The 60,948-nt window shown below is 45.1% G+C and overlaps 1 protein-coding gene across 1 annotated transcript; it reads left to right on the top strand.

The window, feature by feature from the left end:
• The first annotated feature begins 20,467 nt into the window (after nt 1–20,467).
• On the top strand, nt 20,468–30,986 carry LOC146862132 (thioredoxin-like). The gene is made up of 5 exons (XM_085643223.1): nt 20,468–20,626; nt 23,180–23,284; nt 27,342–27,401; nt 28,344–28,409; nt 30,784–30,986. The coding sequence occupies exons 1-5, from the start codon at nt 20,603–20,605 to the stop codon at nt 30,844–30,846; spliced, it is 318 nt and encodes a 105-aa protein (XP_085499349.1). The 5' UTR covers nt 20,468–20,602; the 3' UTR covers nt 30,847–30,986.
• The last annotated feature ends 29,962 nt before the right edge of the window (nt 30,987–60,948 follow it).

Below are 60,948 nucleotides of genomic sequence, written 5' to 3'. Positions count from 1 at the left end.
ATTAGGAGCAGTCCTGCATGAACTGCCAGGACCACGGCAAACTGAAAAAAAGTAACCTCAGACCAGTTACGGCTTATTGCGTCTCAACAGTAGAGTGCAGTTTGAGTTCTATGCACAATGAGCAAGTACCCATGCAAGGGCATACTAGTTGCACTTAGGGCATTACTCTAAATAAGACTAAAAAGTGATAAAGGGAATGCTAGAATGAATCTCACCCACTGGTAATTACTCAGGTCCTCATTCCAGTCAATCTTTTTTTGCCCACCTTTCAACCTCAGACAGGGACCAGCCATATGCAAATCATCCTAGGACCTGCTCTAATAGAAACCTTCCAGCTTGACCTACCAGGCTGTGCCCAATCTGATCGAGAACACGAGCAACCACAGACCAGTTTCAGCTTATTTGGGTTCTCGTCATTAGGGCACAGCACAAGCCCTATGGCAATGGACAGGGTGGAATGCCACAGTGAGTAATTGCAGATGACTGACATTATTTCAAGCAGTCCATTCATCGCCCTGTTTGTTTTTTCAGTTGGCACCATAAGTGCAATAGGTATTCCACAGGTGGGTCTCTTGCCCTCTGTGTCACAGGACTCAAGCCACATAACACTGAGGAGCCCTAAGTTCCCTTTGGACAATGACCATGCCGGATTTGTATCTGTCTAGAGTGGCAGAGTGTGCAAACAAAACAAGGGACCTGAAGACATCTCTGATGAATGTTTGTACCTTTTTCGCCAACTCCAACTCCTGTGGCAAGGACTCTAGGGGTGAAACTAGATACAAATATATTGTTTCAACAACAGGTACAGTTACTGCAGCAGTCTGTTGTGCCCTCTTAAAATTATTAAGAAGGATATCAACATTTCTCCCAGTCTCTATGTGGAAAGATAATGTACATGCTCTAATTACATCTAGGCTAGATTATGTCAGTGTGCTATATCTGTAAGCGACAAATAAACTGATAAATAGGCTGCAAAGAGTGCAGAACGCTGCAGCTAGATCGGTTTAAACATCACCAAAAGACAGTCTGTGCGAAAAGTCCTGAAGCGCTTGCATTGGTTACCGGCCATGCAAAGAATACAATTTAAGGCTCTAATGATTACCCACAAAGCCTTATACAAAAATGTCCCATTGTATATTGATACGAGAATAAACAAATACATACTACTTAGAACACTTCGCTCAGCAAGTCAATATCTCCTGTGTGTACCCAGGATACACAAGGCGAGAGCAGATGGGACATCTTTTGCCTTTCAGGCTGATGCTCTTTGGAACACCCTACCCTAGCATCTGTGCGGCATAGCTACTGAATCTGTTTTCAAATCGAATTTAAAAACCTGTTGGCTTGGAGAATAGTAGGGGCATATTATCAAGGACGGCGTTAAAAATTATCGCCGGTTTAGCGATAGAAAACTGCCGCTACAGTGGCGATAATGGGCTTGATAATTTGCCCTGGAGAATTCCAATAGAAGCCCACGTTCTGATGTGAACATGGGCTTTTATTGGGAATTCTCCAGGGCATATTATCAAGCCCATTATCAACGTTTTAGCTGCAGTTTTCTGCCGCTAAACCGGCGATAATTTTACCGCCGTCCTTGATAATATGCTCCGTAGAGATTGTTTTCAAGCAGAGTGCACTTGTTATCGTCCTCAGCTTGTCTGCTTGCTTGTTAATCCACTACTATCCAGACTGATGCAAGACCTGGCAATAGGCCTTTAACCATATCTCAACCCACTAATTAATTAAGTATGGATACCTGAGTAAATTAGACAGCCCATTTATTGATCAAACCAAGCCGCTAATCAAGATGATTACCCACATTTCACACTGGTTCTAACTTACAACTAGTAACAGACTGGCTTACATTTGTTAATCCTTTTGAAGATTCACCTAAAGAGTATCTAAAGCAAAACCTTGGGTTTCACTTCAGATCTGATAAAACAATACCAGTTTCATGGGCCTCTCAGTCACTCTGGTAAATTTTGAACTCTGGCAAAATCACTCCTCCTATTGCAGATTGCAGATTAACAGAGTTAATGCCCTGCTTGTTAGTCTCTTTAAATATAATTCCCTTGCTTAAATGTATGTGCCCTTCTCAGCAGCAGCCCTTGTAGGTAAGAGCAGTAGGGCCAGGTGGGTGGTCAGGCATGACAATGAGAGAAAATTAATTATTTATTTAATTTTCCCTCCTGGTCGTCTGTCGAATCCCGCCCCAACCCAGCTCCACCGCCCTACCACTCTTACCTGCACGGGCCCCTGCCGGCCCTTCGTGTTTTAGACTATCTAGTCTCCAATTCCCTGTTCCAGGAAAACCAAACCAGATTACTCTTATTCCTATCAGGCTCCGCAAACTCCCTCTTGAATACATGCGACCTTGAACACCTTCAAAGGCCTTCACTTTCGCAGGCCCTGCTACCTCAATGAAAGTCTCTTCATTTTGGGTTGCTAATGCTGCATAAAAAAACATTATGACTAATACTGGACAGCACATTGACCCAAAAAAATTTCTAATTCGTTTTTTTCTATTAAGATGACATCAGAAGCTCTTCAAACTTTCTGGAAATTTATCAGAGGTTGCAGACAAACAAATGCTGAACAAACTAGCCTCTTTTTTTCTCAGACGGTTGAAAACATCTACGCCTCTTTCCACGCTGAGGCCATGCCTGAGTGCCTGGTCTAACACCTCTGAGGACAGCTCTAGGCTCCTGAAAATCAATGTCGTTGAACTGGCTGATATTGTGTTGCAAGTTCCTCTGAGAAATCTGCCTCTCCTTTAGATTCCGTATCTCCCTCTATGTTAAAACAAGGTTCTATAGTGGTCTCCCCTGTTCTGTGTAACCTCCTAAATCGTTCCCTAGCTTCTGGATGTGTTCCCCAGAGTAGGAAACATACAATGTTCCACTACTGAAACAATGCTGCTTGATCCCTCGAAAACAGAGATTTGACATCCACTTTCCCTCCTACCTTTTTCTCAAAGATCACTGAGAAACATGTGAACAAACAATTTTCTTGAATGCAAAGAATTGCTTCACAGGACTCAATCGGGCTTTCACAACTCCTACACACCAATCCGCCTTGCTGTTAGCTACTGACTCAGTGCGCCGGAACTTGGACTCAGGTGATTGAGGTTAGAGGACCTTCACCGCATTATGGGTGCTGAGCCACTAGGTCCCTTGCTGAATGCCACCTCGGGCTATGACCGGTTTTGTAACTGGATTACCAGGGCGCTGGACGTCCTGGTACCTATCATCTCCAGCAAGTCCAGTCCCCGGCAGGCCAGCCCCTGGTATGACAGCACGCTGCGTGCATTGAAGTCCTCTTGCAGACGGGCGGAAAGGGTGTGGCGTAAGTCGTACGCTGCCGATAAGAAATCCATCTACCTGGCCCTAGTAAAGCTTTACCATCGAGCTATATGCAGGGCCCGGGCGGCGTTTTACGCAGCCGAATTTAGAAACAGCCCTAATCCGACTAAAACCATCTTTAAAATCGTAAAAGATTTAATGGCAAAGAGAGTTCCTCCACAGTTGGACAGTTCCATCGCCCACTGTGAAGCCTTAGCCACCTTCTTTCTGGATAAAGTCAGGAAAATCTATCTGGCGTTTCCTAGCACACTGCCTCCTGTGATCCCTTGGAGCGGCTCTAGCAGCTGTCCAGCGCTGCACTCCTTTCCTACCATCTCTGAGGAGGAGTTCGCAATGTGGGCCCTGCGAGTCAAGTCTGGATCACCTGCAGACCCGGTAAGATCTGCGCTGTTCAGGGACGTTGCTTTTCAGGGACGCACAGCGGTGTGCTCCCTGATTAACCTTTCCCTAACCTCTGGCCTGGTCCCTGCCAAATGGAAGCAAGCGGTGGTTTCCCCGATCCTTAAAAAACCATCTCTGGATCCATCGAGACCTGAAAACTACCGCCCTATATCTTTGCTCCCTTGGCCGGCCAAGGTTATGGAGGCCCATGTAAATCGGGCCCTCACGGAGCATATGACCCTTGTGAATGTCCTGGATCCAACGCAGAATGGGTTTCGTGCTGGTCACAGCACTGAGACGGCCCTTCTGGCAATGGTTGAGCATTTGCGAGGTGTGCTCGATGCAGGTCAAACGGCAGCGCTTATTTTACTAGATCTGAGCGCTGCCTTTGACACTGTCTCCCATCGCATCTTGCTACGCCGCCTGCAGGACATTGGCATTTGTGGTTCAGCTCTGCAGTGGTGCCGCTCCTTCCTCAGCGATCGCTCCTTCTGCGTTGCCACCCCTCCTTTTCAGTCCAAGTACCATCCTTTGGACCTGGGGGTTCCGCAGGGCTCCTCGCTGAGTCCCACGCTTTTTAATCTGTACGTGCAGCCGCTGGCTGAGGTCGTCAGGCAATGGGGCCTTACCATGGTCTCCTATGCTGACGACACTCAGTTGGCGGTTACGATCAGCGGGGATGCCAAGCGGGATGCCCTCAGGTTCCGAAGTGGACTGAGAGAGGTGGCCAGCTGGATGAATAACAACTGTCTCCAACTGAACGCGTCAAAAACTGAGGTGATGATCATTGGAAGGGAAGCGGACCACTGGGGGGACGAATGGTGGCCTCCAGAGCTGGGATCAGCGCCGGTCCCTGTTCTGGAACTCAGGAATCTCGGAGTCTGGCTTGACCATACGCTTAGCTTTGTGACTCACACAAAGAGAGTGGCGGCCTGCTGTTTTGGAGTACTACGCGGGCTAAGACCCCTGCTGCGTTTCTTTGATGCCCCTACAAGACAGCTGGTCATTCAAGCAATGATCATCTCGCGGTTGGATTATGCCAGCTCTCTCCTATTAGGAGCAAACCAAGCCGAGATTCTTCGTTTACAACGAGTCCAGAATGCGGCGGCTAGGGCGGTGGTTGGTCTACCTCGATCCTGCCCTACTTCTAACACCCTGCGGTCCTTGCACTGGCTCCCGATATGCAAGCGTATCCAATTCAAGGCTCTCTGCCTGGTTTTTAAAATTTTGAGAGAGTTGGCACCCGGAATACTTAATTCATTGATCTCTCCTTACGTTCCCACTCATTCACTACGATCCCTTGGACAGTCCTTGGTGGTCGTCCCCCGTTTCAGACTTAGTCGGATGGGGGGTCGCTCCTTCCGTGTGAAAGCCGCAACCCTCTGGAACGCTCTCCCCTTGGAAATTCGTCTCTCGAACGACCTATTGTCTTTCCGCAGAGCTTTGAAAACCCTCTTGTTTTAATTATTTCCAGTTTTTATTGTCTGTTTCGTGTCACCGGATTTAGTGTTATGTGGTGTTTTCCTTTCCCTGCGCCAGGACGCTCCTTCGCTGGAGCAGCTGTGCGCATTAAAATGTAACTAACATAACATAACATAACATAACATTCTGTGGTGGTCATAATGCTGGATTTTAGTGCTGATTTTGATACAGTATTTCACAATCTCCACTTAAAAAGACTGTGGGAAAGCGACACTGGCGATAAGGCCTTTCTCTGGCTTGCCTCTTTCTTCCAAGGTTGCACCTTTCAGGTTTCTCAAAAAAAGTTTAATTATAGGGTGCTTCCATTGTGCCAAGAAGTGCCTCTGGGATCTTCCCTGCATCAAACTCTCTTTGATATCTAGTCCATCCCCTGGAAGATGTCCTCGAAAGCTTCGGCTTTACCATCTTTTCGTGGACGGATGATACTCAGCTAATCATCACTTGTTCTCAAAAAGGCAATAATACCACCTCTCTACTGTGCGTGTGCCTTTCGGAAGTACCCAGCTGGATGGATAATAACTGCTCAAAGTTAAATGGCGAGAAAACTGAATTACTGATCTCGGGCAATCGGCTGAATATTTGGTCTACTGCATGCTGGCCCAATACTCAAGGCCCATTACCTTGTCCTAAACCAAAAGTAAAATAATTTGGTATCTGGCTCGATCGTAAGCTGTCTTTCAACAACCAAGTCAACTCACTAGCCGGAAAATGTTTTGGGTTATTGAAAATCCTTAAGATGATCTTGGGTTTTCTGCCAGTGTTAGATCAGAAAACCATTGTTCAAGCTCCGATCACTTCCAGGTAGGACTATTGCAATGCTCTTTATCGCCGCCTCTCGAATGTATGACGTTACAATGCATACATTTACAATGCATTCCTTTACAACGCAGTTTTTACATTGCAACGTCCTTTACAATCATTTTTTGACATTGCATGCAATTACATCGCATTTTCAGAAACTACCTTTACAACGCATTCCATTACATCACATTATACCTTTACAACGCATACCATTACAATGCATACCATTAAATCGCATTTAAGGTAAGTGTTGGATAGTATAGGGGTAATAATTACTATTCTAACTCCAGTGAGTGCAACAGTAGGTTAAGTGTTGGATAGTGTAGGGGTAAAAAGTACTATTCTAACTCCATTGAATGCAACAGTAGGGTTAGTGTTGGATAGTGGAAGGGTACTATGCGTTGTAACGGTATGCATTGTAATAATTTGCGATGTAATGCCTGCGTTGTAGTGACATGTGTTGTAATGACATGCGTTGTAGTGATATGCGATGTAATGGCTGCATTGTAATGACATGCGATGTAAAGGATGCTGCGATGTAATGACTGCTATGTAAAGGTAGTACGATGTAATGCCTGCTTTCTAAAGGTTGTTTCCCTCGCCTCTCCCAGTAGACTTCAGCACATTCAAAACTCTGTGGACACGTCTGCTGTTAAAACTTCCTAAATGTGCTTCCATAGGAAAGGGCTTGAGCAAAATATATTGGCTCCCAGTCAGGCACAGAACTGCGATTAAAACTCTCTGCTTTTGTGATTTATAAGGCATTATCTAATGCTGTTCTGTGTTACCTTCAGTCTGTGGTCATACCTTATGCACCAGCCAGGAATTTAAGTTCATCTGGGGGCAAACTAGCTTATGTCCCTTAATTAAAAAAGTGAGAATCAGGGGCAGTTCTTTTAGCCACCTGGTGTCTAGGATCTGAAACTCTCTGCCTTAAACAATTCAACAGGCCCCAGCCGAGGCCTCCTTCAGGACGCTGCTTAAAACCTGGTCCTTCACTTCAGGTTTTCAATCAGAAATGTACTTTACTTGTACTATCCTCACAAGAGTGGAGTCTTAGTGCTGGGACACTTTGTTGAATTAGTCATGCGCTTTGCAAATTGCCTTATTTTTATTATTACTTGCCAAAGTCACAGATAGAGCCCTCTGCCAATGATCAATTTCCTAAGTCATATTGTTTTGTGGTATGGAGGCCTAGTTCCTCTTTTTTAAACATCTGTATAAAAAGTGCAGAACACACAATTACCATTATGGACCCCAATGCAAAACATAAGACACAAATCATGTGCTGTGACCAAGAAAGAGATTTACCTTTAAAAAGTTGACTTGAACCTAAATACTTTGTCAATATAGGATCCAATTAACTGGTTGGTGCTCGTCAGTTATGCCACTGTGACTTTTACTGAATGACTGTATATTAGTGTTCCAGCAAAGCTTTATCCAAGAAATGTAGTTGAAACTTGTCAGTCCTCTTGCCTCACAACAGATCTTTGGCTATTGAAGTCTCACCTCAGACTGTTTCTATTCCTTATATTGAAGTTAAATATTTTAATTGCAATGAAATAGCACATACTACCTCTGACAAGACAATGAAGCGCTATACTGTGAGTAACACCCTACCAGGGAATCTAAAGTTAGTGGTCAGCCCATTCGTTTTTGGGGTAAGATTTGCATGCTCGTTCCATGAATTCCCGCCAGTTTCTCTGTGGTACATTATTGACAGAGGTGTGATCATTAGAGGGACTATGTGAGAAGCAAGTGCTTGCTGGAATTGATAAGATAGTTATGTTTTCCAAAAGAGCTTAAGATGGACAGGCATGAGATTTAGACAAATGTATATACAAAAGAGGCAGGCAGGAGAAAGAAGGGAAATTGTGGTGCACTTTAAAAAAAAAAAAGGGTACGGAAGTAAGTAACAATAACAAAAGTTTGATAGAATGCAATTTTTTTTATGCAGGATTTTAAGGAATATAGCAGGTGAAGAATTGTTGCATGCAATTTGTGGATATAAACCTGTTGAAAATAAACACTTTTAAAGTCTGCTCATAAGAAATATGGCTTACACAAGAGGCAGTTAAAGGTTACATATATAACAGTGAAAAGGAAACCCAGTGCTTGTTGAGACCCCTTTGCTATCAAGCAGTGTGACAAATAGGCACATTCTGTTACCTGTAATTACAATAAGAACACCCCTGAGAGACTTGTTTATAAACCTACTACTATGTAACAACAATTGGTTCAATAGGGAAATAAGCATTTTCTTTGAAGTTGAAATATTTATATTCTGATTAACTATGAAATGGCAATAAATGGTGTGACACAAACAATATTACTAAAAGATTAAATAATAAATCAAAGCTGACACAAACGCTGTATTTTGCATGGTATATTAACATTCATATATCGTGGAGAAACACAAAAGTCATCTATATCAAAGACATAGGACTATCATGCAACACAAATAATAACATACATGAGTGCCATACAAATCCAATATACAAGACACTTGACATTAAACAGAGAACCCAAAGTAACTCAATTAGGCGTTCATTTACTACTCTTTAGAATGGGTGTCCATAATACCGTGGAATAAATGAGCTCAAGAGTTGAAAATATGGTATACTCAGGGCTCGAAAAATCATTTAATTTTTACTAGACTTGCAGGTCTAGTAACCTAAACAATTTCCTCGACCTAACTGAAATGCACTTGACCTCACTTTCTGGAAGCAGAGTAAATGTGAAAAGTTAACAAGATTTAAAGGCATTTTTATTGCTCATTCACTTTGTGAGCAATAAAGATGCATTTAAATCTTGCTATCTTGTCACATTTCCTCTGCTTTCAGAGACAGAGGTCAAAAGTCAGTCTGTCTTCTTACTTGCAAGAAAGGGCGAGTAGGACCTAAAAATAGCTCACACTAATTGAATCTAGCTTGCAAATGCGGGCGAGTAGAGTTTCGAGCCCCGATCCTATATTAGGTCAGTGGGATATCACCTGGTCAGGATAGTATCATCATCATGCTTGATGCTATGTCCAGAAAAACTCTTCTCATGTAGTAGTGGAATACAATGGATCAAGTGTATCCAGGAATAAAGCAGGTCCTCAATGGGGACCAGTGTCACTAGGATACATGATATTGGTATAAAGCACTCATATTAGGAGAACGTGAGGACAGAAGTGCACTGCAACACTCCTACCTTAGTCAAAGGAATTCATTCTCATCTCTATATTTGACATGATATTATATCTATACGAAAGGGCGCCACGCATGTTGGGCCCCACGTGGAGGTTTCACTTGGTAGCAGATACTTCTGAAATCCATCAAGGATTCACTGCAATAAAAAAATTAAATTGGGTTCAAAACTACTGAAGCGTACTCACCTGCAATGAAACGTAAAGGAAAGGATAGTGATCGCTTAGACTAACCCTCATCGGGCGGGTCACCTGATTAGTTTTACGAGAGGGAGTAAATCCGACCTCTACCGCGGAATGCGATGTCCAAACTGTAAAGGGGCAAGGCCGGTGTTTGAACAAATTAAGACAAGGTGGTTACTATGTAAGAGTGAACGCCAAAGGTGCAGCCTACGTATTCCCAGTCCAGATACAACTAAATCGAAACAGCAAGCCCAAAATGCACACAAAATGCACCTCCCCCAAGAATCCCCCACAGTAAGTCCAATATTGAAAGTGTTGTTATCATGAGGTGTGCAAATCCACTACTCCCGCTGTGCCAAGGAAGCAGTTCCAAAGACCAATGCTGAATCAATCACAAATGTGAAGTACACCAACAAATAAGATTTCCAAGATAATTTTGTCCATCCAATTGGTGTGAGTCCAAAATTCCTTTATTCTTCACATTGGTATTGTTAAACCAGCCAACGTGTTTCATCCAACTTCCGTAGACTTCATCAGGGTGTAGAATTTAGTCATATTCTTCACTGACTAATGCCATCGGTATTAGCACTGTATGGTTCCTGTAGGTTAGTGTTTTAGTTCTGTATACCCATTCCCTTATGAATCCAGGGTAGGTTCAGTGTCACTCCGCATCTGTGCTGCTGTTGCAGCTGACATGGTCGGCGTCTGACCGTGTAGGAATTCCCAGCCCACGTTCAAATGGACAGCCGGTGCAACGAACGTGATGCGAGGAAGCGCGTTAACCTGAAAATCCAGATATCGGTTGCCACGGAAAGTTGGCACTACATCGGACTAAGCATGAATGGTATTGATAGTCACGTAGTGTAATCTCATCAAAAGCGATTGCACCAAAAGCTGCTGCCACTGCTGATTAATCTAACTAGAGGGGGATCGCATAAGTCAAAGCGACTGCAACAAAGAATGTAAATTACATCTGTATTGCCATAATGCAATGGAAGTGACATGAGCATGAAAAATACCATTGAGCAACACAGACCCTCTGTCTTGGTGTGCATAGGATTAAAAGAAGATAGAGTCATCTAAGGAAATCATTAGATCCTATAAGTGGATATGCCTACATTCATTCTATCAATCAATGGTGACTCTGAAAATAAATATGTGTGTACAAAACATCCGATTTAAAGTAACTCGCAACAGAAGTCAAATTCCTATACATGTACAATGTATGATGTTTGTGGATGTCATAACATTCATTTTAGCGCATAGATGGCATTTCAGATACACTGTTTAACAACTACATAAAAACTGTCAGCACAATAGTTCATATCAGGAGATATTTATATGTCACGGTAATTCGGGTGTAATTTACATTATTTGTTGCAGTCGCTTTGACTCATGCGATTGCTCTCTACTTAGATTAATCAGCTGTGGCAGCCCCTTTCGCTGAGATCACTTTGGATGAGATTACACTACGCGACTAACATTCCATTCATGCTTAGTCGTATGCTGTGGCAAGTTTTCATGGCGACCGTTACCTGGTGTGTTAGGTTGACACACTTCCAGCTGTCCATTACAGCGTGGACTTGGATTACTTATGTTGTACCTGTGGCGTGCACGTTCACGTAGTGTCCACCTTATTTATTGTTCCGACACTGGCCTCGTTGCTTTACAGTTTGGACATAACACTCCGCGGTAGAGGTCGAAAAACTCCCTCTCGCAAAACTAATAAGGTGAGGCCACCAACGAGGGTTAGTCTAAGTGATCACTTTCCTTTCCTTTTCCGTACGTTTCACTGTAGATGAGTGTGCTCCAGTTGTTATTAACCCAATTCACTTTTTTATTGCAGAGAAACCTTGGTGGATTTCAGAGGTACACACTTCCTAGCGAAACCTCCACATGGGGCCCAACATGCGTGGCGCCCTTTAATTTGGATATAATATCAAATCAAATATCCTGATGAGAACGAGTTCCTTTGAATAAGTTAAGAGTGTTTCAGTGCACTTCTGTCCTCATGGTTTCTTAATTTGAGTGCTTTTCACAAATACCCAGTATCCTAGTGACACTGGTCCTCATTGAGGACCGGCTTTATTCCAGGATACTCTTGATCCATTGTATTCCACTACAACATGAGAAGAGTTTTTTCTGAACATAGCATCAAGCAAGATAATGTGACCAGGTACGATCCTACTGGCCTAATACAGGATACCCCTTTTCCAACTCTTGAGCTAATTTATTTTGCTCTATTACTGACACCCATTATCCTTCATCACACAAGCTGGTTTGATTTTCTCTATTCTTGATGAAGACCCACTGTGATGTTTTGCATGAACACACGTTGCTGTAAGGGTTGAAAGGTCGATGATATGAATAGGTGTTCATTACCAATGTCTCACATATCTACCGCCAAGAATCAATGATATATGTTTGAACATTCTAAAGAGATATAAACGGACGCCAATTGAGTTATTTTGTGTTCTCTGTTTAATGTCAAGTGTCTTGTACATTAGTTTATGTTTCATGTGATAAACACTTTGTATGGCACTCAATTATGTAATTTTTTATGGTGCATAACAGTCCTGTGTCTTTGATGTAGGACGTTTGTGTTTCTCTGCAATATATGAATGTTAATGTACCATGCAAAGTACAGAGTTTGTGTCAGTTGTGATTTATTAGTTCACCTTTTAGTAATATTATATGGGTCACACCATTTATTGCAATTTCCCAGTTAATGAGGCTATAAATATTTCAACTTGAAAGAAATTGCGTATTTCCCTACAGAACTACCCCATTAGAATCAATATATACCTACTACAGCAGAATATTTAATACTGTAAATAATTGTTACGGTTTATGCAAATCATATGCACAGAGGAGAGAGGATGTGGTCTTGCGGCTAGGCTGCCGACCTTAGAGCTGGGAAACCAAGGTTCGAGCTTCGGGGTCGACTCCACATCCTGTGATTCTGGGCAAATCAAAAACGTAATATGTCCTTGTATAACGTAAGTGGTGCTCATGTAAAGCGTTCCAATACCTTCAGGTCAAGTTCGTGCTATTTAAATCTGCAAAAAAAATACACAAACTATACATAGCATATAAAACATATGTTATATAAACACAGATCAACTTAAAAATATAATAAAGCAACAGATAAACACATTTTAACAATTATTAGTATAATCAGTATGGGCCCGATTCACAGAACTAACTTAAGACAAAATCCTAAACTTGCTACCATTTTGGTATTCACAGAAGGCACTTACTCATTTTGGTATTCACAGAAGGCACTTACTCATTTCGGTATTCACAGAAGTTAGGAGTCCTAACTTTAGGACTCCTAAATGCCTTCTGTGAATACCGAAAGTCTTAAAATTAGGATTTTTCTCAGTGTAGTAGTAGTATAGTTAGGACTCCTAACTTTAGGACTCCTAAATGCCTTCTGTGAATACCGAAAGTCTTAAAATTAGGATTTTTCTCAATTTAGTAGTCCTAAATCTAAACTTAGGACTACTAAATTGAGAAAAATCCTAATTTTAAGACTTTCGGTATTCACAGAAGGCATTTAGGAGTCCTAAAGTTAGGAGTCCTAACTATACTACTACTACACTGAGAAAAATCCTAATTTTAAGGCTTTCGGTATTCACAGAAGGAATTTAGGAGTCCTAAAGTTAGGAGTCCTAAACTTAGGACTACTAAATTGAGAAAAATCCTAATTTTAAGACTTTCGGTATTCACAGAAGGCATTTAGGAGTCCTAAAGTTAGGACTCCTAACTTCTGTGAATACCGAAATGAGTAAGTGCCTTCTGTGAATACCAAAATGAGTAAGTGCCTTCTGTGAATACCAAAATGGTAGTAAGTTTAGGATTTTGTCTTAAGTTAGTTCTGTGAATCGGGCCCTATATGTTTGTTACTCATTCAATAACTGGTTCAGACGGTATTCACCACTTCATCCACCTGAAGAGTACCCCCAGGGACCACACACCCTGTCCAGCAGAATGGATGTGCCTGAGGTCGCCTTCACCTTCCAGCATTCACCCTGCCTCGTTGTTGATGTGCCTTGCAAAAATAATTCTGAGTGACCTTCATTTTAGACACAACACTGAAGCCAGTGCAGAGCAGCATGAGGCCTCTCTCACTTCTGGGCCCCTGTGCCTCTGCTGTGGCTGCACCACAGATGCCCACGCCCCTGCCTCTGAGACCAGTAAACTTCAACCCAAATCTTCTGCGTTTCTGTGTAATTGATGTGACCGCAATTCAAAATGCCATAAAAAGTGGACATTTTGGAAAGGTGTAATTTCAAATCTTAAAACTTTCTGTGGTCTCTTTGTTGCCTGGTATTCACCTGGAAAGAAAGTGCATTAAGGGTCAGGAAGATGCCCAATAAAGGCAGGTATAATCATGGCCTTTCGTGCTATAGGAACGAGTCTAGCTTTGGAGTTTAAGACAGCCTTAAGAGGGAGGACTGAAGAATGAAATGGGATGAATGTAATCAAATCTTCTTAGATGTGATTCTTCCAATTAGCAATCTTTATTCTTAGACTCAACCATGCAGAAGAAATGTAAGCAAAGAATAACAACCATATTTTTTTTAGTCCCAGACGCTTAAGCCAAATAAATGGCTGATAACCATCCCCAACTGCTGAACAGCTACAGAACTTCCTCTTGTATCTGTAATTTAACTTTGTGTGCTCTTTTATTACTGAACAAGCATTTTAATTTGCCATAGTGATTTTCCTGAATCATCCACTGAGTATTTTTTCCTAGCTGTCGTAGCTCTTTGATCCACCTTTACAGGGCTGTAAGTGGGACGGGTCCCTCTTGGTCTCAGACCCAGTAGTATTTTTAAACCGGCATTAAAACGGGTCCCTGCCGGGCTCTACACATTCATGTCCTTAACTTTACAGAGAAAAACAAGATGATTTCTGAGGAATTCATGTAATAAATGTTCAGCTAACTCATGTCAGTGATTTACTTTGCGTTTATATTTCACAAGTTTTGCTGAACCTTTCACTCTACCAGAGTGTTAGCTATATGTTGTGTTTTCGTATTTTGTTTTCCATACAGCATATTACTCTTGTATAGTGCATGCTTTGAGCTCAGTCGCCTCTAGGTGTTTATAACTAACGTGAAAGAGAGCTCTCATTTTCAGGCAGAAGGCGGTGCGAGTTTCCCACAGTGTTTGAGAGTGGGTCAAAAAGGTGTTCAGAATACATAGTCATCCAATTCCTTGGCCTTTCTACAGAGCGCACACAGACAAACATTGACAAAGCCAATAGTCCTGGCAAGTTTTATGTGTATGTAAGTTGTTTTATATCTGGATGCAATACCAAAGCTCAGAGGCACCAAAATTATGGCCAGGTGTGCACTATGTGAATCACAGAAAATGTGCTGACATGTTTAAGCTATGACTATACCTACACAGGCCACGCCCGATTTAGAACCGCCCCACTTTTTTCATTTAACTTAAAGCTCTGCACCTATGTTTTAATGTGCAAGGGCAAATCAAAATAACCATTTCAATCAAAAAGAGACCCTTTTTACCGTTAATAATTTCTGAGCACCACCCTTAAACTGCTCAGATAAGAAACTGTTCTTTTCTGCTTGCAGCATGCAAGTAAAGTGAGTGAAGCCTAATAAAGGACAAGTATGTTTATGTGTACAATAAGAGAGCATTTTTCAGGCAGTCATTCGACGAGTGGAGTTCCTGACCTCTGCTGACCTAGATGAGAGCTGCTCACCATATCTAGTGATACTCGCGCTTTTGCGAGTGTCTCCGTAATGAAAGTGTATCCCTCATGAGATGGGTGCACTTTCATGACACTTGAATACTTAGGGCTCCCCAGGGTTTTTCAGGAAACTTGGCATTGACTTTTGCTTTCGGTGTTCAATCCCTGCATTTCCACAGTTTGCTTCCTCGGACACCATTAATAGTTGCCCCACTCTAAATAAGGCTGGGCATCCCTCACTGTGACAAGGCGATTGTTGGAAAAACGCCCTCTCTGAAGGGTCATTCCAAGCTTTTTTGCCTTCCTCCTCCTCATTTTCTGACCTTCTTGTTGATGGCTTTCGGACTCTGAGCACTTTATCACTGATAACCAGTACTAAAGTGTATGTGCTCTCTTTCTTAAACATGGTGGCATTGGTTTACATCTTTTTGGCATATTTGGTTTTCTAGTAAGTCCCTTGTAAAGTGGTATAACATATACTCAGGGCCTGTAAGTCAAATACTACTAGTGGGCCTGCTGCACTGATTGAGCCACACACATAAGTAGCCTTTCAACCCGTATCAGGCCTGTCATACCAGGGCCTATGTGTGCAGTTTACTGCCACTTTGACTTAGTATTTGAAACTACTTGCCAACCCTTACCCCCCTCCATTTTATTACATATACATCACCCCTAAGGTAGGCCCTAAGTGACCCTATGGTTAGGGTGCCATGTAAGTAAAAGGGCGGGAATATGTGTTCAATCTTTGCTTGTTCTGATAGTGACAAACCCTCAAATTTGCTTTTCACTACTGTGAAGCCTAAACCCTCTTATAGCCTAACACTGGGAATTCCTTATTACAATTTTAAACTGGAATTCCTGATCAGAGACGAGTAGCTTTTTCATGTTTCATAACTTTGGAATGGCAATGATAACTCCTCCTCATTTGAGGAAGTTGGATTTAACAGTGCTGTTTTAGAAATGGCACTTTTAGAAGATGGACATTTCTCTGCATCTACTGCTCTATATGCCTGACAGCCTGTCCCCAAAACATGTCTGGGGTGGGTGACAGCTACACGTTGTGCATTCCCTCTAAACAGCCACAACAGAGGAAGGATAACTGTGTCGGAGAACACATCTACACACATTTGAATTATGATGGCCTTGCCTGGGCGGGATGGAATGCATGCGCTAACAATTCACTTGAATAGGCAGTGTCCTGTCCCAACAAAAAGGACTGATAACCCCCCCCAAACACACACACACACAGATTGACTGACAAACAGGACTGGGTTGAAAGGGATACTTTTGCACTTCAAAGTGCTGCTCTGAAATCACCCCGATATCATAGCCACTTTATGGTATTTGTTGTGGGTCTCTGACCCCCTAAAATCAGATACCACTGGACTTGTAACTGACGCTCCTCCAGAAGAACTATTGTGCCGCTTAGAGGACTCAACTGGACTGCTGATCTGGAAGGCCTGCTTTTCTGTTTGTTGTCCTAATGCCTGCAGGTCTCTGACTCTGCTGAAGGACAGCTGGGCTATGCCTTCACTCTAAGTGATCTCCAAGGGCTTGTTGGCTTGCCTCCTGTTGCTTGAGACCCAGGTATATCAGACACTCTACCCCTACTCCTGTGCCTGGCTCACTGGAAGCGGCCCAGACACTTGCAACACGGATTCCAAGGCATCTCCTGTCTGCGTGTAGCAGAACCAGCGCATTTACAAGCTACAGAAGTACAAATTGACTCATCGCATCGGAACCAGCACTGTGCCTCCAGAGATCGAAGCATCGGACAGCGTATCACCAACACTGCAGCTTGGTGAGATTGACACATCCCGTCCACTGCGTGGCAGAATCTGACACATCGCTCAAAGCCTCTAGTCTCGGACACCTATCTTCGCAACTGATGCATCACCTTCACCCCGTGCAGAAGATTGATGCATCCTGCACTTGAGGTCTCGAAATTGACTCACCTCGCTGTTAGGTGGGTCCTATAGCCAGTCGGTGCTAAGTTTTCAGAAATCTGTTCCTCAGAGATCAGAACTCTGCAGAATCCAGTCAAAGCAATAAGGGTCCACCTACTGACATCCCCAACTCTGAATATAACCACAGAGTGTTATGGCGATCAGGCGAGGGAAGAATAGGAAGAGAACAGCGGGGAAAGGGAACCTGTAAAACAAAGGACAATCACCATGAATAAACAAACACAGGAATTCTACTCTCATATGGTTTCGCTAGTCACTCCAATGTACCTTAATCGTCTGACAGAAATCCTGTTTAATCGTCATGCACCTGGGAATCTCTCTCTCTCTTCATAAACAGATATCTACAAGGCATAATGAAACATATTAATTCACATCTAAAGGCAACATCTCACTAGATAAATTATGGCAGGCAGACCACATACATATCGGTTCCTATAGCCCATAGAATAATAAGACTACGTTCAATGAGAAAAAATAAAGGAACAAAAATGCTGGGAATTACACAGTGTCTTAATCCACAGAGCGGATAAAAGGTTTTCTGATATTCCTCAATAGTTATTTTCCCAAAGGGCCGAGAAAGAAATAATCCAAAGAAAATCTGTTGTCTTCTTTTGTTTCCGCCACATTAAAGAAGACCAGTCCAGTAATTGATATTCCCCAAAATAATACTGAGCATGATGTCCTGACTTGATGAGCCACAAAACCCAAATGAAGGAAAGGGGGAAAAAAACACACAAAAAGCACAATGATAGAAACGGTAATGCGTGGTTAGCAATCACCACTGCATTCTGCTCTTGAAAGGTTGTTTAACTCCGCGTCCGCAGAGTTATCGAATCCAAGATGCCCCAAAGAGATTAGACGTGACGGCTGGGACAAATCCTAGCCACCAAGCACCCAACGAAGATACTGTCCGGGAACAAGTAGAAATGAAAAGAATCGGGTTCCCAATTCTACTCACCCGGGACGTAGTTCGTTACCGGCTATGTCAATTGAACAATTCCAGGAAAACGGGCTTCCTTCTGCGCGGACAAAGAACAGAGCAGAGCGGCAACCGGCAGCTGCTATCCTCTCGCAGCCGCGAGAGAACACCAGACCCAAATATGAATTACGCACACCTACGTGCGTGCGACAGTCCCTATAAAAGGCCCCTCCTTTTCCTCTGGCCTTATGGGAGATGAAGTCCTATCTCCGCAATAAGGTAGGCGCTACCCGCCTGAGTTCCTGACAAAAGTAACATATTTGGCACTATTTGCTTCTAAGCCCTGTTCTGCATTTATTGTTTTAAAAATTGGTATCTCAACTTTTTGGTCTTGTTATGTTCAGAATCTAATATATTTTGAGAGAGAAAGGGAGATGGAGAAGGAGGGAGAGCGAGTTTACACAATGCCTCTTTAGATAAGCCTGACTGCTCTGTGCCGAGCTGCCAGAGGGAGAGCACAGGTTATGTTTAGTAAGTATCTACCTTATCATGACTAGAGTGTTGGTTCCTGCCTGGCCTGGGTGCATACCTCAGCCAACCAGGAATCACATTTCTAACAGTGATCCAGTCAAAGATGGACCACCATGTCAAGGGCTTCCAAGGGCCGAACTGGCTGAGGATCCGTTGCTGAAACTTAGGGTTTTCCAACTATAAATGTAGTGAAGGAGCCAAAAGTTTGGCAAGGTGGGTGTTCTGACAATTTATGGGTGAACTTTTGATGTGGCAAACTCAAAATTAATATGCACAGCTCTGTGCCGCTTTAAAAGGGAACTGGAAATTATAAATGCTAATTCTTACCAGTACCGTGTTTCTATTGTTGGAATTGAAATGTGTTATGGTCACATCACTCATGCTTTACGTTGTATTATGTTAGCATTTATGTAGCTATTTCTGAATCATCTTTATTGTCAATTCCTGAAAATAGTCTGTGAGTTGAGGTTGGCATCTATGCCGCTATTTTCTCTCATGCAGCCACGATTTTGCTCTATGATTGAAACTAAGCTTTTGTCTCATTTTGCTTGTCTCAGCAGAAAGCTGCCGGGATGCATTTGCATCTCCAAGGTTAGGCCTCACTGGAGTATGAGAAAGTCGCTTGTTAACGCATACTTATCCCTTGCTCCCACTATTCCAGCAGCAAGCACAGACTAAATGACCTTGCCAGAGAGATAGTGTGTGAGCGGTCTCAGACTCTTAGCTCATCTTTGTGTGCCCCTTTGTTCAAGCTGTCTCCCTGTGAAAAGTTACAGAGAGGGCGTGTCACTGCCCAGTTGTAGAAATGTATAACTGTTACCTTTATGCTGGGGAAAGTCAGTCCCCTCGGTAGCATCGAAGGAGGCTAGTCTGACTGGACTCCGCTGCAGCGCATTTTACAATCAAATAACTTGGTTTGTATTCTCTACTGCGTCACCGACTCTTCATTTCTTGGAGGCTAGAGGAGGTTGTGAGTGACCCGGGTAACCCTAGTCGGGTCACTTCCTTCACTACGAATAAAGTTGGTCATGAAATGTACAATCCGCACACAGTGCCTTTCGACAAAATATATTTGAAAGTAACATTCTTGAATGTAAGCCCCAAATCATAGCTTCTAATTAACAGAAGGAATTATACTACAAATGTACATGTCATTTTAGATGTCATTTTAACATATACTTACTGCATCATATTTTGATATGTTTATAAAACGTTACCTAAACATTTAGACAGACCTACTAAGTTACAATTGATGTTTGTCAGCAACACCGAAATTACTCTTGATCTAAATGGTACTTCTAAGGTTCACCGAAGGAAATTGACCACATTTGTTCCCTGCCCAAATAGAGGCGAGATAGTGGTTGTTGCTCTGGGAAAAGGTCAGGCTTGGTGGATCCAGACAGGGTCACTGCCTCTGCTACTGTCCCACCTCCAGAATCTGGGATGCACTGCATGCTTGAGTAACAAACACATACAAAATATAAACCGGCAGGCAGAACAGAATTCTGCTGAGTGATTGTGTTCAGTCCTCGTCTATTTTCTTCATTCTGTGATTGTGCTCTGTCATTTAAAGCGCTTGTACCCCGTGCTGAGGCGCCGAAGCGCACTGGACTTCCAGGCCTGGATTAATGATGATGAAAGTCAAACAACGAGTACCAGAATGCAGCTGGAAAAGGTGCCTGGAAACACTCTCCCCTAAGCGGCAACTTTTTTCACTTCAGAAGCACAGGTGCCCTTCGGAAGCACCTCCATCCCCTCAACAATGCTATCAGTGTGTACCCTCCAGTTGTGTATCTAGAAAACGAAGCTTTTTTAATCTTTTCAATTTCCAACGTCTAGGTCGGAGGAAAAACGTAGCGTTGATTGTTTTTAAGATAAAAGGAACCCCCTCCCCCACAGGAGCACCGTGCCGCGGCTCCGCCCACTCTCATAGGTTTAAAAGCCCCTCGGCTTGCTCGTGCATAGTACTTTTCCTACATTGGCTGTCGGTTCTGCGTTGTGTTGCTGGTCTTTGCGCGAGTAGATTTTCAATTGCATTTTTTTCCCTCGGCCTGTATTCAGCATGGTGAAAAAAATCAGAAGTGTGGTAAGTCTCTTGTTCAATCTGGGCGGCGTTTTGACTTTTCTTGTCCACTCTTATGCTTACCTCTGACCCTGCGGCCTAGCTGGAGAGAGATCCGAAGGAGGGATATGAGAAATAATGTTTGTTCCAGGTGTTCCTTAAAAGTGTCCTGGTAGCAGTGGATGAATATTTCTCTGATTAAGTATTAATTAGTAGAGGTGGGCGAGCGGCCGGAAGCTTAAACCTGGCCCAGTTCGTGGTACTATTGGAATTTTCCGCTTTCTTACCTCTCCCTACCCAGGATGTGGCCTAAGGACTAGAGCTGTCCAGCTGGGAGACCGGCTCGAATCTCGGCGTCTAATCAACAACCTGTGATTCTGGTCAAACACCTTAATCTCGTCCCGGGTACACACCATAAATGTGACCTAATATCACTGGTGTTCAGGTAAAGCGCTCGAAGTTCGCGCTAAGTAAAACTTCAGAAACTGGCACGGAGATGAAAGCTAACTAAGCCTTAACATGAGGCAAATTGATACCCATTTACCGGCTGCTTTGGACAAAGTGAAACAAGAGAACCTGCCTAAATAAATTGTGCGCTCTTCGCACCATTTTCACAAAATGAAAGCACTTTACTATAAAGTTCCTTTATAATCTGGGCCAAGTACAGGGTTTACATGACGAGTGACTTGTCTCTTCTAAGTTAAACACATTAGACAAGTACCACTCTTAATGCATTTCTATTGGTGCAGTGTGATGTGACGCATTTATTTCCAAGCCTTCCCACGTTGAAGAAACCTACTCTGATTTAATTTTGAATAGACTTTTATATTGTAGGTGTTCCCTGTTTGATTCACGTAGCAAACACTGTCAGGGCTCGAGCTTAAAGATCCGAGCCAGAACCTTCCTTGACTGGGCTCTCCTTGGGGCATATTATCAAGCCAGGCGATAGAATTATCGCCGCTCTAGCGGCAGAAAACTGCCGCTAAAGCTGCGATAATGGGCTTGATAATATGCCGCAGAGAATTCCAATAGAAGCCCATGTTAGACGTCCTTTACATCTAACATGGGCTTCAATTGGAATTCCATAGGGCATATTATCAAGCCCATTATTGCCGTTTTAGCGGCAGCTTGATAATATGCCCCCTTATTCGTTTGTTGCCCCGCCCGTCTCTACTAGGCCGAGCGACTAGTTTTGGCTTTTTAGCCATTGGGAACGTGAGCTGGGGTATTCGCACCTGTGCTTAAAATGGTTAAAAGCAAAACCACAATCTCCTTAATCCAACATGGTTTTGGCTAATCCTAGTACGGCCATAGATAATTGTGATTAAAAACTCGTAAGGCTCTATTAAAACGAATTTATTTGCTTACCTTTCCCTTGTCGTGAACTCAGTCCTCGGTGCTATAAAAATCACCTAGCTCACCTCTGAAATGCGTGAACCGGGTTTTGTCTTTTCCCCCTTGTTTGTGTGCTGAACTAGGTATGTACAAGTCCGAAGGCAAAGTGCTCTGTGCAAGGTATTGAGCATGGACGTGGGTCACGGAGCGTCTCTCGAGCCCTCAGTAGTTGAAACGTGTGTGCAGGACACTAAATAGTTGATTTACAATTGTTGCCACTCCATCACATCTAGAAAGCGCGTAATAAAGTACATCTTCATGTTCTTAGCTGTATTTTGAGACACCAGTTTTGGGCACAGTGGCTTTAAAAGGGGCGCTAGGTTGAAGTTTCCGCAGGAGGTAGTAAGTTAATGTCATTGTGTTAATAGTCCTGTAGTGTGGAGAACAGTTTATCCGCTATTGAGTTAATGGACAACTTGATGTTTCTCTTTTTGATACCCTCTTCTGCTGCTAGGCGCTTTGTTACGTTGGTTTGGCCTTGCTCCTTAGTAAACACGCTTGCCATCACGACCATCCATAGATAAGTACTGATTACCAAATTTTATGTCCTAAGTGTGGCTTACGTCACAAGTGTGGCTTCTACCCTTATCAGATCGGTGTAGCTAAGGCAGTCCCTAACGTCTGGCTCTCTAAAGCAAAACCTCAAGTTAATAATAAAAAAATGCTCCCTACAGATGCCAGAGGCTCGGTGTAGAACAAGGGGTGCATGTCGTTGGTTCGCCCCTTTATGTCGTGTGTAATCTGAGGATCAGGGTTGTGGCATGTGGAGTAGTCTGAATGTAACCTAGGACTGTGTAAAACACAATTTGCTTTTCCATGATTGTGAATCTTCAAGGTATGGTAGATTGGCACTTCGGCTTTATTTCAACTTGACATGCATCTCCTAATGTAGTTTTAAAAGTGCTACAAACAAGAACTAATTTTCTGGTTATTCGTGCTAAAAAGTATTTCTGCCACTCACCGATAGTACCCATGATACCTAATTTCTGCAGGCGGACTAAGGAGTGAATGGGGGACAGTATCAAAATCTGTGTAGGGTAAGAGGTGGGCACCTGTCATGACTGCTATTGGTCAGATGAGCTAGAAGGGTAACTGAGTCGTTTTCTGAACTTCCCAGGGATTGTTCATTTTCTGCATCTGTTGTAATTTGTGCTTTTTTTTTTTTTTTTTTTTTTTCTCCAGGCGGAGTTTGACGATATCCTGGTGAAGTCCCACTTGAAGCTGGTCGTCGTGGACTTCACTGCGTCTTGGTGTGGGCCGTGCAGAGCGATCGCACCGGTGTTTCAGGTACATAAGCCTTGCTTTAATACTATATCTGTGGTGACCAGTTATTAAGGCATCCCTTCCCTTCAAATAGGCCTTGCTATGTGTCCTGCTGCATATGAGGGGTGAGTTCTGACCTCTGGAATCCATCACAGTACCTGGAAATGGGTTAACCAGCCTTACAGTCCACAGCATCTGGTGGCACCACAGTGGCTAGCGAAGGGTCGCCTACAATAAAGGCTCTCAAAGCGCGCATGCCCAAGGCAAGGGCAGGCCAATGTGGGGCCGGACGAGGCTGGGCTAGGCCACCTCTCTTCGTTCATCTTAGCTGGTCGTCGTGGACTTCACTGCGTCTTGGTGTGGGCCGTGCAGAGCGATCGCACCGGTGTTTCAGGTATACAAGCCTTGCTTTAATACTATATCTGTGGTGACCAGTTATTAAGGCATCCCTTCCCTTGGTGAAGGACTTCAAATAGGCCTTGCTATGTGTCCTGCTGCATATGAGGGGTGAGTACTGACCTCTGGAAGCCATCACAGTACCCTGGAAATGGGTTAACCAGTCTTACAGTCCACAGCATCTGGTGGCACCACAATGGCTATGCGAAGGGTCGCCTACAATAAAGGCTCTCAAAGCGCGCATGCCCAAGGCAAGGGCAGGACAATGTGGGGCCGGACGAGGCTGGGCTAGGCCACCTCTCTTCGTTCATCTTAGAAGTAGTTACTTTAAAAAAAAAAAAAAAAAAAATTCTAGCAAATGGATAACCTGCCTACTCACCCAGTTTTTTTTTTTTTTTTTCTGGCAACAGCACTTTTGTCTGACGAAGTGGCCTTCCTACATATAATCATTTGAAGGCCCAATTGAACAGTTAACACATTAGGCAGTTGATGTTGGTAAATAAATGCCCATCTCCCCCGGAAGTGTTACTGGGTGCTGCCGGCACTCTTTATAAAAAGTGGCAGTTTTTTTACACAGACCCTGCAACGAGAGCGAGGTTCATGGCTACTATAATCGGCACCTACCAGCAATTCACACCTACTTTGGAACGTGGTTCTCGTGCCCACGTCCTACTCATTGCTTAGGATCCTGGCAGTGGTGAGACTAAGACCCCGAGCATCTCCATGCACAAGAGGGCCAGGGCTTTTTAAGCACCTTTTTTTTATAAGCGATGCTGAAACAAGCCCTACTCTGTTCCTCCAAAGGGACTGTTCAAAAGCAGTGGTGGCTGGTGAACTCTGAAAGTGGTTGGGACTCTCCACCTGACGAAATAGAAGTGACAAAATGGAAAGTGGCCAAATGGTACGTTTAGCAGCACAATTTTCAGATTTGTGAAAATGCCATAGCTTTGACATGCATTTCTGTAAAGGCAGCCATGGAATACCGAATAAGTGTGGCATTGAAGCTTGACTAATCCCTGTGAAGGCTGCAGAACTTTTTATTAAATAACACATTTGTTTTACATTTTGTCAGGTGAACTCCTTCCTCTCGTCAGAATAGGGGCTCCTTTGTTTTTTATGCTCACAATTCAAGGTGCAGTTTGAGGCAGTGACTAGCGCCTCACCACTTTCAAAGTTCACCAGCCACCACTGGATGGAGGCAAATAATATCAGATCTTTGAAGTTTTTTTTTTTAATATATAGCGTGAACTTGACCTGACATCGGGTATCTGAGCGCTTTACATGAGTACCTGTTCCATTACATGAGGACACATTCGTTACTATTTTTATTTTTTTGTTGATCTCTGGGAGATTAAGTGATTTGCCCAGAATCACGATGTTGAAGGTTGTTGCCAAGACTCTAAACCTGTTCCCCTGATTTGAGTTTGACCGACCTAGGCTACATCTCTTCATCTGTATGTGCGAAGCCTAACACTGTTACTACAATCAGCCTGGAAGATTGGTTAGACCATTTTAAAGAAGTTTATAGTTTGAGGGCCACCCACCATTACAAAGAGGTTGTCTTCCCTGTAGACTTAATCTACTACATATCTTGGAGGCAATTTAGTCACCCAAGAAAGCCCTGGGCCTAGATGGGGTCACTATGGGCCTATCTAAATCGGCACCCCTTTTTTTGACATTTTCTTAATGCTGTCTGTAAAGTGGACCTCCTGCAGACATGGCATACTGCTGTAATGGTGCCAATTTTTAAGAAGGGGAAACCTGCAATGTTCTTGGTGCTATTGGCCAATAACTCTACTGGATTCAGCAGGAGAGCTGGTGGAAGAGCTGTTCTAGAGCACCTCGCGTATGGCAAGGTGACGCACGCTGTCGGAGGTGCGTTATGGGTTCTGAGGTGTGAGCACTGTGGAGCAATGCCTAAATTTACAACTACTGGTCAATAAATATACTGTTGCCAGGCAGGGCTCTGTCTGCCTGGACTTCAAGGATCTCTCAGGCCTTCAAGAGCATAGTCGGGTCCAAACTATAGGGGGCTTTATCTGAATTTGGAGTGGGGGGCCATTCTGGTGTAGTTCTCGAGAGCCCTTCATTAAGATCTCTGGGGTATGGCTTTTAAGTGAACGGACAGATGGCTATAAATTAGGGAGAAGGGTGTGACAATGCTGTCTTGGCGCCTGCATTGTTTGGGTTTTTTTTTTGTACGTCGATGGCCTTGGTGCAGCACTTTCAAATGCTGTATCGGATGCTCCTTCAAGTGGCAGGAAAAGGGTCCCAGCGTGATTATACAAATGATGTGTTTTTATTATCTAGAACCCTATTGTCTTTAAATATTTTATTCCAAGAGTGTCTTGTATGGGCACACTAAGCCTGGTTACCAACCAAGCAAAGATTTGTTTCATGGTTTGCAAGCCCAGAAACGTTAAGATGAGGGGCACAGATCTGCATGGTCATCCTGTCACCCAGACTGAGGACTTTTCATATTTGTGAGTAGTTATGGTTGCTAGGAGTAATTGGGGAGGGGGCCTAGGTTCACTAAGGAGAGGGACACCTTTTAAGGCTTTGTGGGTTACGTTTTTAATTTGGCCAAATGCATTGGGGAAAACGTGTAGTTCCTCATCCCAGAGGTCTGTAAGAACAGGTGTCACCTGGACCTTGCCTATGGTGCAGGAATTTGGGGATACTCCAATACAAGCCCCTGCTGGTGGTGTACAAAAGGGTGCTTGAGCAACTTCTGGGAGTGCCCCTCTCAGCTTGCCTTAACTATATTATACAGTAGGAGCCAGGGGTGGAGTGTGCCGAGGATACAATCAAGCTAGGTTCCTGGATTTTGTTGTGGTCCACCTTGGCTAATCCACATGCCTCACTGAGTAGAGTACAGCAATCAAAGATTGCCTCGCCTGCTAAAGTAGCATACATTCCCTGGTTTCACATCAAAATTGAATGAACTAACCTGGGCAGGCCTTTATTTTTATTTTTTTCTTCAACCCTTCCACCATATGGAAAACTGATGTACCTTAAATCCACATTTAAGGAAACTTCCAGAACCCTGAGGAAGTACCACAAATTCTATCGGTCGGTCAAAGTATACGGAGATTCACACTTATGCTCCATCCCTGGAGCCAAACCTAGAGTGGATTGATGGCACGAGAGAGGCTACTAATCACCAGGTTCAGGGTAGGATTACTGAGGTGGCAACTTGGGTTTCCTGCTTGGCTAATTTAAGCCCTCAAATGTTCTGTTATGTCTCTAAGTTTGGTTTAACTTCTCCTTGTGTAATTATATTTTTTTTATTGACATCATATCTTCTCAATTCAGACTGTACATAAACGGGGGAGCGGGGTTAGCACTTCTAGAGTATTCCTAGTATATCAGAAACAGCTAGATACTCCATTGAACAGCAAGTTGTTGGTTTTTATCCAAGTTGTATTACATTTCTGTATGTATTAAGTGATCTATTTTTTTCTTTTTTTCTTTTTGTATCCAGATAGGGCAGTTCTCCATGATCTGCCAGAAGGCCATTCGTGTCTTTAAACACACACATTATGGTCACATTCCTTGATGGCTGCTGTTGTCTATGATAAACTGTATGAAGTATTTAGTGTGGCTTAACACGTGGTTCCTTAGCAGGAGGGAGTGGTGTCCATGACGTGTATAACTTTGTTTTTTCTTTATGTACTTTCTGCAGAAGTTCAGCACGGAGTACCGTGGTGTAGTATTTTTGAAGGTGGATGTTGATGATACTCCGGTAAGTGAAACGGAGCACCTTATGTTATGACTGGTACTGTGATCCGTCAATTAACTTTCCGAAGCAGTTTCCTCTCCCACAAATTATAATCCATTTACTTAGTATTGGCACTTTTGTTAGCCCTTAGTAGGCCTGGGAACTTTGCTCCGTTCTGAGTTTTCCGCACTACAGGGTGCTCGTGGAGTGCAGAAAACTCTGCTTTGTGATGTGCAGCAGAGCTTTTTCCCTGAACGCTAAGTGCACAAGCTGCCGCTCTGGTTGAATTGCTACCCAAGCGGCAGGAATACCAGCACAAACTGCAGTCTGCACTGCACACTGCCACTCGTAGAACTTCAGGGAGATTTTGTAACTTTGCAGAGTTCCGCGTAGCTGTACTATGCCCAGCCCTTAGCTAGAGAAACCTGACGGGCTATAACTATGTAGGATCGTGTTAGGTTTAATGTTTTTATTTTAAAATTGTCTTAGTTTATAACTATACTTCTCTAAATTCTCAAAGGGAGCAGAGCAGTATTGCTCTAACCTCTTAACAGCCCTTTTGAAAACGTAATTTTTGTCACCCTGTACAGATACTGTCTGCATGTTGAAATGGCTGGCTGAGAGAGGGTGCAGCCTAATTAAAGTTAAAATTAGTTACTACACCCTAAGAATTGAGTACATTTTTATTGGCTGACTTTGTAGTCTGCACAGCGTGACTTTAAAATGCGTGGCCTATATAAGGATGTACTTTGAACATGCACTGGCATCAACCTACATTAGCCTAATTTAATGTACAGTGTTAACTGTGAACTTGTGGCAGTCTGCAGGCATAGATTGTTTTGATAGTGAATCCTCGTTTTCTTGGCTTGGTGTGTACAAGACATGACACTACTGAAACTCTTGAATCTTAACTGCGTCTACCATGGAGCTAAAATGTGTGCTGAATTCATATGCTCCTATCAACAGGTGTTGGCTGAAAGATACAGAATAGAAGCGATGCCCACATTCGTTTTCATCAAGGATTTTAAAAAGGTATTTTCGGAGTTCTTTTCTACCAGAATTTGAAGTCTTTGCACAGCAAATTAAGACCACTTCTATCAGCTAATATTGTTTCTGTAGAAAACTGGAGTTTGGTACCACACCATTAACAATTGAAACTAAAATACCTGTATTGTGATTTCTGACGCTTTAGCTACAACTTTGTGGCTGCCCGAGGCCACCGCAGGGGGCCAGTCAGGAGGGTGGCCCTATAGTGACATCAGGCTTCCTCCCCACCTCTCCCCCCTTCCTCCGGGAGAGGGGGTTGGGGGATTGGCTTGAGGACTTGCCACCAGGGTCGCAGGCGTGCCGCGTCCTGTCTAGAGCGCCGGGCAGGGTGAGGGATACAGAAGTCCGCCTCACCACGTTTTCTGCCTCTTGTGCACCAGATGAGCTGCGGACCCCACAATACTGGACATGCTGTCTAAGGGGTCGTTCTGTCCTTGGTGCATGCGTGATCTTTTGCTGCATATGATGTCATTGGAAAGCCGGTGGCATCGTTGCCATCATCGTGGGGCAAGCCATTGGGTGTTGCCAGGTGAGTGCTGAAACCCCCCTCACCGAATCGTGCCGTTGCCGTGTGGTGCACCCAGAGGCTTAGTTGGCTGAGCTCTTCCACAGGGGAGCTGCTGCTGTGGTGCAGCGTGGCCTAAGCAGGCTGGCGGGTAGAGGGGGTGACCCCGGGATGTCCGGAACCGGAGCCTCCAACACCAAGGCCTAGGGCTGGCGACACAACCTCAGCACCCACGACTGCTTCGGCATGTGGAAATGGGCCTAGGCATGGGCGGCTAGCGCGAATGGGATAATTGCTACATTGCCCAGTAATGCATTCCTTTTTTGAGTGACAGATGTGGTGGTATGTTATAATATAAAGGGTGTAATCCTATCGTGCTGGCCATCCTGTGGCAGGAACACATAGTGAGCCTCGTGGGGTTTAGGCCGGGGTCGCCGGCACAGGTAGCGTGAGGCAGGTTGCTCCCGTTGGCAAGGCTAGGCTGTCCACCTCTCCACACCCGGACCAGACAGCCCCAGAGTTTTCCCTCCTCGCTGTCCTCACCAGCCTAACCGGGTTCCTCACGGCCAGGCTCGTGCTGTGGCAGGCTCCTGGGTTGCCCATGCAGTGTCCTGCTCGCAGATGCTTTCTCCTGCTCCTGGGGAGGGTGTGGGGGGTGGCGCGGCTGCCTAAGTGTGCAGCAGCATACCACACGTTTGGTGCTTGAGTTAGGGGGACAGTCTAGGACTCCCAAAAAATACCACCCCTCCCATCCACGAGGCGCTATGAACTGGCTTAGCACTGCAGTCAGGATGGCCAAGCAAGCTGAATGCTCACTTTGGTGGAGGGCTAGTTTGGAGCCTGCCAAGACGTATCACCTGACTGAGGTTGCTAGTGGAGGATTCTTAAAAGGTGCAGTAATTGTGCAGTGAATTTTGAGGTATTTTTGCACCATTGCGCGTTAACCATCGTTGGGCATTCTCGGGGACCCAGAGTGGCACTGCCCCTCTTTTAATAAAGAATCCCCGTTTCCTGGTCATGGGTAGTGAATGTTTCATGTCGTAAGACGTCACTTGGACACTGGCACGGAAGTGTGAGTTCGGGGTTAGGCCTCGTAGCATCTTTGTACCAAGATACAGGTTGCGCAGGGTCCATCGTACCTCAGAGGGTATCGTTCCTGCCTTTTCACCGCTGCGCCTTAGCCCCTAGCGCAGTCTGGCCGTTTCCACGGGCACCACCCGGCAGGGTTAACTTGCATCTCCTGCCTATTCCAAACCCCCCCCCCCCCCCCCCCCCCGGCAGGCGACCTGTTGATACCCCGCTGTTTGAGGTTGAGCTTAGGAGTGTTGTCTCTTCCTAATTTTGTTTGACAAGAGACCACCTAAGCCTCCATGGCATCAGCATTTTACTAACTGCTCCCTTTATGTTCCTGATATTGGAAATGGTGGTGGCCCTCTGCAAGTGTACTTTAGGGCCTTTTCTGCTAATGTGATCCAATTGATGGTTGAGGCCTCTGGGTGTGGTGCGATGTGCAAAGAATCTGTGTTTTTTTTTTTTTAAACTTTAAAAAAAAAAAAATTATTTAAGTAAACCACTTCTTACAGATCTCCGTTGATGTGTAAGGTCCAAAGTAAATTGAAAAGCAGCAAGGTTTAAAATCGTATGTTTTTAAGATTAACAATTCAAATTTTTACTCTGCCTGGTTGACGTGAGCTACTAAAAGCACTGTTAATCTCTTTATAGTCTCACAAGGGATTTGATACTACGGTTTACTCTTAGCATTTGAGATGAGCATGTTTTATCATGTCTTTGAGCTGTGAAGTTGGTGTATACAAAAGTTTGTAGCTCATTTTCTCACTTATTTTTTTTCTTTAGGTTGCTACAGTTAGAGGAGCTAACGAGGCAGCAATCAAAGCAAAACTGAGAGCTCTTAGCTGATTTTACACTTGTTGTTTTGCACTATGGAAATTTGTCTCCTACTGTTCCAGCACCACAGCAGAAAGGGAAATTGTTGCAACTCGCATGATTGATATATATATATATATATATATATATATATATATATATATATTTTTATAAACTTATTTATATAAATAAAAACTAGTGTTATAGCCGGCCCTTTTTAAGGGACTGAATATTTAAGCATTAATTTATTTTTCTAATAAAAATTCACTTGAATCCCTTGAATTTACTTTATTTCATATTGGTGAGTTGTGATTCATGTGGTGGTGGCTTGGGCAGAATTTGCTCCCCTTCATTGTGGAGAGGACACTTTACCAGAAGTGAGCAGTAGACTGGACGGGCATTTATTACCACTGAACATTCTTCGGTGGGCTGGAGCCCTTGAAGGCTGGTTTTTTTGAGTCCTGCTGCCTCCCATTTTCCAACTCTGAGGCTAATGTGGAACAGGCAAGGTGAGGCTTTAAGAGGGAGTGGGAAAGTAGAGCTCGGTGATCGGAGAGAGATTCCACAAGGAGACTAAGGGAGCAGTGCTACTTGGCTGCTTTTGGTATCCAGTCTGGACCTGGCAACAGTTGGTACGAATTTGTTCCTGAATTGGTATTATGTAATGTTCTTGGCACATGGAAGGGGTAGCAGGCTAACGACAGTTGCAAGGTAGCGGGTATACAAACTGGGCTTTAGCTCAGGTTTGTTCTTAATGCTTGGAAAATCCTATGACATTGACCTGAAGGAGAAGCCAACTGCTGCCTGCCCCCCCCCCCCCCCCCCCGGCTCTCCTCTCCCCACCATGGGGACTATGGTCCTGAACCCCTGCATCAGTCTCATTTTAACTGCCAGCACCAACCCAAACCTTGCAAATAGAGGGCTAAAGTTAACCATGTTGCTACTATGCAGTTGTTTTAGTGCTAACCCATGTTTAGGACCACTGCCCACACCAAAAACCAGATAAAAGATGAGGGCGTTCGACATAAGGGTACTAATCTAGAAGATTTACTCAGTACCACCACCAGCCCGCAGAAGTGAAAGATGCCACTCCTGGTACACTGACTAGGTGGGGACAGCCTGCAACAAATTAGCTCGGTAAAAATCCTGTATCCCAACCGTACCTTGGTATACAGAGGAACTTGGGAAGCAAAAACGTGTTTGCGTTATCTAGAACCGAATTGGAGTAAAGAATTCAAGAAAGTTCAGAGAAATCTACACTCTCACGGTCTATAACCGATTTAATGCAAAGGTTTTTTGCAAACCAAATTAGCCAAAAGTTCTTCTAGAGAACTTTTCAGAACTGTATCTAGCCTGGCCTCTCCGATCCACTTAAGATTCAGGTAAGTCAAGAATTATGTGAGGACATTAAATTATCTTTTTAGCCTTCAATCCCTTCCCGCTGGGAGAGATGGAAGCCTCTGTCCGAGGGAACCAAGCAAGCAACTGGCCTCCTGCCCACGTTTGATAAATGAAACAAATACTACTTGCATCAATTAGATCACTCTCCCTATGACCCCCTGCCTGGATCAGTGGTTGTTAGCCTCAGACTATTGCCACATCACTTACCTCCTGGTTTAATGCTATGTTGGAATCCAAGGCTGGATTATTGAAACTGCCTCTATTTGAATATTCAAGAACGATATTTAAATAAACTGCAAATTCTGCAAAACGCGGCAGCTAGGCTTACCGGCAAACCAAGATTTGTCTCCGTTTCCCAGGAAATCAAGATTGTGTTGGTTGACTAGTCAGAAAATTGATGTGCTGCACATCTATGCACCGTTTTCAAAGCTTAACATCGGTTGGGACCAGAATACCTGAAACAGCAGTTTCAGTGGTACACCCCTAAAGACCCTTAGCTCACTAGGAGCTAAACGAGTGACAGGACCCCCACCCTATCAGGAATGCTATATGGGGTGGGAGAAGCTTCATCATCACTTGTGGAGCAAAGGCCTGGAATGATATCTTCTGCCATTTTAAGAATACCACTGATCTTGTGGTATTCAGAAAGGAACTACAATCCTGGCTTTTTAATGAATAGAATCTCTATAAGAACTTACTCAGCAGGTAGCCGTCAGTGCCAGGACACCTCCGGGTATCCGTTACGCTTTAGAAATTTATATAACATTACAGGTCACTTGTAATGACCTGAATACCACAAACTTGAGTCCATGTCAATAATAGTTGTAGAATGATTCAAGCTAGGCTGTCACAAGGGAGAACAAATTTGCTTTGCAACATAAATCAAAGTTTATTTAATACTTCATCGAAGTGAAGTAAGAATCCCAACAGCTGTATAAAATATCACTGATTTCTGTTCCAAGCAATATGCTTGTTGTAAAATTGAAACTAGCACAGTAAAGCAACGGTTTTGTCTTTCATAACAAATGGGCCTGCACATGCAGTGTGTATGATTTTAAGTGACCAAGAGCTCCTTATTTGGAACTTTTGATCTTCAAAGAACCCCAAAACTACAGAATCAGTATGGGGCAAAGGAGGGCTTCTTCTGTGTCCTTCCTGGCTGGAGGTGCACTTTATGCACAAACCGCATTTTGTCTCTAAAAGTGAAGAGGGCCAATTGTCAAGTGGGTGAACTTTGCCTCATAATATAATACACCTCTGATGCAGTGAGACCAGTATGGAGAGCAGAAATCTCTCCTCAACCCCCCCCCCCCCCCCCCCCCACCCCTGTCCCCAAGCACGCACATAAAATTTAAGGTCATACACTGGCGGAGAGTGAGATAGACTGGTAAGGTGTAGAGGAAACCAGCCCAAAGATGAGGGAGCATGGCATGGTGGGTAAAGCCTAGTGTTAGGTGGGGGTTCACCTGGTCCAATGACTGGAGTGGCGCAACAGTGGCATATTGGTGTGACCAGAGTAATCCTTTCAAACATGACTAAGTCTGGGTTGCCGAAAAGGGCATCTAAGGCATGGCCTGCAATATGTGGAATTGGGAATCAGCGGTTGGTTCTGTATGTCCAGGCTTGTGATGATTCTGGGGTGCAGCCTTTTAGATCTGTTAAACCATATGATCTGGTTGCCAAGGATGCATAGGTTTGAATATATTGTACGATGTATGAGATTGTCTAGAGCTGTGTGGGGGAACACTTCATTGCATGATGGCTGTCTGTAAAGAACAAAGTTGCCTGAAAGGTTTGACATGAGATTGTATTTGACGAGGGCCTCAACCTTGTATAGAAACCTCCCTAGCCTTGGAGATGAGCAGCTTCCTTTAAAAATGATGGCTAAGTGAATCCTCTTCTGCTTACATGATTTTTGTCAGTTTAATGGCCTAGTGAAACTAGTCAATGCAATACTGTTGCCGCCACCCCCCCCCCCCGATCTACTTATAAAAAGCAAGTTAGGTTCTGTGAGTGAAGTCAAATGCATTAAAAAGTGTGGTGTTTGTGCTGTAGGTGATTGAGTACTGTCCTCTGAAGTTGTAGGTCGTCCTATTGGTGGTGGTAACTATTCTAAGCCTCCAAGGCTTAGACTTTTTTGTTCTTCACTGGTGTGGGTGGTAGAGAGTCTGGGTGAAATTGAGAGGATGGGTAGTGGAGTTGCCCAAAAGCTGGGCATATTGTGCTATAGATAAGGGTGCAAGGTTATGAATTGAGTTCTTTTGCATATATTTAACATGAATGCATGAAGGGTGGAACATGAGGGTCACTTGTCTCTGAATTCAGCAATGGATGATTGACGTGCAAGTGTTTGTGTACTGAGTGGTTGGAATATTTATTGCTTGTAAAGTGTGATGTAGAGAGGTTCAACTGTGATGTTGGTTTTCAGAGTGGGTGTATGCAGGTATATTAGGATGCGTGTGTGTTTTTGAATGAGATTTTGTTTAGATACACGTTTAGTCTTTTGTTGTGGTAGTGTTAAATTTCATTTTCAAGTCATTTGAGATGTAAGATTTAAATGTGAAGTGTTGAGTTGTATGGTGAAGGGGACTGGGATTGGCTGTGAGAAGAATGTCTAGTGAGCGGCTAAACTGGTTTGGAGCAATGGTTTTAGGTTGAGTGGGAGAGGATTTTGCCTAATTGGTGAAGGAGAGGGTTGTCCGGAGAAGCAATAGAACAAGGGACTTTAGGTTTTGGTTGGGTTTCGAAAGTGGAATTTTATGAGAAGGTAGCCGAAAGATAGTTTGTAAAGGGTAGGTGTTAGAAATTGGGTTTCTGGTTGGCAGAGGTATGCACCCTGTCCAAACAGGAGACATATTCCTAGGCAAGGTAAGTCACAACACACCCAAAATTATACTGTGCTCACCCTCTGGTAGCTTGACACAGCAGTTGCGCCTAACTTAGGCAAAGTATTTGTGCAACCCTTCGAACCATAATCACCACAAAAGGGCTCCTCACCAGGTTATAAACTAGATTGTGATTTTATAAATGAAACAAAGCTCCAGCAAGTAGCAGTAGACATGAATTTTCAAAGAATACATGTCAAATGACCTTACGAAGTGATTAAATGGTATATCTGGTTGTGCTAGACCGGAGCAAAGTTCAGGCTGATGGGAGTGCGGCCTGGATACAGGGACCCATTTGGGCCCACTGAACCAAAGTATCTTGATCCAGAATGCATCTTATACAAAGTAGTAAGGGCAGCCAAAGCAATGCATCTGGCTACACAGTGGACTAAATGTCTATTTTTCTGCACGCAACTGTGGCAATGTGTCTGGTCCACACAACGATGATGCGCTGGTTCCAGCTTGTGCAAAGGCAAAGATACACTGGTTCCAATCTGGGTTTTCGTTGAAACAAAACTTTATACCCATTTCCAAGGCCCCAGGACTGCCACCACTTGATAAGACTTGCAGGAAGCAAAGTTCAGATATTGCAGCAGGATGAGTTTAAGCCAGCAAACCCTTAGTTACTCTGGGTCAAATGATGTAGGTGCAGTCCTTCTCACCAAGGTTAGAGTCCAGCAAAGCACAAGTCCTATCCAGCATCACACCACTTCTTTCCATCACTCTTCACTGGTCCAGAAGTGTACTGAAGTGGTGGTGTCAGAGGTCTGGTACTTGTACCAAGCTGTGCCTTTGAAGTGGGGGAGACTTCAAAGAAAGGTCTGAAGTGCACAGAGGTCCTGCCTTGGGTCCAGAATCATTACAGGGATATATGCAGCCCTGTGTGGGAACAGGACACTACCTATTCAGGTGTACATTTTAGACTCTCCCAGGATGGACCATCATGATTATGATGGCCCATTAAGTCACACCTAAGCTTCCTGGCTGTCTAGAGGGAATGCAGAAAGCCCAGCTGTCAGCAGCCCAGAAATTTATTCAGAGACAGACTGCAGACACAGAATGGTCAAAGTAAGAAAATGCCATCTTTCTGAAAGTGGCATTTCAGACTTGCAATTTAAAAAACATCCCCATACATTGTAATTTTAAAGGGAGCCCAAAACAACAAACCTAGTCTCTCTTAATTGGAAATTAAACTTAAAATATGTAATGAGGTAATCTTGATGTTCGAAAGGGGAAATGGACCTTATACAGAAGTGAAAAACTAATTTGGGAGTTTCCCTACCAGGGCAGGTACAACTTAAAAGTACATGCCCTGCCTTTGAAATATATTGCACCCTTCCCTGTGGGTTACTCCGGGCCGACTTATGTCTAAAAGGAAAGGTTTATCTTGCCAAGTTGAAATGGCAGTGTAAACTGCACATACAGGCTCTGCAAGGGTTGGAGGGCTATGTAAGTGGGTGGCACAATGAGGGCTGCTGGCCCACTAGTAGAATTTAATTTACAGGTTCATGTAATGCACTTTAGTAAGGACATCCGTTAGTTAAATATACCAATTGGGTATGAGCCAGTGTCTCCATGTTTGGAAGAGAGCACATGCACTGGTTGCAGTGGTAAAGTGTTCAGAGTTCTAAGGCCAGCACAAACAGTCAGAAAAAATGGAGGAGGAAGGTAACAAGTTTGGAGGTGACCTTGCAGACGGACATTTCAAACAGTGGGTGTTTGAGACTATTTTCTTTATGGGCTATTGGCATGGCCACTGGAAGTATGCAATTGCACGACTGCTGCATTTTTTGGGGTTTATTAAAGATCTACTGCAGAACAGTAATTAAGTATTGTTGAGGCTCAGTTAGTCAGAAAGTGACATAGTTCTTTTGATTAAGGGTGAAGTTAACTTTTGAGTTAAATTGGCAAAATGGAGAGAAAAATTGAAACTCTGTTTTAGACCAGGAGTTTGACCTGAGTGAGAAAGTTTGGTCAGCGAGTTGAAGTTCACATGGTCAAAAAAAGTGGTGAGGTTGGTAGGAAGAGGAAACCTATTGAAGTTGCAAAGAAAAAAACAGCAGAGCAGATATGGGGTTTTGTGACTGCACAAAATCCGGTAGTATTGAGGACACAAATGTGGGCCATCTGATAAGAGCCAGAAAAAATGAGAGAAATGTAAACAATGTTTGTAAACTTTCTGTTCTTTGTGATTCTTCTGATCATGCAGAAGTAGAATTAAGCTGCTCATCGGAGTTTGATTCTTATGAGAATGTAAATAATGTACAGAGATTGGAGCCATTGGAGATCTCAAAGAGCGAAGTTGCTGAAGCTCTAACAGACCCGTTGGGGGATTTTATGTTGGCCCTATGTTAATAAAACACCAGTTCACCTGAATGATCACCGGCAGCACATACTTGGATCTATATATTTATTACTTTTCTCCCAAAAAGGCATATTTAATACACTACACTATTTCTCACCCTATATCTCTATCAATATCTTGAATCTACATATACTTACTTCCTTTATGCATCCATATACTTAACTTGTACCTGTGGATCTATAGATTTATTACTTTATTCTAATTCAGCATATCCAACGCACTACCTTACTTCTTGCCCTATACCTTTCTCAGTAGATCTACCTCAAGTCTGACTCATCTCAAACCTATTTCTACTACTCTTTTCAATGCACTACCCTATTTCTCACCATATACCTCTATCAATATATCCTCTACATCCACTCTCAGCCATCCGAACCCCCCTACCACTACTATGATCCCTAAAATAGCCCTTTCTAGACTCTACCCCTCCAAGCACCCTCTCACTCTTTTACTAATTTCATCACCAAAAACAAGCCTTTATAAACTCTTCCCTCTGACTCTACCCCTCCACATCCCTTTTTACTCATCCAAACGCTCCTCCTACTGCTATGACCTCCAAGTCTAAATCTTTCACTCTTCTATCCCTCCACTATCCTTTTCAATCAAATTAACAAACTAACATTTCCACTTCTCAAATTTCATACTTCACTATACTAATTCACCACTAATCCTTAATGGGTTCCAGAGTAGCGTGCTACTTGCCGAAAAAAGCACTTTAACGCCACATCAGGGGTAATGAGCGCTATATAAATGCAAACCTTTTTCCCTTCTTCTATCCCTCTGCTACCTTTCTCTATCCAAATAACTTAATAACCTCTCCACACCTTCAACACCCCATCAGGGGTAGTAAGCGCTATATAAATGCAATTACAATACTACATCTGTTGCATAATTTGCAGATTATAACTAAAAAATAAATTCTAGCTCAAATGGTAAAAAAATTATTAAAAGTGCAGTGACACGTTATCGGGCAATGGAAGGCCCTGGCTAAGATTGCCTGTTCACCTTTCTGCTGCTTATTTCTATATTTGGGTTAAAGTGGTACTAATGAGGTATACTAATGCGGAGGCAGTTAATAAATGTAAAAATTGCAAAAGAATAAAATATCACAATGTGGTGCCTAATTTTCCTTTTCTTGGTGCATAATTTGGCCCTCCCCTACCGCATAATTCCAGTGGCCCCGATTGTTTTTTGATTGAGTTGTAGTACAACGTTTCAGTTTGTGTAGCAATGTGTGAACGTAGGGTTAGAGTATGAGTTGATAGTGCTTGAGTTGAACTTGTTTGTTGGTTGTGAGGTGTTTATGAGCTGATGTGCGTGGCTGTGCCAGTGGCCTGGAGACCATATAGACTGTGAAACCAGCTGTGTTTTTGGCCTTGGCAATTGCTCTTGTAGTAAATATTCTTTATTTGGTTTAAAGTAAACCATAAAAGATGTACATGTGTACAATGTACACAGATTGTAAAACAACATTAATCTCCCTCACTAGGAATGCAATGGCTACCAACGTTTCATCTCTACGTATATATTTATGGTAATCAGTCGCTCATTGAACACAACAGTGAGCGGTATTAGAGTGGACTATGCTTTTAAAGTACCGGATAAACAGTTTAAAATGACAGCATATTTTTAGCCACTGTGGCACAATTCTAATACAGTACTCTTAAACTCAAGAAAGTGCATGTGCATTGTAATTACCTTTCTAGACGTGCTAAAAAAGAAATGACCGCATAATTACATGGTAAAACCCCCCAGGTCCAGTCACAGTAATAAAGTGCTTCTTCTTAAAAACACTAACAACTCATCAATGCCTAGTTTAATATATATTTAATATCGAAAGGCCTTTAATCAGTTACACAACCTAAATGATGTACATGCAATAAAATAACAATTAAAATTACCCCGGGACAGCATAGATAGGGTATGAAAATACCAATTTATTCTCCCAGGATTATACACAATCTAACACTAGCTGCGATGTACCTGTAAACTATTTGACACACCAGTCCAGTTTGCAACAACTGAAGGGAAAACAAGGCAGGTCTATATTGCCGAATATTTAAAATCCTCAGCAGGGGGACAAGTATGGATCTTCTGGGCACGTTATAGAGGCCGCAGAAGAAGTGTAACTGCGGCAGTGTAGAGTTCGAATCACATGGACAGACTGCAAGCTCATGATCACAGTGAGCTGTTGATGGGTAAGACACCAGCAGATGGGACATATTAGGGGGAACTTTACCATAAAATATCGCTGTGAGCTAGGAATACTGAGTAAGTAGGGTTCTGTTCATCCGGTCGTCCTCAACATATTAAGTTATCACCATCACTTTGCCACGTTCCCCCTACTCTTTTTCTCTCGTGTCCCAGCAGTTCTGTTTTTTCTTCAACTAATTTTAGGTACCTCAATATATATTGAAGGTTGTCAAAGCGTCTTGACATACTGTAGCCCACTGAATATCACAAGCCTTCTGAAGTTTCAAGACAATCATTTATGATCGCTTTGGGAAGTGCTGCTTCAGTTCGACACCAGTGAGAGATCCATAACATGATCAGAGCTAGCTTAATGTCACTCAATTGAGCTAACCCTAATTTATCATGGCATATAGAGGCAGGTGTACACTCAGGTATTTAAAGTAATTTACGTAGGAAACTGTTAAATCTGTAATTGTACCAGTTACTGGAATCCCCAAATGCCTGTCCCATACGTGGCTGAAGATGAAAGCTTTCTTTTGTTCAAACTGTGTGTAGATATTTCCAATCACATTTATTGTCAAGGGGTACCCAGAGTACATGAAGGTGTTTAATGTCTGTAAATGAATGCCTTGTATCTGGAATATTCTCATCTGCCAGCAACAAATCATAGTAAAAGACTTTGATTTGTTTGTTGCCCCAAGACGTTCCTCAACTCCTCAAACCCCTCCAGCAATCGCTGCAGGCCCACAGCTGTTCTGGACATGAGCACACAGTCATCCGTGTACATTAGTACTTGAATGTCTCCTGTCCCAACCGCTGGAGGATCTGCCACTATCTTCTCTAGATGCTTCTCCAAATCAATGATATAGATACTAAATGAGACTGTAGTGAGTACACAGCCTTGGTGTGCTGCCTTCCTGATGTTAAAGAAGAGACTACATTCCCCATTACGGTCATATCTGACACATCCTACAATTTCCGCATGCAGTTGACTTAAGACATGTACTATCCTTGCCTCCGTGCCCAAAGCAAGCAGTTTTGCCCAAAGTCTACCTCTGTCAACATTGTCATATGCTGAGCTGAGGTCCATGAAGGCAAAGTAGAGGTCCCCCCACCCTCTTAACCCGCACATACTTGCCTTGCATGAGGAAAAGGTTCAGGCTCTAGTCTATCATTCCCAGGCCCTGCATGAAACCATATTGCACAGGAGATAAAATGCCTTCCTCTGTTGCCCAAATTTCTAGATGTTCCAACAGAATCCTGGCAATCACTTTTGCAATCTATAAGCGAAATCGGGCAATAGCATTTGGGATCCCCTCTGTCACTCTTTTTAAAGATTAGCACCATGATGGCATTTGACCATAATCCGTGGGGGACCGCCGTTTAGGACGTTGACTAATAAGAGGGCCCACAGCTCAGTGTTGTTCTTCAAAAAGATAGATTGGCACCCCATCTGGGCCCAGAGCTTTATTGTTGGGGCATCTATTCACTGCTAGAGTGACTTCGTGTAGAATAATCAATGGTGCATCTATCTCTAAAACAGGGGTAAGATATTGAGTTTGCATGCCATGGCTTCTAAGGGGTGGTTCATCAAATGCTTTAGTAAAATGTGTCACTCTTGTGGATGGCTCAATGGCAATATCAGTGCTGTGATTAGGTCCACTAGCAAAATAGGAGGAATTCGCCACTTTCCAAAACCCAATTGTGTATTTTTCTTTCTCACTGGCCCGCTCGAACTGTTCCCAGGCTTCCCTTCCTATTACATTTTTCCTTTTCTTAATCATGGCCTTGTACAGGCGTCTACAGGACCGTACTACCTCCATATCCCTAGGGAAATTCTTCATGGCATTTTAATCTGCCTGTGCTTTGGAGCATGGTCCATCAAACCATTTGACAACCTTTAATGGCCACTGACCTCAAGGGCTGTTAAGAGTTCAGAGGTTGGCCTGCATAACCCTTGATATGCTTCCAAAATATCTGAAGGATTGGCATCACATTCCAAGCATGTCACAATTTTACTCTCACTACTCCCCACTAGGCTCCTCAGTAGCTCCCCGAATCTACCTCTGCCCACTCATGTCCGATTCCCGGTTTCTTTGTGATGGGGTAGTAGAAGTAGATGTAGAGCCCAGAAGGCGCAGAAATAAGTGAAGAGCTAGTGGATTGTGGTCAGTCTTGTCTACGGTGATGATTAAGTATCTAGAGATTTTCTCTCTCATCTCCACTGAAACTGCTATGAAATCAATTAGGCTGTCATCACTTTTCCCTGTGAATGACACTTCTGATTGGTTTCATCCTTCACGAAGTCGACAGTGAGCATGGGATTGTGGTTTACCAAAGGTGTTTAATGCATCACTGCAAAGACTGCGGGTAAAATGCCATAAATCCACTGAATGAGTCTCCCATAATCCACACACACAGTTACAGGAAAATGGGCACAATCTATGATTAAAGTCCCCTCCCCACAATATATGAAAGTTCCTCTTTAGTCTTCCTATGGCTCTATTTAGAGCAGAATCCAGTGAGTCTATAATTGTAGTATCACTGTAATCAAAACTATTATGATATAAATTGATTAAAATTGTAGTAGACGTAACATGAGAGACACATAATCTGAAAGTGGGGGTGGGGTCAAACACATTTTCCTTATTTTACAGGGCAGTAGCGTGCCGATTAGCATCAAAAGTCCACCACTAATACGACCATGTGTGGCTGGCATAGCGGGGATTGAGACTGCATGACACCCATTCAAGTGCAGACTGTCACATGACCGGGTCTCTTGCAGTCAGATGATCTGGCATTCGCCGATCATATTCACCCAATCTAAGTATTGCAATTTCTGGGCAATCCCTGAAATTGTCCAAAATAAGGCACTAGTGTCCCACACCGGTATAGAGGCACTTTCGCAAGAACTCTGAGTGTGATTTAATGACTGTGGTTTGGCAGATGTTTGGTCCACAGAATATCCCATTGATTTACATTTCATTTCAGGGGACTACAAATAGGAATGCCAGTGTGCCTCTGACCACAACCAACAAAGGCTTTGAGATCTATTATCCATTCAATCAACATCGGCAAGGGCCGAAAAACGATTAAAAGTTGGAATTGTAATTGGCACAACCTGGTATCTTCCCTCTGTTGGTCTCATAGGAACAGTAACGGGTAACACCAAGGGATTGGGCCTATAAAAGTAACTCAGTGATACTGCTTTTGTAACACGATCACTATGGTTTATTTAAATCTATGTAAAATGGTACCTACTAAATGAGCATTTGTAAAATTGACAATGATGCTGTCACCTGTCTCCCTTTTTGGCATGTTGGGTAGCCATGACACACTTCGCACCGTGATATTGAACAGGCGCCCCCCCCCCGACTAGGAGAGTGGCGCCCTTAGTTGCGCCGCGGGGCTGAGCCTCCTCTGTGGATCAGAGAAGGAGGTGGGGCTGGCTGGAATGAAGGACTGGCGGTGTGGAAAAAGAAACTTATCAGAATCGAAACTTAGCAGAGGTATTTAAGGCTGTGCTCCAGGGGTTTAGTTCTCTTTGTCTCCTCGGACCACAGCCTGGCTACAGGAGCGGCGTCGACCACCCACCCACCCGGCAGAAGGCCAAGGCTTCATGAGGAGGAGCGCTGACAGTTTACAACAAAGGGGGAAGCACAACAATGGAGTTACAGCCATTCGATGGACCCCTGGAAGGGGTAGATTCCATGAGTGCAGTGGGTGGGCGGTGAGGAGGGACTGACCTGCCGGTAGTCCTGGACTCTACTGCCTTAACCCACCATATATGGACTGAGTAGAATCTTGGGGAGGATGCCTGTGTTCAGGTGCCCCGGTGGGCCGTTGTGGTATGCGGTGCCCTGGATGTCAAATAATGTAACTGTTGGCTGTAGCGCGTTGGGGCCTGCCGGCGCAATGTGCGCAGCCGAGTTGGGGATTGTGGGGAAGATGCCTGTGTTCAGGTACCCCGGTGGACTGGTGCGGTTTGCGGTGCCCTTGATGTCAAGTAATGTACCTGTTGGCTGTAGCGCGTTGGGGCCTGCCGGTGCAATGTACGCAGCCGAGTGGGAGATTGGCTGCCTAGACGGCCAAGTTCTTGTGTACGGCTGAGTTAAAAGTTAAAGTGTAAGCTCGAAATGTACGACCAAGTTGTTCTAGTGTACGGCCAAAATAAATGTTAAAGTGTAATGTCATACCTAATTTCCTTACTGCCGTTGACATGTTGATGCAGATAAAGTGTGAGACTGTGAATAGTTCTTATATATCCAAGAAGGATACTTTTATTTGGCAATGGACTATGATGATTAACTTGGATTGATGCGAGTAAAAGGCTACGGCGTAGACAACATGTCCTGATTCCGAGAGTTCTTGGGCGTAGCGGGCGGTAAGGGGAAGGAATTTGGGGAGGAGGGAATGTCCCGTTATGCGCATAGTATTTGTGATACAAAGTTGCTACTCAGATCGCCTAGCGATGAGCATAGCCAGTGTATGACCTTGTTCTTTAATTGACTCTTGCTTTCAGCCTAGCTGTGCAACAGGACAGGTATGTTTTGTAGGATAATCACCAATGGAGCAGCCTCAGGTTGTATTTGCAAAGCAGGATGTGCGATAGAAGATGATGCACTTGGATTACTAACAGGAGAAGGGTTTAATGGTACTGGCATTGCGTATGGTTGAGAAAACAGTACAGAGTTAGTTGCAAGGTGCAATGTAAATTCTGCTCTGGAATTTTACCAACGTCTGTTGCGATAGTTGAGTTAGAGATTGCCTCATTCGCTGCCCCTTGTCGATCGTTTTTGTAATGAAGTACTCTGGAAAGTCTGAAGAGGTTGAGCAGCTTCTTTTTTATTAAAGTAGGTACATCAATAACAGGAAACGTCCTATCCACAGGGCCTCCAGGAACAAGTGACCAATAGGATTCTACATCAACACTCTAGAATCAACAACACATGAAATGGATTACACTTGGGTAATCTGTCTCTGCAGAGACCGGTTATACCATATCTACTACAGTTTTGCTAGCTTATTCTCAGAATGGGGCTTCCCCCCCAAGGATATGGGGCTATACTTGTCATATACTTCCAACTGCTCTTGTTTATCTCTCTCTGGACCAAGACTCCCTTGGGGAGGGAAGGTGGTGGTGAGGCCATGTGACACTCCGCCTCTCAGGTTCACCTGCAGGCCAGTTAAGTGGCTGCTCAGCAACAAATGAGCACCTCTAGGGAAGGGTATGTTAGGCTTTCTAATCCACAATGTATCTAGGAGAGCAGGTAGGAAGAGGGAAGGGGGGATGGAGGGGGATTAGCAGCAATACAATTTGGTCATTGGTGGGAAGAACTGCCCAAAATTCAAATGTGTACAGTTACCAGTACGTTTCTAGAAATTTACTTTTAATATTCCAGAGAGTACACAGCTATTGGGTTGATGACTAGAACCCATGTAGCCAGCAGGAGCCTTTGAGTAGAAAAATCAAAGAGGTAGCCGAAGAAGGGGGAATAAACCGAGGAAAAGGGGGGCTGTTGAATGCAGAAAGCAGAGCTAATAGGACTAAATGGTTGGGGCGTGAAGCAGTTTGAGGTCATACAGGGGAACAGTGCAGAGGGAGAGGAAATGTGTGAAGGACTCATAGGGATGCTGAGGATGTGAAAAGGGGCATTTTATAGGAAAGACAAAGCAGGCCTCCCCTAAAGTTTCCTCTCACCATGCACAACAGTCTGCAGTCCCACTCCTCGTCCACCAAATAGCAGCATTCAGGAAGTCTAACCAGGTGCTACTTGCTAAGCAAAAAGTTTAATCTATTTCTAAAGGACCCTGTCTCCAATCCCTTCACTTGTCACGGGTCTAGGGCTCCTTGTTCCAGCTTCAGGATTGTCAGCGATACATGTTTACTGTCTGAGAAAACAACCACCTCTCTATTTTATGCAAAAGGCAGGCCCGGGGTATTCAAAATGCATCCCACATGCCTCCATCACTCTGGCTCACTAATACATAAACTAAGGATATAGCTCTCAGGATACCCACACCCAGGCAGGGAGTCAGTGCCTAGGACGCCACATGCATATAGGAGTGGAAGTTTACATGAGCGGGCTTGGAGACTCTCACTCCAGTGATATAGGTAGAAAGGTTTGGCCAAAGCTATGGGTTCACAAACACAAGAGACTCTGCCTCACAAATGGTCTTGTCTATCCTATATAAAACCATAAATAAAAGAACCCATAGACTGGCAAAAGGAGTGGAAGAAAGTTTCTAGATACTGAGCTGATTCTGAGGGGAAACATGCGGATAGACTAAGAATTCATAAATAGAAATGTGGGAGGTGGGTGAAACTGGAAGGACATTTCTTGGCAAGGTAGCAGGTTGATGGTTTCTCTTCTGGAACAGTGGTGCCAAAAGGTCTAAATGAGAAGTCGAATATTTCATTGCCTATTATGACTGCAGAGGGTTACATATGTGTTATAGAAAAGACCATGATCGGTTTGGACAGTGAATATGGTCAAAAGTAGATAAACCTGGCAGAGTTAATTATCTGGCCCGTGTCCCTAGACTTGCACTTGTGGTGTGAAGAATAGGTGAACATGAGCCACTGTTCCTATGGACAGCGTGGCAGGAGACGTGACCAGAGTTGCAAGATTGAGGCCACTGGACACAGGAATTGTAGTGGAGTCAGTGCTGCAATGGGACACTATGTTCATAAACAATATATCCATTCTTTGTTCATTTCATTCAGGGATGGACTGGGAACCCAAAGCAGCCCTGGAAATGTTGTCAAACCGGCTTCTGTACGGTGCATAGCAAGTGAGCCTAACTACTACAAAGTGGGGCTTTGGGCAGGAGGGGGGGTTTCTCCCCTCAAGAAAATTGAGGAAAAAGTGGTGCATTCTACAACACATTTGTCATTATATATTCAATTGTATTAGCTTTTAAAGCGTCGTGAATGATTAACTTACTGTGCACCGGGAAATGACACTTTGTTGGGACTCTTCAATGATTCCCTCACTATCACCCTCCAAAGTGCCTCATCTCTCCATAGCCCCTCTCTCGCATGCTTTTCATTTCTTTTGTAGCACCTCTCATACCAGTGTAGGGTGTCAGACCACTTTACATCACACACACACAATGAATTGTGTGTAAATCAGTCTGTGGAAAATGTTACATAAGGTAAAGGGGACTATAAGGTGTAGGATTCACATGTCATTCATACTGGTAGGTATTGTTTAAGGGAGCTTTGTACGGAGGAGCACAAACTCAGGATTTAGAAAATAAAACCGTGGTTAGAATTGACTAATAATAAGGCTGTATTTCTACCGAAACAACCCTTTTTTCTTCATCCTATTAATGAAAGACTGGGAAAAACACATAACTTTCTAACCTGTACCATGCAGTTTTCATGCATTTCTTTGATGGCAGTTCATGGCTCACTGTGATAGGTTGCAATTGTAATTTATGGACTGCATCGTAACAAAATAATCAGTGACAAAAGCAGTAACCCCTCTGAGCTATGCACATAAAAAACAGTTCTGTGATATAAATGGTGCATGTTCTTTCCAGCAGGCATATTAACTCTCTGTGCTACCTTAGATGAGTCAAAACTTTCACTAGACAACACTCTTCTCTCGCCAGCAGGTGCATTAATTCACAGTTACAGTGACACATTTATTGTTGCTTGAAAACTCCTCTACATATAAGATACAATGCAGTGGTTTTTTTAAAGTGCTGCACTGCTACAAAACTGGCTACCAGCATTCAGCCTCCCGAGGAAATGCCCGATATCGCCAATCCAGCCTTGATTTTTTGTCAATGGTGTATCAGTCATATCTCCATTATTGCTATGAATATCTGGAATCCACAGTGTCCAAACTGTTTGATGCTTCAAGATTTTCTAAGTGACCATTGGTTAAATCATTATCCCTGCTTTCAAACACAGGTCATGAGTGATGTAGGAAATTGTTTTTTTTTGTTTTGGGGGAGGTATGAACGCCTCTCAAACTACTACAATTGCTGTCTGGGCGAACCACAAACCTTCACTAAATTAACCTATGCTTAACCCTCTGGTAGCTGGGCACAAAAGCAGTCAGGCTTAACTTGGAGGCAATTTATAAAGTCTTTATGCAGCACTCAAACAGTAATAAACTAAAAACACGACAGAAGAAAAATCCCACTGCAAAGTAGACACATAGAGAAAAATGTAAAACATACTTTGACACTAGAACGACAAAAATCCAATCAGTAGAGCTGGAGTTATGCAATTTCAAAGTTTTTAGGAAAATATAAATATAGTGCTTAGAAGCTCAAAGTGCCAACTGCACCCACCTGGTTGCGCGGGACTCGGTCAAAGTCACAACTTCTGGCGACCATGATAGAGCGCGGGCCAGGTACAGGACAGATTTTGCTCTGTTGAAGAAAGTTCTTTGTTACCTTGGAGTCTAGATGCAAGGTCCATGTCAGCCTGTGCTGTGATGCAAGGTCCTGTATTGAGGTGCGTAGTTCTGGGTTGGTGCTGGTGAAGCCGCCCATTAGGAGCTACGATGTTGGGTTCTGGTGTCGAGACGCATCGGCCCGATGGAGCCACCAGTCTGGGGCTGTGATGCAGAGCTTTGATTCGCACTGGTGAAGCAACCCATCAGGAGCTGCGATGCCATGGGGGCTCCAAGAGGTCTAGGGTGACAAAGAACTGGTCTGAAGTTATTTGAGTGTGTGGAGGCCGCTAATTTGAAATGTAAGTGGTGATGGGAACAGCTCTCCCCCCCTGCAACACCTAGACCTTCTTTAGGTCCACTGTCTGGGAGGAATACACAAAGTTAAACTATACTTATTCATGTGACACAGGCTTTAGGCATCAAATGGTTAGGACAAGAAAATATCAACTTTCTAAAAGGGGCAGTTTCAGAATTGTGAATTTAACTGGACTTTACCATAAAAGAGGATTTTAAAATGCAATAGTTTTGAGGCCAAACATGAAATTGCTCTCTTTCCCAATCAAAGATTATCACTTAAGTGTAATAAGGTAACCTAATGTTATCCTATGTGGGAGGTAAGGCTCACAGTAGTGAAAAATTAATTTAGGAGTTTTTCACTACCTGGATTTGTAAACACACGTCCAGATTCTTAAATACAATGGACCTTACCCTATGGGGAATTTAGGGCCTACCTTAGGGGTTAACATATGTATTAAAAAGGGGGGTTTCGACCAGGCAACATATGTATTTTGCTAGGTCGAAATGGCAATTTAAAGATGCACACAGACTGCAATGGCCAACCTGAGACCTTTTTTTAAAGGCCTACTTAAGTGAGGGGCACAATAAGTTCTGCTGGCCTACTAGTAGCATTTAATTTACTGGCCCTGGATACATGTAGCACTGCTTTACTAAGGACTTAGAAGTTAATAATGTCCTAAGGCCAACAGAAACAAATTTACTCAAACAGGCGGGGAGCAGCCAAAACATTTGGGGGAACACCTCACCAAAGGCTGTGAAGTCTAAAACATGGTATTTGTAAATGTGATAAATTTTAAACAATGTTCTATCTCTCGGAAAGAGAAATGCATCAATTCATGTCCTAATACAGTTACTTTTCTAAGCTAGACAGAAGGACAGTCCCCTCTGTAGGATTTTAATTTCTGATTGGTTAAGCTCACACCTTGAAAGATTAATTACAGTCACTTGTTGAGCGTTAATAATTTCTGTTAATACTGACCCTTGCCCGCACTGGATTGTCTGAAGCTGCCTAGTCTTGTTTGACATTACCAGTTACTCTTTCACATTAACCTTTGATCTGGCAACTTTGTGTCTGTCCCGGTTGTTCTTGCCTTAGGATCCTAAACTTATCAAAAAAAGACATTCTGGCCTTATGGCCTTATGGTGCTGCCATCTCCGCATTGTCATAGAAATCTAATTCTGAATTGACTTCCAAGCTTGAGTCGAATCTTATGAATCGTATGAATCTTATGAATTTTATGTTTTTCTCTTTTATTTCTTTGTTTCTAGTACATTCAAACTTGTATGCAAATGTCAAAATACCACAAATTTCATACTCCACTTTATCTCACAAAAATGTCTTCTGTTCAGTAAACTTAGAGAGCAGTGGCAAGGTGACCTGGGACCGCTTGATGATGACTGGTAATCGGCCCTTATGTCCCCTAGGGAAGCAGCCATCACACTTCGCTTTCGACTAATACAGCTTAGGATTCTACACCGGTCGTACATGACGGGGATTACCTTGGCCAAAATAGGCGCAAGACCGGATGACCTTTGTCTGAGGGGCTGCAAACAACCAGCCAACTTCTGTCACACTATCTGGGATTGCCCTGCTGCCCATCATATATGGGAAGAAGCCACAAATCACTTACAGACCACTCTGGGAAAAGAGGTAGCACTCACACCACAGCTGGGACTGTTAAATGTCTGGGCAGCAACTGACCTTACTGAAATAGAACAACAACTGGTGACACTAGGATACACACTGGTCAAGCGGGAACTGGCGAGAGAGTGGGTGGGTAACCCCGCCGTCCACTTCTAAATGGGCAAAGGAATTAGACAAGTGCATGATAGCAGAGAAATAAGTATTTATACACCGGGGGTGCCCCAAAAAATGGGACAGGAAATGGTCCAAATGAAATGTCTATCGAGGAGAGATATGTGTATCCCCAGTGGTGGAGGTAGAAATGCACAGAACTTCAGACAGAGATGTGATTAATTAATGTATATGCTTGGCTGACCCCTGTATACTGTACGAATGTATAAGTAACAATACTATCTGCTCATCGGTACTGTATGTATGATGATTACCGAATTCAATAAAAATAATTAATAAAAAAAAAATGTCTTCTGTTTGTTTTTTTTTAGTTTAATTCATGCCATATATATAATCAATTAAATTATGAAGCTTCTTTTGGTCAACTTATTCAATTCTACCTGTCAGTGCTGCCATTAAATCACCAATTTCTTTTAAAGTTTGCGCATGATGTTCCTAGGCATATTTCATTAGGATTCATAACATTAATGACGTCCTCTTGCCTCCTGATGGCATCAGGACTAAAGTGGACTTTTTCCCCCCAAGCAGCAGTGCTCCAGGAGGCATGTTTGCAGAAGGGGGCGTGGCCTCTGACCACCTCTCAGCAATCCAGCAGTATGGGCCTTACTGGACTGAACGGGAGGGCTAGTTGGACCCCTAAGGACCCTAAATAGCCAAGGGGACTTCATCCCCCTACTAGTAGTGTGCCAGATGGTGTGTTTGCAGAGTGGTGGGGAAAGGGGGCGTGGCCTGCTATCAGGTCCCTGCAATCCTGCTGTAGGGGACTTACTGGAGGTAATAGGAGGAATAGTTGGCCCCCAAGGACATCCTTAGGGGCCAACTACCCCTCCTGTTATCTCCAATAAATCCCACATAGCAGGATTGCTTAGAGGTCTTCGGAGGCCATGCCCCATTTATCCACCACTCTGCAAAGGCGGCTCATGGTGCACTACTGGTTGGGGAATAAAGTTCACTTTACTTCTGAGAGACCTTAGGGGCCAAGAAGCCCTCCTGGTAACTCCTGTGATTCGTACACAGCGGAATTCCTGAGAGGTGGTCGGAGGCCTAGCCCCTTTTCTCCATGACTCTGCAAACGCATTTGCGTTGTAAATCTAATTGTTTTTCCTTTGTGTTATGGAGTGGATTGGATGTATGTGGTGCATAATGGAATTATGTGGCATGTTGTGCGGTTGAATTATGTGGATAGAAATTTTGTGGTATTTTATGTATAGCAATGATATGGAGTGGGATTGTGTGTTATGGAGAGTAATTATGTGGTATGGTAATTATGTTTTGGAATGTTATGTACTGGAGCTTTATTAGGTGGTGTGCTGTTTTAATTTTGTGGTGCGATGCTGAATTATGTGGTATGGATCGTATGTCTGCGGGGTTTTATGAAATTGTGTTGTTGATTTGTGTTATGTGGTTTCTTGTTGAATTATGTGGTGTGTAATGGAAACATGTTGAGTTTATTTGTGTGATATGTAACTGTGCCATTGTGTGTGTGTAAATATAGATGTTTATAAAGTTTAAAAATGCAATCACCCCCCATACACCAATTGTAGCTATAAACTTTAAATGTTGTTTTTTGTGCCCTGTTTATTTAAACCTTTTACATTTTTTCCAAATAACAAAATATATTAAGTTTAGAAAAACTAACAGATAAGGTCTACAAAGTGACCCCAACAGGATTTAATGATGGGGCAATTACTAGAACATTTCTTTGGCCTGAAAATGCACGCATTGCCTTAGCAGTCCCTTGAACTGGAGGGAAGTACATTGTGAGTGGACGTGCTCTTTGTGAAGGAGCAGATTGCCCTATACTGGATGCTGTTGTAGGCAGAAGAAAAATGTAAATGAAACAGTCCAGTGACTGATGAGGGCTTGCTACAAGTGAGGAGATTACGCATATTATTTTAATTGGAAAAAAAATCTTGGCTAATCTTGGTTCATTGCATTTTCGAAGCCGATAAAAAGGTTCCTTTTTTTAACATCAGTGCCTTTTGGGACATTCGATGAGTGATACGAACATTATATATCTTTTAAACCCACAGTGTTCAAATGTGCTGTTCCTGTTTTTTTTTTAAGCAGGCCAAGGTGGTAAACAGCTTATGAGAGCATACTCAGGTGTACATTTTGCACGTGTTTTGTAATACATTAAAAGGCTGTGAGATGTGATTGGATGAGAAACCAAGTCTCTTGCTGTGCCAACCAACAGAACAGCTGATTTGTGTGTTCGAGCTTTGATGAGTTATCATTTAAGCGCTATCAAGAGGCATATGTCACAACACACATTCGCTCTTACTTTCCACATTTGTTAAATGAATGTTCAAATTTTCTCATAAATATAGAAATCAAATACAAAAGAGCTACTTCAGCATTCAGTCTCAGAAGTACAGATCGCTTAGCTAGGAAGACCTCATGGAAGCACTTGAACACACAGCTTCTGTATAATGAGCAGAAAGTGACCCATGCAATTTCGTCCACACACATTTAGAGAGCATGAGGTGTGAAACTGAGGTAGTCTTGTACCTATAGGCTTCTTTACATGCGCCATCTTCTCCCTAAAAAGGCACTATCACACTCATTTTAGTTCATAACTTTATTCATAAGTAGAAAAAACATCCATAAAAGTGTCACTCGAGACAAACATATCATGAAATCAGATATAGTATACAAGATAGGCTAACAAATTGTTATGTCTCGTAACAATCAGTTTTCAGGAAGTTTTATGCTCATTGAGGTCTCTAGAAAGATGTTAACTCTCAGAAGAGGGGCATGACAGAAGTCGGCCTTTTCATTTTGGCCTAGGCCTGGCATTGAGAGCCCTGCCTCACTAATTGAACTGGTAGAGAAAAGTGAGGTTTAAAACAAGTTGCCAGATGTATTAACCTCTATCTGAGTCGATATAAGTCTCTGCAAAGGTACAGTGCAAGAAGGCCGTAGATAGTGAGGTGTCTGCTCTAAATTGAAAGCGTACTCTGTCAAGTTTGAATGTCTGACTGCTACCATGTTTCAGGTATGTCTCTTCTTGAACGTGCAGTCTGACATCTGTGGTGCAGCTGATGATCCTAACTTCAAAACTATATACTCTATCATTCTCCTACACAAATTTTGGCAGAGCTACTTCAGCATTCAGTCCCAAAAGCACTGATCTGTTACATAGACAGGCGTCACTGAAGCACTTGAACACACAGCTTTATACCTGGCAGCCCTGTATAATGAGAAGAAAGTCATTCATGCAGCTTCTACTACATACACCTGGAGAGCATGCAGCGTGAAACACAATTAGTCTAGTATCTGTAGGCTTTTTTGCCCTAAAAAAGGCACTGACACACTCATTGAGGTCTCTAGAAAGATGCTGACACTCACAAGAGTGGCACGACAGGAATTGGCCTTTCATTTTGGGTTAGGCCTGGCATTGCAAGCTCTGCCTCTTTAATGAAACTGGTAAAGATATTTGACCTTTAAAATGTGTTGTCACATGTATTAACCTGTATCCTAGTCTATATATGTTTCTGCAAAAGTACACTGCAAGTAGGTCGTTATTAGAAATGGGGGTCTCTAGTTGGCAGAGGTAGGTACCTTTGTCCAAATAGGGACCCTTGCTTCTAGTCAGGGTAAGGGGGATGCACTCCTAAAATAAACCCTGCTCACCCCCTCGGTAGCTTGGCACGAGCAGACAGGCTTATCTCAGAGGCTGTGTGTAGAGGATTTGTGAACACATACAATAATACAGTAAAAACACTGCAAATGGACACCACACTAGTTTAGAAAAAAAAAAGTAATCTTTATCTAAACCAAAACAAGACAAATGACATAAATCCACAGTACAGTATCCAAAAATATCCTTAAAATAGGTTATTCACTTAAATATAGCTTGTAGGAACAAATAACTTCACTTGGAGTTATAACGACGTCGTGACCGGTAAAAATCCCATAGTACGGCACCAACCGCGAGGTGCGGGGCGTTGGGCCCACAAAAAACAGTACCTTGGAAATGACGAAAGCAAAGATGGTGCATGGCGTCAGGAGGTGATGCTTCATTGGTGACATGCGGCGTCGGTTCCTTACGACCCCAGGGGAGGTGAAGCCTCTGTTCCTTACTGTGGCACAGGGGAGGTGAGGCAACCGTTCCTTACTGCATCAGGGAGGTAACATCACGATGGCGCAGAAGCTTCTGTTCCTTACGATGGTGCGCTGTTGATGGATTCGGGAGTCACCCACGTCGAGGATCGTGAGAGAAGTTGATGAAGTTGGCTTCGGAGTCGATGCAGCATGGCAGCAGGCGTCTAGACTACGCCGCAAGTCGGGGCGGTGCGTCGTGCTCTTCACGAGCGGTGCCCACGACTTTGGTGCAAGTTACAGCATCGCTCGCTGGCATAGTACTTTCTTTCTGTGGCAGCTGAAACAGCAGTTCCAGATGCAGAGAGACAGAAGGGAAGAAGTCTTTGTGTTCTCTGAGACTTCAGAACAGGAGGAAAGCTCAGTTCCAAGCCCTTGGAGGTCTTTTCTTCAAGCAGGTGACAAAGCAAAACAGCAAAGTCCTTTTCTCCTTTCCTTGGAAGCAAGCAGCCACTGCAGGCCAACCCCAGACAGCACAGGGGCAGTATTCCTCCTCCTCTTCTCCTTGGCAAAGGTTCCTCTTGATTTTCCAGAAGTGATCTAAAAGTCTGGGGTCTAGGCCCCACTTTTTATACACACAAATCATTTGTTCCCTGAAAACAAAGAGTGTATGTTGCTAGCCAAAAACAATTCTGTCCTCACTGGTGCAGCTTCCTGGCAGGAGGTAGAGACAGCATTGTTGTAGGCAGACCAGGCCCAGGCAGGTAAAAGGAAATCTCCTCCCCCTACTCTAAATGCAACCCATTTCCATTCAGCCCAGCCCCAACTCATCAGATTTCTGGAGCCACAGCCCCTCTCCAGCCCCTGTCATCCAAAAGCCAGACATGCAATACACAACCCTAGCGGAGGCACATTGGATGGTTAGGCAAGAGAATACCTACTTTCTAAAAGTGCTATTTTCAAACACAGAATGTAAAAATCACCCTCACTAAAAGATGCACTTTAACATTCTGAGTTCAGGCATACTAAACTTTACTTTTTCCTCTTGTTCCCAGGGTCAGTTATGTTTATAAGATGTTATAAACGCACTCCCCATTCTGTCCTCTGGGAACAGATAGCCTTGCAATAGTAAAAAACGAAATTGGCAGTATTTCACTATCAGGACATGCCACGCACATCAGGGCATGTCATACCTTTCACATACAATGCACCCTGCCCGCAGGAGTACCTTGGGCCTACTTCTGGGTGACTAATATGTAGAAAAGTGAAGGTCTAGGGACTGGTAGGTGTGTACACTTGCCAAGTCAACATGGCAGTCCCAGACTGCACACAGGCTCTGCAATGGCGGGCCTGAGTCACATTTTTCAAGCTGCTTCTATGGGTGGCACAATCAGTGCTGCAAGCCCACCAGCAGCATTTGATTTACAGGCCCTGAACAGCAGTGTCAAAGTGCCCAAAGCATCTAGACCAGCAGAAATGGAGTCCAACACACAGCAAAACACAGGAGTTAAAGGCAAAAAATGGAAGGGAGACCCACGCCAATGATGCCAGGTCTAATAGTCCTGCATACTGGGTGCGTGCTTTAAACTGAAAGCGTACTGTATCACATTTAAATGTCTGACTCCTATCATTTCTTCGGTATGTCTGCACTAGCTAAATTAAAATCTAGACAGTCTATCATACCCATGCACAAATCTTGTTAGAGCTACTTCAGCATTCAGTTCCATAAGCACAGATCTCTTCGCTAGGCAGGAGTCATGGAAGGACTTGAACACAGAGCTCTATACGTGGCTGCCCTGTATAATGAACAGCAAGTGATGTGTTGGAAGGCGGACCCCGAGGAGTCGGCGAGACCACCAAGGGGGGCCCTCACACTATACGAAGGACCCGAGCGCTGCTGTGAAGTCTCCTGAGAGATCCTTCTCCTATCACGTACTAGCACAGTAACACCACCACACAGGACTCAAGGAGGTTGTCTCAAGACAAGCAATTCTTTATCAGCAATAAAAAGGTTACGAGGTCAATATTTACACGAAGGGATCGAGGGATCCACCAAAAGTCTCAGTGTCTCTTTGGAAGGGTAGGGGTAGCAGGACAGTCTTTGGCAGGGGTGCGGTACGAGGGTACCTGGGGCCCAGTTCTTATCCTCAAGCTGGAGGACCTCCGGATCTCGGAGGGGTCAAGCCGCGACGGCGTCAGCAGGGCTGTGGCGTACAGTTCATGGAGAGCCGCGATCCAATCAGCAGGGCTCTCAAGATGGTTTCTGCTCAGCTCGAGCCGCGACGTCGTCAGCAGGGCTCCGAGGGAGGTTTTAGCGAGGTTGGGCCGCGACAGCGTCAGCAGGGCTCCGATGTTCCAGGTGGCTTCAAGGTGTTCACAAGAAGGAGCCGTGACGCAGTCAGCAGGGCTCGTGATGGTTCCGACAAAAGTTCTTCTCCGTAGGTCAGCCGCGATTCAATCAGCAGGGCTCTCGACTCCGGGATACAACTCCCGATCTGTGGCGGGGTCGCCCCAGATATAGGTCTGGAGCCCTTTGATGTCCGGACCCAGGCGCCCGGGGGGAGGCCGAGAGGCCGGGTGGAGGTGGCCAGATGCCCAGCAGGAGAGGCGCCAGGCCCAAGGGAGTTGCAGGGCGATCACACCTCGAGAGGGGAGGACAGTTGGGGGTCCCATCGATACTGTCCTCCGCCGGGGGCGATGAATGGTTCCTGCGGCACCCCCTGGCCAGTTCGTGGTGCCTCGATGTCGGGGCTTCGCTGGGGTTGAGGCCGGGTTGAGCGGGGCCGCGCTGGCTGGCGCACAGAGTCACGTGGATGCCAACAAGATGGCGGAGCCACGAAGGGTATGCGACCTCGTGCAGCTCAGGATGAAGGGCCTCGGTGTAGTTCAGAAGGGTGGCCCGTGAAGGCCGGGGCGGGGAACGGGCACAATCCACGGGGGTAAGGACCACGCCACGAGGCCGGGTCCAACAGGCGTCCCCCCCAGCCGAAGGCATGGAGAGTCACCCATCTCCTTGGGGATTCTCCTCGTCAAGGCGGAAGAAGCGGGACAGGCCGTCGGCGTTGGCGTGGTCATTGCCGGGCCGGTGTTCAACGTCAAAGTCCATCCCTTGTAGCGAGATGGACCACCGCAGCAGCTTGGGGTTCTCGCCCCGCATTTGCATTAACCACCGCAGGGGCCGGTGGTCGGTCTGGACCCGGAAGTGGGTACCGAAGAGGTAGGGCCGGAGCTTCTTGAGGGCCCATACTACAGCGAAGGCCTCACGCTCGATGGTGCTCCATCGTTGCTCCCGGGGCAGTAGCCGTCGGCTGATGAAGGCCACTGGTCGGTCGACCCCCTTTTCATCGGCCTGGGACAGGACGGCCCGATCCCATACTCGGAGGTGTCCGTCTGCACCACGAACTCCTTATTGTAGTCAGGGGCCTGCAGCACCGGGGCGGTACACATTGCTGTCTTTAGGGTGTCGAAGGCTGCTTGGCAGCGGGGTGTCCAGTGCACCTTCTTGGGCTGCTTTTTGGACGTTAGCTCTGTGAGGGGGCCAACAATGCTCCCATAGTCCTGGATAAACCGCCGGTAGTATCCGGTGAGACCCAGGAAGGCCCGGACAGCGGTCTGGGTGGTGGGGGGTTCCCAAGCCTGGATGGCATCTATTTTCGGTTGGAGAGGGGCCACCTGCCCGCTCCCCACTTGATGGCCCAGGTAGGTCACGGATCCGTGGCCGATCTGGCATTTGCTGGCCTTGATTGTGAGCCCGGCCCGCTGGAGGGCGGCCAGGACGGCTTTAATGTGAAGGAGGTGCTCTGCCCAGTGGTTGCTGTACACGGCAATGTCATCTAGGTAGGCCGCGCTGAAGGCCTCGAGCCTGGCCAGAACCTTGTTCACCAGTCTTTGGAAAGTGGCCGGGGTGTTCTTCATTCCGAAGGGCATCACCCGAAAGTGGTAATGCCCATCCGGGGTCGAAAAGGCGGATCTCTCTTGGGCGCCGGGGGTGAGCTGGATCTGCCAGTACCCGGCGGTGAGGTCCAGCGTGCTCAAGTAGCGAGCGGCCCCTAAGCGGTCGATGAGTTCGTCGGCCCGGGGAATAGGGTGGGCGTCCGTCTTGGTCACTGCATTCAGGGCTCGGTAGTCCACGCAGAATCGTAACTCCGGGGGGTGGCCGGGAGCTGCGGCCTTTGGCACCAGGACGACAGGGCTGGCCCACGGGCTGTCGGAGGGTTCGATGACCCCCAGGGCCAGCATCTTCGTTACTTCGGCCTGGATGCATGCCCGCACTCGGTCGGGTACCCGGTAGGCTCTGTGTCGCACGGGGGCCTCTCCCCGGTGTCGACGTCGTGGACGCACCAGTGGGTCACCCCCGGGGTGAGGGAGAAGAGGGCTGCGTAGTCCTGCAGCAGTTGCTGGCAGTCGTTGCGCTGTTCCGGAGTCAGGGAAGAGGCGAGTTGGACACCTTTGATTGATCCATCATGGACGTTGGACTGCAAGAGGTCGGGCAGGGGCTCGGAGTCGTCCTCGCCCCCCTTGTCGGTCGCCAGTAGCAGGCTCAGTTCGGTCCGGGCAAAGTGGGGTTTTAGCCTGTTAGCATGGAGGACCCGGAGGGGGTTCCGGGGGGACTCCAGGTCGACCAGGTAGGTGACGGGACTTTTCTTCTCCACTACCTTGAAGGGCCCGGTCCACTTGTCCTGGAGGGCGCCGGGTTCCACCGGGGCCATGACCCATACTTTCTGACCTGGCTCGAATTCTATGGTAGAGGAGTTCCGATCGTACCACCGCTTCATGTCCTCCTGGCTGGCCTCGAGGTTGGCTTCGGCCATGGCTCGGAACTTGCGGGTCTGGTTTCGGAGGGTCAGGAGGTATCGGTAGACGTCAGGAGGGGCGCCTTGGGGCTTCGTCTCCCAGCCCTCCTTGACCAGGCTGAGCGGTCCGCGGACCGGGTGTCCGTACAATAGTTCAAACGGGCTGAACCCCAGGGACTTCTGCGGGACCTCCCGATAGGCAAACAGGAGGCACGGCAGCAGGACATCCCACCTCCGCCTGAGGGGCTCTTCCAGGCCCTGGATCATCCCCTTTAATGTTCTGTTGAACCGCTCAACCAGTCCGTTCCCCTGAGGGTGATAGGGGGTCGTGAACTTGTATGTGACCCCGCACTGCTGCCACAGGGACCGCATGTACCTGGAGATAAAGTTAGTGCCTCTGTCGCTCACCACTTCGCGGGGAAATCCCACTCGGGAGAAGATCCCCTTTAAGGCCCGGCCTACCACGGGGGCCGTTATAGTTCTTAGCGGGACCGCCTCCGGGTACCTGGTGGCGTGGTCCACGAGGACCAGGATGAAGCGGTGGCCCAGGGCGGTCTGGGGGTCCAGGGGCCCCACGATATCGATTCCGACCCATTCGAACGGGGTGCTGACGGCTGGAAAGGGTTGGAGGGGGGCCTTGACCCGACCCCCCGTTTTCCCGCTGGCTTGGCAGGTCTGGCAGGACCGGCAGGACCGGCAGTGGTTGTCCACGTCTCTCCGCATCCGGGGCCAGTAGAAGTGGGTCACCAGACGGCTGTAAGTTTTGTCTTGCCCCAAGTGTCCGGCGAGGGGCACATCATGTGCCAGGTTGAGCAGGAACTCCCGGAAGCGGAGGGGGACCACCAACACTCGGCTGGCCCCGAGTTCTGCTATTTTTTGCTCACTGTATAGCAGGCCCTCGGCCCAGTAGACCCAGTGGGTGCCGGTCTGGTCCCCGTTGGTTTGGGCGGACGCTTGTTGGCGGACCCCTTCGAGAGTGGGGCAGGACTGCTGCTCTTGTTGGAACTGCTCCCGGGTGGGGCCCCCTTCGTGTCGCCATTGTGTCAGCTCTGGTAGGGCGCACGGGGAAGCTATCTCCTCGGGGGAGGATTCCTTAGGTCCAGGGTCGGTGTCCGCCTCCCCCTCGCCGATGGCGGGAGGGGGTGCGAGCCCCTCGGGCTTGGCGGCCCCGGAGGCCGAGGATGAGCGGGGGGCCCGGGCGGTCATGGACTGGGTGATGGCGCAGGCCCAGTCGGATAGTCCCAGCATTCGGAGGTGCTCTCGTCGCTCTACTTGAGCCCAGGGGGAACTCTCCAAGTCGTTCCCCAGGAGGCAGTCTACGGGGGCGTCGTCGCGTACCGTCACCTTCAGCAGGCCCGTCACCCCTCCCCATTCGAAGGGGACCAGGGCCATCTGGCACAAGCTTTCGCTGTTGTCGGCCGTCCGGACGGGGCACAGCACATTCGGTAGGATCTGTTCGGGGGTCACCAGGTGGCAGTGGACAGCGGTGACACTGGCGCCGGTGTCACGAAGGGCTTCGGCCCGTTGTCCATTGACCGTGACCTGCTGCCGGTACTTCTGGGTGTTGCTTGGGATGGGGGTGCGGGGTACCATTTCTCGGCTACCCAGGCAGACCAGGGACATGGCTGCCGGCTCCCATTCAGTGGTCCCTCGGTCGAGGGTCTCCTCTTCCTCTTCTCCTTCTCCCAGGGCGGCGGCCGCCAGCTGTCGGGGCGGGGGCACGCCGGCCCCGTTTCTTCGGTTCAGGGGGCAGACCGGATCGCTGGCATAGTGTCCGGTTTGTTGGCAGCCGTAGCACGTTACTGGTGGCCGTGGTCCGGGTTTGGCCGGGGGCGCCCCCCTTCGGGCTAGGCTCGGCGAGAATTGTTGCTGCGGTGGCCCTCGAGGGGGGCTTCTGGGGGCCCCAGCGGGGGGGTCTCGGTTC

The sequence above is a fragment of the Triturus cristatus genome, chromosome 2_2, assembly GCF_964204655.1.
Source record: "Triturus cristatus chromosome 2_2, aTriCri1.1, whole genome shotgun sequence".
In the NCBI taxonomy this organism is placed as follows: Eukaryota; Metazoa; Chordata; class Amphibia; order Caudata; family Salamandridae; genus Triturus; species Triturus cristatus.
The sequence above is the reverse complement of the archived record's forward strand: the minus strand, read 5'-3'. Positions and strand labels throughout refer to the sequence as shown.

What these genes read in the sequence shown, in the direction of transcription:
- LOC146862132 (XM_085643223.1), top strand. Translation starts at nt 20,603, where the DNA reads ATGGTGAAAAAAATCAGAAGTGTG. An exon ending in CGATCGCACCGGTGTTTCAG is followed by an intron (nt 23,285 to 27,341) that starts GTACATAAGCCT and finishes TACTTTCTGCAG; the next exon opens with AAGTTCAGCACGGAGTACCG. An exon ending in TGGATGTTGATGATACTCCG is followed by an intron (nt 27,402 to 28,343) that starts GTAAGTGAAACG and finishes TCCTATCAACAG; the next exon opens with GTGTTGGCTGAAAGATACAG.